The sequence below is a fragment of the Anticarsia gemmatalis genome, chromosome 8 (genome assembly GCF_050436995.1).
Source record: "Anticarsia gemmatalis isolate Benzon Research Colony breed Stoneville strain chromosome 8, ilAntGemm2 primary, whole genome shotgun sequence".
Lineage (NCBI taxonomy): Eukaryota > Metazoa > Arthropoda > Insecta > Lepidoptera > Erebidae > Anticarsia > Anticarsia gemmatalis.
The window spans coordinates 4,195,788-4,267,383 of record NC_134752.1 but is presented as its reverse complement, the minus strand read 5'-3'; the positions used below and the strand labels follow the sequence as shown (position 1 = coordinate 4,267,383).

General features: G+C 34.5%; 8 protein-coding genes across 8 annotated transcripts; 1 reads left to right on the top strand and 7 right to left on the bottom strand.

The window, feature by feature from the left end:
* Positions 1-1,670: 1,670 nt before the first annotated feature.
* LOC142974564 (ecdysone oxidase-like) lies at positions 1,671-7,325 on the bottom strand. Its single transcript, XM_076116979.1, has 4 exons — positions 7,188-7,325; positions 6,270-6,397; positions 4,463-4,596; positions 1,671-3,827 (listed from the first exon to the last, which is right to left on the bottom strand). Exons 1-4 carry the CDS (start codon positions 7,193-7,195, stop codon positions 2,256-2,258), a joined length of 1,842 nt encoding a protein of 613 aa, XP_075973094.1. The 5' UTR covers positions 7,196-7,325; the 3' UTR covers positions 1,671-2,255.
* A 582-nt stretch (positions 7,326-7,907) lies between these two features.
* LOC142975016 (L-fucose dehydrogenase-like) lies at positions 7,908-8,796 on the top strand. Its single transcript, XM_076117640.1, has one exon. It carries the CDS (start codon positions 7,952-7,954, stop codon positions 8,705-8,707), a length of 756 nt encoding a protein of 251 aa, XP_075973755.1. The 5' UTR covers positions 7,908-7,951; the 3' UTR covers positions 8,708-8,796.
* A 13,139-nt stretch (positions 8,797-21,935) lies between these two features.
* On the bottom strand, positions 21,936-26,337 carry LOC142974646 (ecdysone oxidase-like). The gene is made up of 4 exons (XM_076117094.1): positions 26,257-26,337; positions 25,609-25,730; positions 25,021-25,154; positions 21,936-24,867 (listed from the first exon to the last, which is right to left on the bottom strand). Exons 1-4 carry the CDS (start codon positions 26,262-26,264, stop codon positions 23,296-23,298), a joined length of 1,836 nt encoding a protein of 611 aa, XP_075973209.1. The 5' UTR covers positions 26,265-26,337; the 3' UTR covers positions 21,936-23,295.
* A 1,338-nt stretch (positions 26,338-27,675) lies between these two features.
* LOC142974883 (ecdysone oxidase-like) lies at positions 27,676-32,545 on the bottom strand. The gene is made up of 4 exons (XM_076117454.1): positions 32,159-32,545; positions 30,357-30,537; positions 29,407-29,540; positions 27,676-29,267 (listed from the first exon to the last, which is right to left on the bottom strand). Exons 1-4 carry the CDS (start codon positions 32,543-32,545, stop codon positions 27,693-27,695), a joined length of 2,277 nt encoding a protein of 758 aa, XP_075973569.1. The 3' UTR covers positions 27,676-27,692.
* Positions 32,546-35,609: 3,064 nt separating this feature from the next.
* LOC142974611 (ecdysone oxidase-like) lies at positions 35,610-38,421 on the bottom strand. Its single transcript, XM_076117048.1, has 4 exons — positions 38,296-38,421; positions 37,799-37,935; positions 37,388-37,521; positions 35,610-37,216 (listed from the first exon to the last, which is right to left on the bottom strand). The coding sequence occupies exons 1-4, from the start codon at positions 38,313-38,315 to the stop codon at positions 35,639-35,641; spliced, it is 1,869 nt and encodes a 622-aa protein (XP_075973163.1). The 5' UTR covers positions 38,316-38,421; the 3' UTR covers positions 35,610-35,638.
* Positions 38,422-45,617: 7,196 nt separating this feature from the next.
* LOC142974774 (ecdysone oxidase-like) lies at positions 45,618-48,395 on the bottom strand. The gene is made up of 4 exons (XM_076117283.1): positions 48,279-48,395; positions 47,840-47,964; positions 47,371-47,504; positions 45,618-47,082 (listed from the first exon to the last, which is right to left on the bottom strand). The coding sequence occupies exons 1-4, from the start codon at positions 48,293-48,295 to the stop codon at positions 46,204-46,206; spliced, it is 1,155 nt and encodes a 384-aa protein (XP_075973398.1). The 5' UTR covers positions 48,296-48,395; the 3' UTR covers positions 45,618-46,203.
* An 813-nt stretch (positions 48,396-49,208) lies between these two features.
* Positions 49,209-52,090, bottom strand: LOC142974694 (ecdysone oxidase-like). The gene is made up of 4 exons (XM_076117160.1): positions 51,750-52,090; positions 51,390-51,517; positions 51,065-51,198; positions 49,209-50,886 (listed from the first exon to the last, which is right to left on the bottom strand). The coding sequence occupies exons 1-4, from the start codon at positions 51,755-51,757 to the stop codon at positions 49,309-49,311; spliced, it is 1,848 nt and encodes a 615-aa protein (XP_075973275.1). The 5' UTR covers positions 51,758-52,090; the 3' UTR covers positions 49,209-49,308.
* A 180-nt stretch (positions 52,091-52,270) lies between these two features.
* LOC142974674 (ecdysone oxidase-like) lies at positions 52,271-55,354 on the bottom strand. The gene is made up of 4 exons (XM_076117131.1): positions 55,232-55,354; positions 54,803-54,930; positions 54,163-54,296; positions 52,271-53,926 (listed from the first exon to the last, which is right to left on the bottom strand). The coding sequence occupies exons 1-4, from the start codon at positions 55,237-55,239 to the stop codon at positions 52,343-52,345; spliced, it is 1,854 nt and encodes a 617-aa protein (XP_075973246.1). The 5' UTR covers positions 55,240-55,354; the 3' UTR covers positions 52,271-52,342.
* Positions 55,355-71,596: the final 16,242 nt, after the last annotated feature.

The window sequence follows — 71,596 nt, the reverse complement described above, 5'->3', positions numbered from 1 at the left end:
AAGTGTTGCTTATCATAAAAGCAGGTACAAGCGAGTTTCATTCGAGAAAAAAAATGCTTCTAATGTAACCGTAGTAGTCGATTCAGACAACAACATTTTTAAGTAATTACAGACGAAACCAACACGCCTTAATGTAAAAGCAAATAAAATAAACCAGAAACTGAGCCATCAAGCTTTTGTTTCGTATTATTTTTGTAAAACGTTAATGTTAGGAGAGAAACTACAGTTTAATGATGTTGTTATTTTAGCAATGCAGACCCTGTCCCGCAATTATCATTGCGCACAATTACTCCCGACGTGTCTCGTAAAATACCTGGGGAGTTTAAAAATAAAAGCGTTTTGAGGCCCCAAATAAGTGTTAGTCGTAACATGAAAAAAGTGAAATATGAAATAACCCGTCCGTCCTCTCAGGGTTTAAAAAGGTCGACGTGTAGCGTTTCCTAAAATGAGAATACACGTCAAGTGCCGAAATTTCATGCAGTACTCGAGTTCACTGTAAACGAAAACAGTACTGGCTCTCATCACGAAGTCTCACTCTTTGTACGAATCAACAAGCATATTTCCCCTGGCGACGTCGCATGGTTCACGGCACATTTAGTTACCGAATGTCAAAATTCTGCACGCTAATATCGTCACTCTGTGATTGGAATAGCGTTCAAATTACCATATTTATGGAAACAGCCAAAAGTAGTTTGGATTATAGTAATAATTTGAAATACGGAAATGAAATATCATTTTTAAATTCAGTGAAGAATTTTGCGAACAGCAGTTTGTGCATTTTTTCGGGATTATTACGTTTGCAGCATACGAACTTGCGAGAAGTTCGTAACGCCATTCAGTACCATTTGTCACAGGGACGGATTTATCGGTTCTTTGAACCTTGGGGTTGAATGAATTTGTTCTACTTACAAGGCTTCAGGGGCCATACATTTTTATTTCTGTTAAAAAAGCCCTGTGTGATTTGTTTTGCTTTATTGACAAAAGTAGAGGTACTTTGGGAAATTGTAGAAACTCGTGATATATGTTTCGCAGGGCTTTGACCAACCATTTTTATTGTTACTTGTTTTACGACTATAATCAATTTATTGATGTCTAATAAAATACAAACAATAACAAAATAAAAAGTGCTTTTTAATCTGAATAATTTATCGCAAATATTACTTCAGAATTATAAGCATGTAACAAAATACACTTATAATAAGAATCATTGCTTTAAAATAACATGATAGGATCCAAAAACTAAACTACAAGTAGATTTATTTAAACCTCGAATGCTATCCTCCAAAGACCGAAAAGTAAGCCGAACACGATTAGTCCCTAGATACTAGTTACCTTGAAAAGAAAATAGGATGGCAGTCGCATCTAAAAATACGATGTTACAACTCTACTGCCTACTACAGCCAAAGTTTTTCTACCACTATCGACTACCGACAACCGGCTAGCTATCGAAATTTTGACATTTAAAATGTACTGCCAAAATATTTCCTACGACACCCGTCAGAGGCGCTGATCAGATTTTCATTTCATTTTCACAAAATTTCAAGCCGGTTGTCGGTAGTCGATAGTAGTAAAGAATTGAGCTACTGATTTTCATACAAAATTTTTCGATGACAGGTCGGTTGTCGGTATTCGATAGTAGTAGAGAATCGAGCTACAGAATAGCTATTACATTTTTTTCTGTAAAATACTTATCAACGTTGCACGTGTATTGGATAATTTTAAATGTAAGGCGCTCTCTATTTGGTAGTGCTGAGTGTAGGAAATCGCGCTACTTTTTTGGCGCAGTTTAGTAAACAGTCTGGCTTGGCACACTGAGGGGCTATTACCTATATTATTAGATACAAACAAATATCAGCCACCAAATAAACATCGTCAAAAAAAAAGGTTGACCATTTTTTTTGTACATTTTAAATTCCAGACTCTCAATACTTGATATTACTGACTGTAGAAGAAGAAATGTATTAGACGACGATATGCACGACGACGATGATCACAATCGGTGTTACATTTTCTTATAAACATAGATAGGTAGTAATTATATTAATAAGTACTTTTTTTATTAATAAGTCAAAAAAATACACGGGCTTTTTTTATCAATCAATCTTCACCCGACTTCAATAACTTATATTTATTTTGAATACTTACTTAAAGTAGTACACAACAATTTCAATATTTTTATTAAGGTACCTAATAACGCAGTCTCTTTTCACAGCAATTTTTAATCATATTATCAAGTCAGATTTATTTTATTATTACTAACAATTGGAGTATCTACCATAATCTTCTTTGATTAAATCAGCAGCTCTTTCAGCAATCATTATAGTGGGGGCCATAGTATTACCACTAGTAAGAGAAGGCATCACGCTAGCGTCCACGACTCGAAGGCCGTGAACTCCATGTACATTCAAGCGACTATCTACCACCGATTCTTCAATATCAACCCCCATTTTTGCAGTACTTACAGGATGAAACATAGTAGATGCGGTATTTATAGCTATACATTTCCAATATGCCATACTGTTTAGTTCAAAACCATCACACGCATCTATTCTGATTCTACCTAAATAAGCACCAATAGATCTAAAGTATTTCGTATTTATAATTTTCGTTAGCATTCTAATACCGACAGCTGTGTTAACTAAATCTTTGGGATCACTGTAGTTGTCATAATATATTAGAGGATGGTCGTATGGATCATTTGATTTTAAAGTTATGTTCCCTTGCGAATCAGGATGTAGTAATACGTGTATGAATTGTATTAGTGTCTTATCTTTGCTCTGTTCCAATATAGACCTTTCTGCAGATCTTATGTATGTGGAAGTTAAAGATTGAATTGTTTGCGTATTTTGAGTATACGCAGCAAGTAAAACTTGATGATCGGGATACGACTCGTACCTATCTGTAGCATAAAATGCACAAATGATTGGTTTACCGTGATATGATAAATACCCCTTTCTTTCATAGAGGTACTTTATCACTTCGAAATGTCTCGCTGCTGGGTCTTCTTCTTCGAACTTATTGGCATATATTGTAACAGGGATTTGTGTGTGATCGTGTAAATTTTGGCCAACCATGGGTGAATGGACTATTGTGTCGATACTTTGGTTTGTGAGATGTTCTCGAGGTCCTATTCCAGATAACATAAGCAGTTGTGGAGTATTTATTGAACCTCCGCTGAGAATAACTTCGCGTTTAGCGTATAATTTCATCCTTCTACCATTTTTGTCTAATTCTACCCCAATAACCTTTAACTTTGAATTGATTAGCACTTTCGTTACAAACGATTTTTTACCAACTTTTAAGTTCTTTCTAAATCTTACAGTATTCAGGTAGGCTCTAGCAGCACTCATTCTTTTGCCTTCACTAACTATTACTCTATAATCACTAGATCCAATACTACCAACTGTATTCAAATCATCGACATTTTCAACACCAATTTCTTCCCAAGCCGAAAGCATATTATTTCTCAAAGTATAATCAGAGTAGTTATAGCTATTAACAATAACCGGTCCATCACGACCATAATGATCTCTGACTTGAAAATTTCTTGACAAAGATTGATCTTGGAAGTTCTCAGCCTTTTTAAAATATTTTTGGACAATATCGGGATGCCATTCTAAATTTCCTTCATCGTACCATCTCTGGTAGTCATATGGGTTGCCTTGGAAGTACCCCATTACGTTGATAGCACTACTCCCACCTAACATTTTTCCTCGCGGCCAATTCACGTTTCCGTTTCTTAATGCTTGACTAGTTCTCCCGTTGTTGACCGTTTCATATTGCCAGTCGTATTTAGTCCCGTACATTGTTGTATCGAGATCAGGTACCTGTAAAATATCATAAAAATATATGTAGTACTAGGTGATATGCAAAAACACAATCTTACTTTAACTCTGTCCTATGTTGCAATATGCAAAAACAATTTAGTTTTACAATATCTGAACTAGCACAATACAAACACAATAAGGATAAGATTCTGGAGTTTCCAAAAAAATATTCAGGTTTTTTAAGTACTAAATTGCTATCTATCTATTAAAATAAATAAATTTAACCCATTAATGTCCCACTGCTGGGCAAGGGTCTCCTCCCGTAATGAGGGAGGGATTAGGCCTTGAGTCCACCACGCTGGCCAAGTGCGGGTTGGGGACTTTGCATACCCTCAATAAATGTATTAAACAAATTTTAGGCATGCAAGGTTTCCTCACGATGTTTTCCTTCACCGTTGGAGCATGTGATAATTATTTCTAATACACACATAACTTCGAAAAGTCATTGGTGTGTTGCCTCGGGTTCGAACCTGCGACCACTTGCGTGGGAGGTGTCAACTTATACCACTCGGCTATCACTGCTCTCTATCTATTATCATCTATCTATTATTTTACAAAAATAAAATGTAACATCTATCAGGGTGTAAAAGTCTCAAGAATCTATTGGGAAAGTAAGCATCACTGATAAGACCTACATCACTTTCAACAGGTGGATCACCACCAGCTTCGAGTACAAGTACTTTCCAATCTTCTATTTCACTCAATCTATTTGCAAGAACACTCCCAGCAGTACCAGCTCCAACGATGATAAAATCAAATTTGTCACCATCTAGAACATAAAGCAAGAATTAGCATAATCGTTTTTATAATCGTGTGTGATTTGAAACTAGAAGTTAGATTAAAAGTAATACTATTGGGCTGAATTAGTGCTATATATTTGAAAAATTTGCATGTCTTTGAGAAAGGTTACCTAAGACGCAACAAGTTTCATTTATTCCGTGTATTTCTATTAGTCATGTTTTCAATTCCTTTGAAAATAAAATTAATGAAAGAAAAAAGAGGTCACAGATTTTAATTTCTATAATTAGAACAACGATTGAATCATGTACGCTTCGAAATTTCTTAGAAACATGATAAAGTTATCTACGCTTTTACTTGCTCATAATTATATTAAAAATCATTTACATATATTTAAATTCATTATATTTCGTTTTCGATGTAATTAATTTCAATGAAAATGTTAAATTCAAATTGTTACAAATACAACGATAGTAATCATTTAATACAACTCTATTTTTTATATATAATTAACACTAAACTTACTAGATCAATATGAATTTTATATAAAAAACGAAAACAAACTAGTAGTATAAAAATGTTATTATACAGCAAACAAAATAATGAAGCACATTGAAACTTTGTTATTTGAAAATGTTATATATTAATGATTTCGAAAATATTAACGCCTAAAACATATTCGATAATACTTATTATATAGCACACGTGATTTTATTTTTTAATCCTCATTAAACACGAGGAGCGAGCAAGTTCGTGCACAAAGTTCGTGGAAGTTGAGGCACGTTCAAAATTTTCACCCTAACGTATTGAAACTGGAGAAAAATAACGTGTAAGGCCGGCTCTCCATATGTTGGTCCCAACGCTCGTACCAATGTTGGACTGCAAACTCGGTGGGACATACACACGTTGGCTGATAACAAGTTTCGTCTCGTCAGATCGCGAGCGTTGGCGCAGATTCCTTTGATGAAACCGACACGAGCCGGACAGCTACCAACGCTCGCCCCAACGTTGGGACCAATGCCATTTTCTAGATACACACGTTGGACGTATAGCGTTGGTGCCAATATTGGGGCCAACGTGTGAAGCCGGCGTCAAATTACTCACGAGTTTGCTGCACATTGTAATTTTATTTTTGAATTAGTAGACTTTTATTGAAAGAAAAGTTACCCAGTGTTAAATATTCGTTCACAATGTCTTTTATTTGAACACGCAATTTAAAAAAGGCCCCACATGTTTTAAATTAACAACTCGTCATTTATTCAAACATATTATATTTATTCACATGTATCTGAAAGTTTTCAAAAACACACTGTTTTGTTTCATGAGGCGAATCTATTATCATGCTAAATGGATGATACCAGTGACAGTTATTAACAATATCCTCCTAGAAATGTTCCAACATTTAATTGTGTTACGTAATATCTAATTACAAAAGAACATGCAAGTTCAACCAAAACACAAGTATGTCTAAATCCCGATCCCCCGGAAACTCCGGGATAAAAAGCCTATGTGTTATTCTGGGTCTTCAGCTACCTATTTACCGTATTTCATCGTAATCGGTTGAGTACTATTTGCGTGTAAGAGTAACAAACATCCATACGTTCTCACAATCTTTCGCTTTTATAATATTACTAGGATTTAGGTCAACGTGTTTTCAACTATCCGACAATTTTCTAAAGCCATAATTGTATAATATTGATTCACCTTTTAAATCAGCATCAGGAGGCCAGTCTTTAGTCTGCACAAGACAAGCAGCGGCTGCAAAGAACTGTAACGCTGCTGCGAAGGTGCCTGAAGCCGCACCAATCGGCTGACTTGAACATGTTACATTACTGAAACAAAATATTAATACCTCGTAGATTACCTTGAAAAGGTCTGGACTAGATTTTCCTATAATTTTGTTTTTATTCTGTATTCAATCATATAATCCTGTGGTCACAATAATAATGAAATAATATCAGAAAAAAACTCCTTTTTCTCGAGCAGATAGGTCACCACTCCATTACATAAAAAATATAAGATACCAGAATAGTTAATTTGGACCAACTATTACTATCTATTATTATATCCAATGCTTTTGAGTGTTTTAAAACACGGAAATAACATATTTTTAACAATGATCAAAATGATAATTCTTACAACATTTGTATATATATACCTCTGGAATGTAAATGCAAAAGATTTCCCATGACTGACACAATAATAAAATTATTTTAGTAGATAACAATAGGTTTTAGATTTTTATCCTCTACTTTAATAGCTCCGAGGCCTACTTGGTAGACACATTTGTTTTTAAAATAAATATAACAAAATTATGTAATATTTAGATATTGACATTTTAATCGTTGAAAACTTTGTTCAAGAAATAAATCTTTTTTGACGGATAACGCACGGAGAAAATTGTTAAAAAATATTACAACTATTATGTCCTAAATAATTTAATATCTGACGGTTGAATATTGGATTGAAAATAGTATCTATCAGAATACATAATTTTCATTTTTCTTTAAATTATAGGTACTATTCCAAATTAAAGAAACTCTTACAAATCTGGCATACAATGTGATGTAAAATTGACAAATATCTAAACGAGATATTTAACAGAGAATTACGGATACTTACTCAATCATTATGAAGCACAATAATGTATCAAAGACTTTTAAAATCTTTCACAAACTAATTGCACTGCGAATATTCTACGCACTTATTCTCAATATATACCGCTCTCAATATATCCTGTCCATCGATATTGACTACTTCCTACCGAAGCTGGCTTTATAATAACAACGTTTCCGTAAAATATATATCTCCATTTAAACATCATACTAACCACATACGCGAAAAAAATATATTTTAAGTTTGATGTCACTGAAATATATATGATTCTGGCAAATCATAAAATGTCTTGATTTAATTTGTTGTTAAACTTAACAAATAAAACTCAAATCGTCGCTGCAGTTTTTTCAATATTCGTATGAAATTTTACTTAAAAACTGTATTCGTCATCAACAAAATAGCCCATATCGATTACATCTTATATTTCCAGTATAACATATGACTCGTGCCACAGTGAAACGCTTCAATAATATTTATACATATAATCAATTATAATCATGTCTATGCATGTAGATTTTAAGGAAAACCTGTGATGAGTGATCTTCATACAACCAATAGAAGCAAAATAATTATAAATTATTTCAATATCACAGTCGTTAGTGATAGCTACCTTAAAGATAGCGCTTAATTGATTATTTGTTATTCCTCAAATGTAGTTCACATGTGGATATCATTTTTATCACTGACGTCTGCCGATAAGATACAGTACATGTATTAAATAACTATTCGTAATAAATTCGTGGCATTGTGAAGTGACAAGTGTGTTTAATATGAGTTTTCAAGGCAAAGTCGTACTCGTGACAGGCGCTAGCTCAGGTATTGGAGCCGCCATTGCTATCAAGTTTGCAGAAGAAGGAGCTCAAGTTAGTCTGGTCGGTAGAAACCAGGAAAAACTGAACAACGTCGCCAAGAAATGCGGGAATCCTTTGATCCTAGTAGCCGATGTTACCAAGGAGGTAGACGCAAAGAGGATCGTAGATGAAACTGTCAGATACTTCGGTCAGCTGGATGTACTTGTCAACAATGCTGGTATTGGTTTAACTGTAAAGATATCTCAACCTAATGCTTTGGAAATTTTTGACAAAGTGATGGCTACGAACATTCGAGCGCCGGTCATGATTACGAACCTAGCAGTACCTCACCTCATTAAGACTAAAGGTAACATCATCAACATATCAAGTATCGCCGCTACTCGTGTGATTTCTGAACAAAGTTTCTCGTACTGTACATCAAAGGCTGCTTTGGACCATTTTACGAAGGCTACTGCTTTAGAGCTCGCGTCTAGTGGCGTTCGTGCGAATACAGTGAACCCAGGTCCAGTGTATACAGACATTATTGAGAATATGGGTGCAAGTGGACCTCAGGTAGAAGCTGCATTTGAGCATATGAAGGGCCTCACTGCTCTGAACAGAGTATCAGACCCTGAAGAAGTAGCTGACGTGGTTTTGTTCTTAGCTAGCGACAAAGCCAAGGGTATTACCGGATCATCTTACGTGACTGATAATGGAACGACTTTAAAACATTAAATCAATTATATCGCATGACCTTCATTCGACATTAATGAAATAAATATGATCACTAAATTATTTACCAATAAAATGTTACTACTTATGTGTATCTGGTTTTTTTTTACAATCTTCCTTTTTATGTTCTTACATATTTTCTGCTTCTAAGGTGTCGTATCATCATTGTATCTAGAACAAATTTGTATTTTATTGCTTTGTTGAAAGACGAGCGGACCTGACAGACGTTGTCCTGTCTACACTCCAGCGGACAAAATTGTGAATCTAAACCATTCTCAGATCCCCTTGAACACACACAAAAAAATTCATCAAAATCGGTCCAGTCGTTTAAGAGAAGTTTAGTGACATACACACTTACAGAAGAATTATATATATAAAGATATACAGCTGCTTGTAATATAATAAATATTTGGCTTACAATGGCCTCGTCGAGCACCTTGCTATTTTCCTAATTTCAGTTAGTGACAACAACTATGTTTTTTATCATACTCGTGAGAATCCTCTAATTGTTCTTTATAACTAAAATGGAATCGGAAACCATAAAATAATGTTAGGTAAGACTTTTAAATAATCACAATTATAGACGTGTGGTTAAGTAGTTTTATTTTATTTAAATAATGATAAAAAACTGAACATGAATATGCAATAAGAACTGAGAACAACATAAATTTTATGAAAAATATTCGGTAGATTTTTCATTAAGTAATCTTGTTTGACGAAAATCTTTAACCTATTTTCAAAGACTAGCGAATTTAAAACAGATTCCAAAATCATTACGGGCAGCTTTTCAGTGTATATGTTACTGTAAAAGCCCGAACTGTGGTAAATCCTAAGATTTTCCGGTAAAACCTAAGATTTACCAACTCTCAATGGTAAAAGTCCGAACAAGCCAGAGTTTAAAAACTATGATACGATATATAAAAAAATCCTCCTTCAAAACTATGTTTATAACTATTTCACGGTATTATTATATACTGTGACATAGTTTTAAAGAAGGAGTTTTTTTTAACCACCCAGAAGGAGGAGCCCCGGGAAGCGGGGCTCCGGCGACATCATCAAGTGAATATAGGTAAAAGTTCGAAATAAAAGAATAGTTCGGACTTTTACCATTGAGAGTTGGTAAATCTTAGGTTATACCGGAAAATCTTAGGATTTACCACCGTTCGGGCTTTTACAGTAACATATACATATTATTTCTATCCTTTTATCTATTGGTTAGTCAGTGGTCGACTAATAAAAAAAAATCTTTATTAAAATTTAGAACGGTAGCGTACCGTTTTAAGTTTTAATATTGTAAAAGTGAGACTTGACCTAACTTGACTTTTTTCACTTGAGAAGAAAATATATTAATCTATACTATAATATTATAAAGCTGAAGAGTTTGTTTGTTTGTTTGTGTGTTTGAACGCGCTAATCTCAGGAACTACTGGTCCGATTTGAAAAATTATTTCACTGTTAGATAGCCCATTTATCGAGGAACCAATAGAAGTAGAGTAGTACCAGTAAAAAAAATTACAAAAATGGGGAAAACTATGACCCATTCTCTCTTATGTGACGCAAGCGAAGTTGCGCGGGTCAGCTAGTACATTATATTCTTCTTCCCATTTGCATAGAAATCAAAGAACGCCACTTTATTGCTGTGAATAATTGCATTCATACATCTTGTCATACATGCCCGCATAAATGAGTAATTAACTATTTAAATATTTTAACACAAAAAAGAAGGAAACAAAAGTCAAATTAAAAGGATTTATAACCCACTTTTGCTGTATTATTTATCGATTTAAAAGATAATGTTGGTTTTAGAATTTTCCTCACATTAAATTATTGTACTCTATTAATATTATAGTGTTAATACTATAAATATAATCTACATAAGAATAATAAATTAAAGACAAAAAATCTGAGAAGAAAATAGATTTTAAAACTACAATGCAATTTAGCAATGCATTGCGGATGTATTTATGTATATTACTGAAGAATTATACAAAACTGTGTGAGAAAAATGCAACATTAATTAGTGAGTACTTATAACAAGAATGATGATACATGATAAGGTACAAATAATTGCATGTAATACAAACACATACATACAATTAATTTTACTACAAATAAAATTGAAACGTAAACGTAGCGTGACAAAATAAAACATACGTTTTGTCTTAGGTACCTACTTTGAAATGCTGATAGTCCGTGACCAAGACCGATGTTACTCGGTCGAAACGTCGGGTATTAAATAAGATCCTGTAAATCTTTAAATATTAGGTAACCTCATGTTAACTTTAATATGAGGTTAATATTTATAGTTTTACAGTTAAACAGTAAGTTTTATAGTATTATTTGGATAAGTAAAATAGTTTAATTAAAAATGCGTAGTTTAATATTCCGATAAAAATAACTCCTACTGACATACTTTTAAATTAATTCTTTAAGATAAAATTAAACTACAGTAGTCATTAACTGACAACACAACTAACTAAATGTAAGTTAAAATTGAATATTAAGTGTGTAATTGGTTTCCCAATTAATTAAGCGTTATCAAGAAACCGTAAAATTAGGTTAAATAAAATATTTTTGTATTGATACAACGATGCTTTAAGTACATAAGAAAACCTACAGTCTAAGTATGATGTAAGTTGAAAATAATAAAATTCCCGATTTACAATATATCAATTACAGTAGCGTTATTCTCTACAGCCGGAACTGTCGGGTATCGAATGTTTGGCATTTAAAATGTACTGCCAAAATAGTTCTTACGGCGCCCGGTAGAGGCGCTTATCAGATTTTCGTGTAAAACTTCTCGATAGCTACCCGGCTGTTGGTAGTCGATAGTAGTAGAGAATCGAGCTACTATTGGAGGCGCTCATAGCCAGTTGCACTTATTGGCTGGGGCTAGGTTAAGCAACGCTTGGCACGGTCGTTCCATAGATGTGTGGCCTCTTAGTAGTACGTGAGTTGAGTCTCCCTGCTTCGTTAGGCACGATAAAGTTGGTCACTGTTGTTGTCAATTAAGATAAGAGTCATTAGCCAGGTCAAAGATCTTTCGAGTGGCTTGCAAAACTTTGACACCATTAACCATACGATAAAATAAAAATTACGATCTGTTGCTTGCAAAAGGTACAAAAACCCAATTAGGCGCTATTATTTTGCATGAGAGGCGAGTTCGTAAAAACGTAACTTTGTTGACGTCACTTCTACAATGAGTTTTGAGAAATTTACGCAGATATTGTTTTCAAAGACAGGTACTTCACATTTTTGCTAAATCTTAGTCATACATCCGTGATCCGGTTAAATTTTCTTTAAAGTAGAAGTAATTTGGTAATTGTATTTCTTCAGAAAGTACCTCTTATCTTAGTCATACGTCCGTTTTCTCTTTTTTTTACTAGTAGTAATTTGAAATAGCATTATCAACATTAATTGTATCCCGGGTGTGGAATAATATCACAACATACTTTTACTGTAATAATATGTAGGGTGTTTGATTTATAGTCAGTTTTTTCGTAAGAATTGTACTTGTCAAACGAAAAGCAGCTTATACCGAAATTGCAACTCATGCTCGTCTTGAACTGTAACTCGATTCTCTACTACTATCGACTACCGACAACCGGCTTGCTATGGAGAAATTTTATACAAAAATCTGTTCAGCACCTCTACGGGGTCCCTTAATTTTTGCAGTACATTCTAAATGTTAGACTCTCGATACTCGACAGTACCGTCTATAGAGAATCGTGCTACTGACAGTAGTATCTAGGCTTTTCATATAACAACGTATTTGATACAAAATCATTGGACAACCGTCATCAAAGACGGTTCAGAAACAGATGTCGCTTGTGTGTGAATCCTTTACAGCCTTACTCTAGCTAAGCCAACTTCTAGTTGGTCTGTCATGCATCTTTGAACGGATAACTCTGTATACGAGGTTGCTGGATTAATTCCACCTGCCTGTATTGTGGTATGTTATGATGTTGCTGTTTTTGATATTGGTATATGGGACAGTAGAGTAACAATTACAAATTTTAACTAAATGTTCACTAACCCGTTCAAGTTAGTGCAAAAACACTCACGTTATGTTCTGTAATTTTGCATTTGCTACAGAATTAACTTGACGCTTTAAACTTCAGACCTGTCAGTTATTATAACACAAAAAAGAAACCAACCACCACTTGGGAATATTGAAAAGATCCTACGAATGTTTTGACCGTTACTAAATTGATTCTAGTAATACTCAAATAGCATATTATGCTATTGAGTATTAGTTAGTTTATGTCATCACTTTACTGGAAATTATTCCACATGAATGAATTCCGCGTTCAAAAGTAAAGCAGTTAATATTCTATACTTACCTAAAAAATTCGCTATTCATTTTTATGCACTGAACTTGAAATTACAATATTACGTTATAACATTTCACATTCAATAAAGTCTTTTATATAACTTACTCATGGCCGAACAAGGTAACAGGTTAATATGAACTCGTTTCGGTTTTTTGTTCCATAAGTGTAATTGTTGTACATTGCACATACTTGTGTATTGAGATTAAGAATATATTGTTGACATTTTGAAACATTGATAAAGGATACATTAAATACTAGCATTTTTTTTGGAAAGAAACCATGGATATAAGATTAATAAAGAATAAAATAAGATTACATTTCGAAATTATTTCAGTATATTGTACGGTAGCGCAATTCCCTACAGTCTGCACTGTGGAGTATCGAGAGTTTGATATTAAAAATGTACTGCCAAAATAGTTCTAACGGAGCTCGGTAGAGGCTCTAAACACATTTTTGTGTAAAATTTTCGATAGCTAGCCAGTTGTCGGTGGTCGACAGTAGTAGAGAATCGAGATTTTGTTAACTAAAGGTTGTTAACTGAGATACACAGCCTCCCAGGTCTTTAATTATATGTAGTAGTGCTTAATAAAACACTCAGTAGATTTTGCTTAAACCAGTAATATATGATATAATATTTTTACTTACTTCCCAATATTGCGGCTATCAAAACAGTACCTAATCTAATCGGGACCAAAACAATGATTCTAAGCGGCGTATTTTCAAAACTTATCCAAAGGCATCCGAACTTTTTTTTTAAATACGAAATCTCTTTTCAACATCAAAGGCCTAATTAACATGGTTACCTACTTAATTTTGCAAAGAATTTTAATAAAATGGTAGGAATTTATCTTTGACTTTTTACCTTTATAAACTTACAAAATCTTTTTTTATTTGTGTTCGGTCCGTGGTTTACCTAGTGTCGTACCTGTTCAAGGCTAAAAACATTGGTTGATTACAAATAATTTGTAAGAGGTATTTTGTTTATTAAGTAAAAGCTTGTTTATTAAAATGAATTGCCTATCAACGTGACAGTTTAATATTTATCCATCATATTATTTAAATGTGATATTTTTAATTAAAATTACTTTTAAAATCGATTTGTATACTCTCGGTGCAAAACTTTTTATAAAAATGTTGATAAAAATACATTTCAATGTAACGAGCTTGTAACTCAAGTAACTAATTGAAACATCACGTGTTATGTTAACACATCTACTCGAACATTACTGATAAATAAATAAGAATTTTGAATAAAAAAAAATACACGATGATCGGAACAAGTGTAGAAAATTTCCATAAACTTAAAATCCATATTTTTTGGTAATATCAACGACTCTATGTTGTTTCTTGTTCTGAGTATAAGTTAATAAGAATTACAAAATGTGCCCTCTTCTATAAAAAAATAAAATAAATGTACTGTACTCTAATCTACTAACACTAAATTAAACAAAAGTACTCGTTAAAAAAGTAATTTATCAACTAAACTTTTTAGCTACTACTAATCATACTAGTATATTTTAAATGCTGACCTACTGAAATTATTCTTCAGCACAATTCCTTGAAACAGATGCTAGGTCTATTGTTAATAAAAGCTAGAAGAAATCAATGGTAGTAAAACAACACAGTCACTAATCAAGTTGACAAACAATAAAACCACGAATAGTTTGGCAGGTAATGACAGAAATAACAGTCATGTATGTGTATCCAACGGTGAAACTTGTGGACAAACACCACACATTTAATGTATCATTCGTAGATGCCTAATGCGATATGAAGTCACGGCTAAGGACACCCAGTAAATCAATTTACCACGGAATATAAGTTAAACATATTAAATATACTTAAAAATTAGTTCCTACGCCGCCTGCTTGGGGTGTGTGGGCTCAATGTTTCATTGGATGTCAATGGGATAGCTGGTAGTCGACAGTCATAGGAAATTGCGCTACAGTTATTCCAACTATTGACTATCGACAGTGATGATACCAATGATACGATTACCATACGATCAAATATTGATGAAGTACTTACAAGCGAGCGTTTGACGTTTAAAGTTGCTTGAAAAAAATTAAGAAGAGTAAAGAGATTAAGAATTTCGAATTAATTCTTGAATAGTAAGTTTATCATAGAAAATTTGTCGATATTTAAATAAAATATCATTGGACAACTCACACACGGTCATTTGATTCCAAACTAAGCAGAGCTTGTACTATGGTAACCAAATAACTGATAAACATACTTATATACTTCTAAATACATACTTATATAGATAAATTGACATCCAGGCTCAGAACAAATACTCGTGCTCATCACACAAAGATTTGTCCCGGGTGGGATTCGAACCCACCACACGCGGCGCTACGGTTGTTGCGGCGAGGTGACCGCTTAAACCACTGCGCCAAACGTGCAGTTAACCATTTACTTAGCCGTTTGTTAATACTAGTTGGAAATCGCCCTTCTGCTCTATAATGTAATCTGTGTCCACACAAGTAACCGTTGCAACAGTGAATGTGACAAAAATAAACCTCGGTCGTATGCACTGCATTAATGCAAGTAGTGCCGTCGCATATTTTGTTGGGGAACGTTTGTGCTGTAATTTTAGCCCTAGACCACGTAGTAAGCCATCTGGCCGGCCGGCAGCTTGCATACTTTGGAAATGTATTTATACCTTAAGCATGTGAATGGACATTAATTACAAATATTAAGTCTATGATGAAAGAGTTAGCAGATAAAAAAATTGTATTCAATTATAATACTTTATACTTACTTTAATATCTACTTCATTCTTTTAGAAAGTGGCTCACATTCATATTGAAACCGAAACCAGTCAATCTTTACCTTCATGGAGTATGCACATAATACTTAATAAATTTCTAAACATTTCTTAAACTTAACTTAAACGATAAGATCTTTTTTTTTAAGTTCATATCTCAAACCGCAAAGTATAAAATCTTAAATTCATGGTGCACCTTTCTGTGCCCAAAGATTGCAGAGCAAGACCATGTATTTAAGATTTTTTAACAAATGACTCAAGAACACTTTCACTTATACAGTACCTTCGCTCAAAGCAAATGCAGTCTGATATGCACATATATTTTTATCCTGGAATATCATTCCCGCGATACCGACAGCAAAACCTAGCAAGAATGTTTTTAGAATTGGCCAAGAATGCAGCGACCAGTTTTGTTTCGTACGCTATTTGTGAAACGGTAGAATTCAGACTATGCTTTCATGTAGTACGTCGACTGTATTGGAAATAGTCGGGATTCTATAGCTGTAATGTGTTTTGAGTTAAGTATCTATGACTGCAATGGCACTTGCGGAATGTGGTCTGTCTACGTTTGTACTCAAGTTGTTAGCAATGCATAAGAAAAGTGAAAATAATTAAAGTTCTACTTAATTACTGTACAACACTTAATGGCGTGAATTAACTTATCAAGTTTTATTTGTTCAATATCCATCTTTATTAGCTTAAAGTATGTAATGTAATTTATAATGATCAATGTTCATGTCTGTAACTGCCTTTTTATTTTATAAACCACATTAACTACAGAAACTTAGTACATTTTGTCGGAGCTACAGTAAAGAGCATTTTTAAGCGTGTCTCTACCACTATTGACTAACAACAGCTGATTAATCATCGATTTCTGTTTGTTATTAATACCTATTAAGTAATAAAGAAACCAAAGTACTCACAATATGTGTATTAAAAAAAACATTTTTTGCATAGAAACTCGCATTATATAAAAAAACTCAGTAATACAGTACGTTGCAATTTCAGTTGTTGTTATAATAACAGATCTATGGCCTATCACTTACAACAAAATAAAGAGAATTTTACTATCAGAACGTATATAATAATATGTGGCAAACAAACATTCAGATGTCGGTCACAACTAAGTCTTAGGATCAAGTCTGTTCGCATATGTAAGTGGGGATCTGTCGTATTATTCGAGGTCAAACATGTATTCCTTGTTGAATAAAAATGTGCCAGTAGAAATACTTATGTTCAGTTTAGAAATTGTATGTTTGGGTGGAATGGCTAATATGGTTAACTTAGTACTAAGCTTATATACTGTATAAGCAACTAACTTACCAATAACCTTGTTATATTCATCATCAGCTTAGCCTTTCTTCCAGTTTTGTTGAAGTCGGCTTCCAATCTTACCGGATGCAGCTGGATACCAGTATTTTACATGGAGCGACTGACGTGTGATGTGTGTGACGGGTTTTTTGTAAGTTTTTAACAGTTTAATATTTTATGTAAGTTTTCAGCATCATGAATTAAATTTTTATGAAAATGAAAACTTATATAAAGTGTTTATTACCTACTATTAAAAATTAATTCGGGATTTGCAAATTGGGGTATAAAGTAGGTGGTAATTTCCGGAACGAATGGATATTTTCAAACATATAATATATCTTAATGATGACTTATAAGTATAAGAAATATCTACGGTATTCATTTTTTTAATGTTCTATAACAAACTATTTCACGTTTTATCAGGAACTAACTCATTTAAATATATTTTTTAAAAAATATAGCTTTTAAACAAACGTGACTTGGTTAGAGTACATACTCGGTCCAAAGTAAATAATAATCTATCGTTCGGGTTCAAATATTTTAAATTCTTTCAAAAGCTATCTCACGTGTCCATCTGCATAATAATAAAAATCAGACTTTAAAATTACAATCGTAATTCTCTTTTTGAAGTTAAGTTATTGGTAAAAACTCAGATTTAGCCAACGAACTTATAGGCCACATTTGAATACGCAGAAATTTATCAAACGGCAGACCTATTGTTATTTATTACAACAAGAGAAAAAATGTCAATAAATCACTCCATGCCTGTTTAGTCCGTATCAACTTTCAATCTTGTTGGGGCATACGGCCCTTAAGATCGGTCAACGGCTGGAAACTTTCCTCGTGAGTAAGACCTTTTTATAGTCTAGATCGTTATGATTAAACTTTACTGTCTGAAACTATCAATAAAGGGTTGCTAGACTTTGCAATACTCTCTGTAAGGACAAAATAGCCAGTTGCGCTGACCGGTCGGTAAAAGATAGTGGTGAACTGAGCGCCTCCGTGCTTCGGAGGGCACGTAAAACGTTGGTCCCGGTTGTTGTCAAATAAGGTAACAGTCGTTAAATCATAGTCAAAGGCCTTCGGGCGGCTTGAACAGCTTTGACACTAGATTGACCACTAACTATACGATAAGAAAAATAAGGACAAAATTAGACAACAAATATTTTTTTACGTCATGTAGGTAGTGAATTAGCTGATGCATTCAAATGCTATTTGCTATCATAAAATTGATCTAAAATGATTAATATTGGGTCAATTAGCATTTGAACTATGAACAAACAACATCAAATAATGAATAAATTCCTGGACACGCTCGATGTTAGTATTTTGAGTTAAAAGTTTAGTATTTTGTAGTGAAGTAAAATTAGCATTCAAATTGGTTGAACTATTTGACCTTTTCATTGAAATGATCTACATAATTGTTATCAAACGTACGCATCAGTAAATATTATTAGAGCATCGTAGTTAAATAAGAAATAAATATAATAGAAATACTGAACTGCAGAGATAAATAGTCAATAATTTATCTATCCTTTGAAAAATTGTATTAAACTGTTTTGTCATTTAAATAAAAATAACATTCAAAATTTGATAATTTTCTTCGATTACGTGCAATGTTTCTAAAATGAAATGAAAAATGATCTCGAACAATATTTTAAATCGTTTTGCTTCTGACAGTTGCAATTCAACAGATAAAAGATATTCTTAGTTCTAAATTGCTTTCTCCGATCACTTTCTTCGCACGACAAAGGACAAATAGCAAATGTTTATTCAGGCAACACATTTTAACGTATCGATACGATTCTGGGACTCCAGTGGGTTCTTAGAACATCATAACTTTAGCGAAAAAAGCTACTAACGTTCAAAATTACGATAGGGATCGGAACTGTTTCTAGAAAATAGAAATCAGCGATTTTGGTACGATACAAGATTACTTTGCGATTCTGTTAATGTCTTTTCTATTGTTTGAAAGTGCTTTTAGGGATCGTCTAGTGATTGTTGCCTACAACTAAAACTTCGAAGGAGGCTCTTAGCGGCTCGCTTTTTGTTCTTGATAAAGATTATTTTTGAATAAAACGAACACTCTAGCTGGTACCATTAGCCGATATAGCTATATTTAGTATAATTAGTTCAGATATAAGTTGGGTAAAAATGAAGTAAAACGTCATCAGTATCTTTGCTCGGAGCTGGCTGCCTGTTTTTCTATCGTCAGTAACAGTAGATATAAGGAGTAACTAAGCATTTTTTTCATTTACGCAATATAATAAAAATATAAAGCATTCAGCAAGGAAAATTCTATATCCCTTCTTCATACAGAATTGATATAGAATCGGTAAAAACGCAAAATATTTCCCAGCATTGTTATTACTCAGCAAACAATCTGCTCGTATCGCAATCGTCAGGATAAAGGTCGGTGTGTTGTAAAAAAGTTAGGCTGCAGGATCTGTGGTGACGTAAACAAATAGATGCCATTCTTCACACGCATCTGATTAAAGTTTTCTTCAAGATGAGATTGGATGTGTACGAACCTTAAGAAATGACGGAAAGTTGGACGAGGTTTGCAGATTGAAGCGTAAAAACTGTTGGTATGTTTTTCTGATAAGTGTTTTTACTGATAGTAGATGAGATGACCTAGTTTTCATTGTTTATTTATGTAGTAATAATATAATTCGTTTCTCAATTTTGATGGATGCAGAAATCACTTTTATTGGGTCTGAATTTTTAATTATTATCTTAATTTTTTTTCTTAATTTTCTTTTCCCTAACTGACATCGATAAAACATACAAAAAATATTCTAGCTTTGTGTAAGTTGTGTAAATCTATACTAATATTATAAAGCTGAAGAGTTTGTTTGTTTGTTTGATTGTTTGTTTGTTTGTTTGAACGCGCTAATCTCAGGAACTACTGGTCCGATTTGAAAAATTCTTTCAGTGTTAGATAGACCATTTGTCGAGGAAGGTTATAGGCTATATATCATCACGCTACTACCAATAGGAACAGAGTACCAGTGAAAAATGTTACAAAAACGGGGAAAATTTTGACCCATTCTCTCTTATGTGACGCAAGCGAAGTTGCGCGGGTCAGCTAGTATTAAATAAAACTCAAAGAGTATCTAGCAAAGATGAACTAATAATATTATTTCTGAGGTCTTAGTTTACCTCACTGTGAATACGTGTATAAAACCCATAACCTATTTCTCTAATCAAAGTTCTCCAGCATTAACAAAACCTATATTTTCAGCCAGCCCAGTCCTTTTCAGACGACCAAATCCAATCCATTTCACCCATCCGTACAAACTATTCAATGATTTCGCGACGATCTTTTCAAGGCATCTCACGTGAAAATGCAGGTGGCATTGTCGGAAATAATTTTATAAGGAAAACGATGGCATTTTGGAATAAACAGACAAATCACATTCGCACGGTGCCATTGTGGGATCCGTTTCATGTCTGAGAGGATTTTACACGCGAATAGCTTCTTGTATCGCTCTTGTCTCGGTGTTTATGGGATATGTATCTCATTAGCTTGGTGTTAGATGATCAGTGTTGAAAGGTGGGAACAACAAGGCTTCATACAAATAATCGTCAAGAGTCTACTTGCTTTTGTTTGCAAACACACGGTTTATGTATATTAGAATAAACTGCACGTAAAGCGCTATAACCGTAGCGTCGGGTGTAGTGGGTTTGAATCTCACAGATAGATATTTGTCTGATGAGCACGGGTATCTGTTCTAAGCCTAGATATAAATTTAGCTACAAGATTAACAATATGTGTGGATGTAGAAGTACACATATAAGTTTGTTTATCAGTTGTTTGGTACCATGGAACAAGCTCTGCAAACTGTGTAAACATTATGTATTTATTTATGATTTTGTATAAATCAACATTTTAGCACTTTATATCTGTTTCAACTGCGCAAAAAAATACTGGAAGGTCATTTACTGCATACCTAAAAAAAATTACCAAACCATTTATAAGACACCATTATATTCTCTTTATTTATTTATCACAATCTTAAGAGTCACATTGAAAAACCCCATAACATTTATTTTCCGCAATCCTGACCTCTTTACACCAAAGATATTCAGAGCTGACCTGAAAACATTTTGGGGACACAAACAGCCAAATTCCCTTTATAATGGCCTATAAAAATAAACAAGTATTAGGAACGTCATTTAAGAAACGCGGATAGTGCGTTACGATTTGTTTTTTCCTTCAAATATCAGAATTGTACAGAAAATTCTCTTTTTGTGATACGTCGGTGAAACGTACCAAACTTAGGCTTGAGTATTTCCCTAGTGGACTATGTGAAAGAGAAGCAAAAAAGGCTCGCGATCGAATCAAGAGAGAAAAGGATAAAATCAGAGGAAACTGAAATGTATCTGTGTTCAAATCGAATTCAATGAGAATATTTTTTGATACGTTTGTTAAAAACTTGTGTAAAGTAATATCTTATGAGATGATCTTAAAGTAATCTGATAAACCCAATTTCAGTTTCGAAGTTTTTAAGGCATAATTAACGACATCATTAAAATAATTCAAATAAAATACGTAAGTTGTTAAGCTGTTACGAAAAAACAGATATTTGTGTTTTACGTCTGAACTGCAGACAGAGTCTTTTCACAAGATCTAAGTTAAACTTTGAAAATTCTTCAACAGTTATGTGTAAAAAGAAACAACACAATTATTTCAAGACTAGCCTTGCTACTCAATACAACATAAATGCATATAAACATAACATTAACTCCGAGTACGAAGTAGCATATTAATCCAAATAATGGTATAGCAATCTGTTGTCTGCAAGCACTTTGCTAAGATACTTAACTCACTATGGACCACAAAACAATGCATTACTATCCCTTCTCAAATAAAAATAAACAGCCGACTTCCTTATTTCGGGATCGGCATCAAATATGTTTATGCACGTAATATATCGACGATTTCGTTCCTCTTTGCCTTAAAGGCACACTACAAAAGACAATAGGAACTATTTCTTCCATGCTTAAGCAAATACTTTACTTCCGGGACCGCAATCATGAAAAAAGCCTCCCGTTTTCAATGTCAATAAAGGGTCAAGAAAGGTCCCAAAATAAATGGTATCTATGTGGTTTCGTATTGTGGTCCCAGAAAAATATGCTATGTTTTGTAAATAGTTGTTACTCCCCAAATGTAGGGCGTAAAGGATTATTTGCGTTTTGTTTATTAAGTCGAGTGTTTTTCGGGGCTCAGAGGCTTTTTACATGTTTGGACTCAATAAAGTTTATTGGTTTCTTTGTTGGCGGAATGAATATAGAAACAAGAGATTGTGAGTGAATAGAAATAAGGGCATACTGACTTCAAGCATATTTGACGTGACTTTGAGATGATTGAAACTTAATACAGATACAAATAAGGAGTGATTTAAATTCCCTAGCTATTAATATTTATTAGGCAAATTATAAACAAATACTTCGATTTTTATTTGTCAATAAACATTTTGGATGGGTGAACATAATTAGTATTATCGTAAAAGTGTGTATGAGACCACGCTGTAGAAATTCACACGAGCATGGTTCAAGTACATTACTAAATGCAAATGCATTGATGTCTTTATGTACACGACAATACTTATCAACATTGAATAAACAACAACTGTTGTCGATCAATACATATCAATTGCTATTTTTTATTGTACAAAAAACGTTTCTGTATTTTACATTCTTCATTGATTGCTAAGTAAATATTATTAACAAATCAAACAATTGTTATGAAGCCAATTTGTACGTCAGCAACAGCTGCGAAGTTTGCAAGCCTCCTTTTACACAAAAGTAGGACAAATAAACACTGTCGATAAAAATATTGGTAGGTAACTTACCTCAGAATATTCTTCAGAAGAAAAAAGGCATATTTAAAATTTTATAGGATACGGGAATAAACGCGAACACGCATTTTACTTGCGACTACAGCAAGTGCAACCGAACGACAAAACGTTAGGCATTTCAAGGTAAAATGCGTGTTTGGTTCAATTCCCGCATGCTATTATATATTTAACATGCAACGCGAGAGTTTAATAGTTATGAAAAAAAGCATTATGATTATTTTATTTATATTAAAAATAATCTATACTATATTTAATATAATAACATCTTACAATGACAATTCAAATCTTCAATGGATATTAATTTTAAAAGCTTCACCATTCACCGTAATCTTCTTTTATAATTTCAGAAGCTCTTTCTCCGATCATCACGCAAGGTCCATTTGTATTACCACTTATATGACTAGGCATTACACTAGCATCTATCACGCGAAGGTTGTCTACTCCATGGACTTTCAGTCTACCGCTCACTACCGAGTTACTAGGGCCTGTTCCCATTTTACAAGTACCTACTGGATGATACACCGTACCTACTATATTGATACAAACACATTTCCAATAATTTCTTGAACCTAATTTGAATTTATCACATTCCGGCCAAGTGATTCTTGGCAGGAAAGCTCTGACAGATTTGAAAAACCTAGTATTTAGTATTTCGGTCAGTTTTTCAATACCTGACACTAATATATCCAAATCTCTGGGATCACTGAAGTAGTTTGGATATATTAGTGGGAAGTCTTTAGGGTTGTTTGAATTTAAAGAAATATTTCCCCGTGAATATGGATGTAGTTGGCTTATTTGGAATGAATAAAGAGCGTATTTTTTGTTCAGTTCTACCAAAGAATCTACAACGACATCTTTTAATTTATTCAAGTTGACCAATATATCTTTTAGAGTGCTAGTATTTTTCCTATGTTTCACTAAATAAACTTCAAAATCTGGATATGACGCAAACTTGTTCAATGAAAAAAATGCTAAAATATCATAAATCCTAAATTCTGCTAATCTTCCTGTGCGATTATAAAAGTATTTTATAACGTCAAATTGTAAATCAGCTTCTGTCACTGCATTAGGTTCATCAGCAAATATATTTACTTGTACAAGAGAATGGTCCATAAGGTTTTGCCCAACCATTGGTAAATCGACCACTGTTTTTATATTATGTGATTTCAAATGTTTTCTTGGGCCTATACCAGATAACATAAGCAATTGTGGAGAGTTGATAGAACCGGCGCTCACAATCACTTCTTTGATCGCATATATTGTAAATTGTTTACCATTTTGGTCCACTGTAACTCCGTAAGCTTGTCTAATACCATTAGTTAATATTTTAGTCACTAAAGCATTTTTCATTATTCTTAAGTTTGGTCTATTTTTCACCGGTTCTAAGTATGCCTTACTGATACTATTTCTTTCTCCATTAGAACTTGTTACTCGAGTAATACCAGAACCGAATGCTTGTGCAACATTAATATCTGGAACATTATCGATCCCAATTTCTCTATACGCTGATAATACTTGCTGAGAATTCATTCTATCTGTACTATTAAACGTATTGATAACAAGAGGTCCACTATGTCCATAATGGTTCTTCATATATGGATTTCGATCCAAATTCATATCTTGGAAGCTTTCTGCCTTCTTAAAACATCTTCTTACATTCCTCACGCACCATTCAGAATTGCCCGCGTCGCACCATTTCTGATAGTCTGCGTCATTGCCTTGTATGTAAATCATTGCGTTGATATTACTGCTACCTCCAATCATCCTTCCTCTTGGCCAGTCAATGGATCCGTTTATATTAGCTCGATTAGTTATACCATTGTACGTAGTTTTGTAGCCCCAATTATATTTAGTTTCATATAAATCGAAGTGGTAAGCGGGGATCTGAAACGTTTTAATTTGGATTTACTGTTCTGTGTTCCAAAACATTCCACCAACGAGATTTGTGTGAATAATATCGTAGTTTTTGGGTAAAAACTTTGTTTAAATACCTCACTCTTAATAACAATAATTAAAGAAACATAGGTTTTTACTTACATCAGCTTCTATGGGCGGGTCACCCCCAACTTCTATGAGTAATATGTTCCAGTGTTTTACTTCACTAAGCCGATTAGCTAACACACATCCTGTACTACCAGCCCCCACTATTATGAAGTCAAATGTTTCGAAATCTGAAACATGTATTCGGAAATATCAGCAATTCAGTACATTAGAAAACAACGGAAGCTTTGTGAATAAACATCTTTTATAGTTATTTAAATGTTTGCCGTGCATAAATTCATTATTTTCTCAACAACGTGTTTTTGTACAAGGTTATAAAAAGTACATTTTTGAGAATCATTTGAAAATATTTTAATAAGCAATCAGTACAATTATATACATACATACACGTCTTTTTCCATAGGGGGATCCTTACAAACTTTCTTGCCTCATTTACATTTAAACATCTTGTCAAACAGGGCCGATAAATAATGTGCCATAAAACGTATCTAGTTCGTAGTAAATACATTTCAAAAACAAACAAATACGTTAACAACAATTATGTACCTCAATAATCATTAATATAAGAATTTGTGTCGAAGTTATGTTTGTTAATATTGAAGATATTTAGAACTTCATACTCACTTAAATCTCCTTCAGGAAAGACACGATTTGTGATACATTGTGCCGCCGCAAAGAATTGCACGGCAGATGCAAACGCTGTTGACGCTATTCCGGCTGAAGGCGCAGTACATGATGAATTGTAACTACCAAAAAAACATGTTGTTTTATATTGCCGACCTTATAAGGCATAATGTGAGTGAATGAGATAGACAAATTATAAATATCCAAATGTTTGTTATATGGGTACCAAAGAACACGAGGTGACATGTCCCGTGTACCCACGTAAGTGATGCTATATAAACATACATATAAAGAAACAAATAACTCTCTTAAACTTCAGATTTAAATGGCTCCAATTCAGTTTAAACTGTACTGAAAAGATCAGAGTTGTTCTAAAATAGTGCACAGGCTTTCTTTATGTATTTTTGTGACACTCACCTTTTTTATAGAAATTATTTTTTTGTAGTCACTTATTAGAAAGTTATAATATCACTTATAAAATTAAAAGTGTCAGATAAATCACATTAAATATGGCTATAAGCAAAACAAATGCTTTCTTACATTATCATTATCTTTTACGAGATACGTCGTATCTATCTTTATACATATATATGAGTAGTAAAACAGGGCGTTTGTTTACATTCGATATAATTATGAAAAAAAACTTACCACTGCATTTAATTTTATAATTAGTCTTTACACTGGTCTGGTTACAGGTATACACTGCAACGTGTGTCGGCTGCAACTGATATCTTGTATAATTTTACATTGCAATAATTACGACATAATGTTATTATTATGTAAATAAATGGTTTTCTTAAGCACTGCACATTTGTACAACTAAATATTGCCCCTGACTTTTGTTTCATAATTATTAGGTGGCCAAAGATTTGCTGATGTAATCATTTTGGTTAGGGACCAATTTTCAATACAGATGTGCAATTTTAAATAGTCGGTACTATCGGCTAAGATGTTTTGCAAAAACTATTTTATCAAGCAGTTTGAAATGTCAAACGTTCACTAACCACTAGTTACCGCTATAATTTCATTATAATTATAATAGTACTATAATATATCATATATCAAATAATATAATATAGTATATTCAAAGCAAGTAAGACAGACAAATAAAACTTGCTTCAGATTTATCATTATGAAATGATTACGAAACTTTAATCAGATTACCGCGTAAGCGAGGTAAATTAACATTTAAATAAGAATAAGCACATGTAAATTTTCATTTTAATTACTTGTAACTTGTTTTCTGCAGCGCTGTTATGCAAAAATTAAAAAAGAGTCCGAATGATGATACAGAAACATTATTAAGTCACAAGTACTTATTGAACAATGAAAAACAAAAAGTTGGAGTAGTACATTATAAGTACATTTCTTATATGCGTTTTTTGTTAAATATCGAAAATCCAGTGCGTCGCATCACACATAAAAGAGTCGCACTTTTAAAAAGAATTTGTTATTATTTCTTTCTACAGAAAAGGCGAGGCGCAGTTGCACTCACCGGTCAGGTAATGATCTGTGGGGTAAGCAAACCTTGGCGCGGTCATTCTACAGATGGGTGACTGGATAGTGGTATTTGAACTCCGCGTCTCCGTGGTTGGAGGGCACGTAAAAAGTTGGTCCCGTTTGTTGTCAAATAAGATAACAGTCGTTAAGCTACGTCAAAGGCCTTCGGGCGGCTTAAACAGCTTTGACACTAGGTTGGCCACTAACCATACTTTAAGAAGAAGAAGTCTACAGAAAAGACATGAAAAAAAACACATAATTAATTATAGTCTTATGTTTTATTTTACTTGTTGCAGACGGTAATAATTATATGCAAGTACTCTTGTGATGCTAATTATATATAATACACATGACATAAAACATTCGTATTTTTAAAATTACAATCACAATAATACAATATTTTTATAACTATCGTATGATAAAGGTAATATATTATACTTAAAGTTTTTTTAAGCGATCATTCTAATGAATCATTTTGATTGCACAGTGTCGTATGTTGAAATCTTATATAAATGAATCATTTAACACGCAAAGCGAAACACTTTTTGTTTTCTATTGTATATTATATTGTATTGTATTTATTTTTACACCTTTTTGTGGTCTTCTTTTATCAATTCAGCAGCTCTCTCTCCAATCATAACACAGGCACCATTTGTATTACCACTTATATGGTTAGGCATTACACTAGCATCTACTACACGAAGATTCTTTACTCCATGGACCTTCAACCGACTGCTTACAACAGAATTACTAACATTTGATCCCATCTTACACGTCCCTACTGGATGATACACAGTTCCTACTAAATTAATACATATGCATTTCAAATAATCTCTACTTCCTACTTTAAACTTATCACACTCAGGCCACTTGATTCTTCCCAAGAAACCTTTAACGGATTTAAAAAATGTAGTGTTAAGAATCTCTAACAGCTTTTCAATACCAGAAAGCAATAGTTCCAAATCTCTTGGATCACTGAAATAGTTTGAATAGATTAGAGGAAAGTCTTTAGGGTCATTTGTGTTTAAAGAAATATTACCAACTGAATGAGGATGCAACAAACTAATTTCAAATGTATAAAGTGAATATTTTTTGTTCAACTCTGCTATAGATTCTGCAACCTCTTCCTTATAATTGTTATTAGATATCAAAAAGCTTTTAAGACTTGTCATATTCTTCATACTTTTTTTAACGAACGTTTGAAAATCTGGATACTTAGCATTTTTATTTAGAGAATTGAAAGCCAAAATATCATAGAATGCATTTTGTTGTGCTAAATAGCCTGCACGGTTGTAAAAGTATTTGATGACGTCAAATTGCATATCAGCTTCTGTGACCGATCTTGGTTCATTTGTATAAATTGTTAACGGTTGAAGAATATGATCTTTTAGGTTTTGTCCAACATTTGGTGAATTGAATACTACTGGGATTTTCTTTGATCTTAGGTGCTTTTCAGGTCCAACTCCAGATAGCATGAGCAATTGCGGTGAATTAATAGAGCCTGCACTGAGAATTACTTCCTTAGTAGCAAAAATATCGATCTTCTTTCCTTTTGTTTCCACTTGTACTCCATAAGCAATTTTACGAGAATTTATCAAAACTTTCAATGCTAAAGTATTTTTCATAATTTTTAAATTCTTTCTATGTTTAATAGGTTGTAAATATGCTTTACTTACACTGTTCCGTTCACCATCTGAAGCCGTGACTCTTTCAATACCAGAACCAAATGCATTAGCCACATTCATATCAGGTACAGTTTTAATTCCTATTTCATCATAGGCTGATAGTACTTCCAAAGTATTTTGCCTTTGAGTACTATTAAATGTATTTATAACTAGTGGTCCGTTGTGACCGTAATGTCTTTTAATATCAGGATTTTTAAGTAAATTCATGTCTTGAAGGCTTACTGATTTTCTGAAACACCTACGTACATGGTCTACACTCCATTCGCTGTTGCCTGCATCGAACCATCTTTGATAATCTTCATCGCTTCCTTGACTATAAACTATTCCATTGATATTGCTACTCCCACCGATCATTTTTCCTCGTGGCCAGTCTATGGATCCATTTATGTTTGCTTGATTTGTAATTCCATTATCAACAGTTGTATAGCCCCAATTGTATTTAGTTGGGTGTAGGTCGTGATGGAAACCTGGAATCTAAAATTAATTCACTGTCATTATTACTTTAATTATATCAGCATTATTGGCCTGCACTACAGGTTCAGATAATTACATCAATATCGGTATATAAATGAAGAACAGTTGTATATAATTTTATTATAGTCCATTTACTTACATTAGCTTCTATAGGTGGGTCACCACCAGCTTCTATTAGTAAAATGTTCCAGTCCTTTACTTCACTGAGCCTATTAGCTAACACACATCCTGAAGAGCCAGCACCTACTATTATGAAGTCAAATTTATCACAACCTGAAACAGAATTGTTACATTTCCACTAAATACGTCTTAAAAAAACCTCAACTGCTATAAAAAATCTGTACGAAATAATGTAAAAAGAGAAAATTTCTTCTAAGCAAATGTATTTATCAATTCTTGTAAACATGTTGAAATTGTTGAATTATAATGTTATTTATGTAAAAGTAGACAATATCATTAATGATAATTTTGTGCCCTTTGAACAATACCAACAAAATTATAACCAAGAGGCTCACTTTCGGTTCGTAATTCGTAACACAATTGGCTTCAAATTTCTACCATTAATGGTCCGAAACCATTGAAGAAAGATAGCTAACTGGTAAAAACAAATGTGTACCAACTTTTGATTTTAGCTTCAGGTAACGTGCCTTCTGATGCTAGGCATTGTGCTGCTGCAAAGAATTTCACTGCTGAAGCAAATGTGGAAGAAGCGACGCCGGCCGAAGGTACAGAACATGATGAATTATAGCTAAAATAAGGCAACGAAAAATAAATTGACACCTAATTTTAGTAACGTAAAGTTAAAAATTACAAATTATGCTGTAAAACTTGTATTAAATACGAACAATGATCTAAAAATAAATGACTTACCACTGCATTGTATATATTTTGCAATGAAACACACTGCGTGTGGAAATATTGCTATCTGAAGGAGCCGATAGAATTCGTAAACAAAAAAGTAATTAAGAATGTTAATGATATTGTTTTATTATCGAAAACTTCCAATTGATGGATGGTGTCAGCCGTGTGCGTCAACATGTAATATTCCATGCATTTATATATAGCATCACTCTAATACTTAGTACTAACAAATAGTAAGAGCTTCATTTTCACTTTCTTTTAAATCCTTTTTGAGTGGCCCACTGCTGAGAAAAGTCCTCTCCACTTCCCTTCCAAATCCTCCTATCAACAGCGAGATCCGACCAGTCCTTCTCAAATGCTTCCTCCCACTATCAATAATAATGTCTATCTCCGCTTGGGTCCCCCGCGTCTGCGATGTACATTATTAAAATCTTCTTATATTTTAATACGCTAGGAGCGCTGATCAGGTTTAAAAAAATCGATAACCGCTCAAAATTGCTTTATCGACTTGCATGTGACTTAATTGTAATTGGTTTCTTAAACCATTCAAAACCTACGCTCTACATAATAGGTAGATAAATTAATGTTTTTGTTGAAAAACAGTTTTTTATATGTACAAGATAAGAATTATTGAAGTGCTGAAGGAACGACAGTTTGTGTAGCAATACAATGCAATATTTTAAAATGTTACTTGTGTCGGTGTTATACTAGATAAAGTTTAGAAAAAGCAAGTTAAGATCGTTTGATGTCAAACATACGGTAAAAATAAAATAAAAGATTATAGAAAATAAATTTATAACTAAAGTCTACACTTTATTTTTACCATCGGCTAACAATAATTCCGTAACAAATATAATTTTACATTAAAAGAAGAATGAGTCAACGGCAGGTTGTCCTTTCTTTGCATTTGTTTTTCCACTTATTTAAGTTCCTACATATAATTAATTTGTGATGTATTCATATCAATTTGTTTTCCTATATTCTTCTTTAATTAATTCAGCAGCTCTTTCACCAATCACAACGCAAGGTCCATTTATATTCCCACTTAAATGATTTGGCATAATACTAGCATCTATTACACGAAGATTTTCAACACCGTGGACTTTTAAGCGACTATTTACAATTGAAGATGTAGGATCTGTTCCTATTTTACAAGTCCCTATTGGATGATACACTGTACCAACAATGTTTTTACAAAGGCATTTCCAGTAATCTCTACTACCCAAACTAAATTGATCACATTCTGGCAATTTAATTCTCCCTAAGAAACCGTTGACAGACCTAAAATATTCGGTATTCAAAACTTCCAATAGTTTCTCAATCCCGGATACAGTTAATTCCAAATCTCTGGGATCGTTGAAGTAGTTCGGATAAATAAGAGGAAATTCTTTTGGATCACTGGATTTTAAAGAAATATTCCCACTTGACTGTGGGTGCAAAAGGGTAATTTGAAAAGCGTATTGCGTATAATTTTTGTTCAATTCTGCTACAGAATCTGCTACACTTTCTTTGTATTTGTTGACGCTGATGAAAAATTCCTTTAAGCCTGGTGTATTTTTCGCATTCTTTGTTACATAGTATTGAAAATCAGGGTACTTAGCATCATCATTCAAGGCATGAAAAGCCATTATATCGTAGTAAATAAATTGTGCTAAAGATCCTGTACGATTATAAAAATATTTGATAACATCAAATTGCTTATCAGCTTCCGTCTCCTCAAATGCTTCATTAGTATAAATGGTTATTGGCATCAGAATATGGTCTCTTAGGTTTTGTCCAACTATAGGTGAGTCTATAACTACGTCAATATTTTTAGACCTGAGATGTTTTTCTGGTCCAATCCCAGATAACATAAGCAATTGCGGAGAATTGATAGAACCTGCACTTATTATAACTTCTTTCGTTGCAAATATTCTAATTTTCTTTCCATTACGCTCAGCAACAACCCCATAAGCCTGTTTCACAGGATTAATTAATATTTTTGTGACTAAAGAATTTTTCATAATTTTTAAATTCTTTCTTTTTCTCACTGGGTATAAGTATGTTTTACTAAGACTGTTCCTTTCACCGTTAGAAGCAGTTGCTCTCGAGATACCGGATCCAAAAGAGTTAGCTACATTTAAGTCTAGAACTGTTTCGAAACCTATTTCATCCCAAGCTTTCAGTACTTGGAGAGTATTTTCTCTATTTGTGTGATTAAACGTATTTATAACAAGTAACCCGTCTTGACCATAATGTTCCCTAATATCTGGAATTTTATTTAAGTTCTCGTCCTGAAAATTTTCAGCTTTCTTGAAACATCTTCGTATATCTTCAACAGTCCATTCTTTATTGCCAGCGTCATACCATCTCTGATAGTCTTCACTGTTTCCTTGGGAATAAATCATAGCATTGATGTTGCTACTGCCACCAATCATTTTCCCACGCGGCCAATCAAAAGATCCGTTTATATTCCCTTGACTAATAATTCCATCGTTAGCAGTTTTGTAACCCCAGTTATATGGAGTTTTATATAAATCTAAATGATAAAATGGAATCTGAAACCAAAAGTTGTGTATAATTACATAAATGATATAAGAAAAAAAAATCTTAATAAATAAACTAGAATAAGTTGATTCGAAATTTCATTTTTCATTCATTCATAGTAATTGCCCCGGTATTAGTAGCTGGTAACGAAAATTCATAAGAAAAATAAGGAATAAGTTTAAAAAAAAAATGAAGATATTTCGATTTGTGATTCAAAAAATTTCAAATCTAGATCTATACTAGTTCCAGTATAGTCTTCGATGGCAAATAGTAACAACATTTTATTCTTACTTCAGCCTCTATAGGCGGGTCACCTCCGGCCTCAAATAGTATGACATTCCACTCTTCTACTTCACTCAGTCGTCTCGCTAACACACACCCTGTAGTACCAGCACCTACTATTATGAAGTCAAATGTTGCACAATCTGGAACAATACAACTAAAGTTTTAAAATTCATTGTAGAAAATTTGCCCGATCTAAAACTACAAATAATCATTTCTATCGATCCAGAATGCAAGTTTATTTGAATTTAATATTTTGTCTAGTAAATTAATGATTTTTTTATTTATAATTCTATCTAAAGAAATAAAAATTAATTAGTAAATAAATTCAATATACTTTTGACTTTAGCATCCGGAAATGTGCGGTTCGTGATACATTGTGCTGCGGCAAAGAATTGCACCGCAGAGGCAAACGCAGACGAAGCAATGCCGGCCGTAGGCGCAGCACATGATGTATTGTAACTATATAAAGAAGAAACATCATTATTATATCTATGTGTACTTATATATTAAAAAGTCCTTAAGGTTGCTATGTGTATATCAAGTCATGTATCTGGGGGCACGGAAGTGCCCCCGCAAGTCGAGCAAAAAAAAAGCGGCACGGCCGTAACATCCTTTTCTCGAAGCAATTCGGGCTATTTTTGACACCCCTATAATTTCGTTGTGGATAAAACAAGAAGCCTGGATTTTCAGCAACTAATTAGTCATTGTATAAACACGGAATATTTAAAATTTCAGTATATTGAACCAGTAGTTTAAGAATGACAACTTGTTAAAATTTTGAATTTTGTCACTCACTGATTCACTGACTCACTGACTCACCGATCATCAAAAGTCTAAGGTACTTCTAGCAGACTTAGAAGCTTAAAATTTAGAATACAAATAGGGTTTAGTGTCTTAATCATGGGAAAAATGTAATATTTTCTAATTTCGGTCCAGTTTTCTAAATACACCAACTGCAACAATAACTTTGTAATCCCATATAAATGTAGAAGATTACAAGGTTACATTTGCAGTTAATGAATTATTATTACTGTAGAAAATAAAATAAATAGGTGTAAATAGGTACCTACTATATGAGGCATAACGGGAGGGGGTATAGGGTGGGTAAGGGTGTTTAGCCCATGAAACTGAACAACATTCCCATAGGAAAATATGTTGAATTATGAAAAAAAAAACGTCTTTCCATACAAATTGGACTTATGTTCGCTCTACAAAAAGAAGTGAGATGCCATCAAAAACATTCTGTAAAAACCTCAAGTCTCGCCGTAAAAAGTTGTGAGATCTATATAATACCAAGTCGATTAATCTATTTAGTCTCTACTTAAAGGACCTTCTGTCTTAAGTTATTACGTATGTTATTATCATGCCAATTAAAAAAAATACCTTTAAAACAAATAGATCGACTTGGTCATGGACGCAAGAAAACACAAATTCGCCATTAACATTTCAGGAGCATTAACTTCTCGTCGTGCTGTGTAGTGTGATACATACTAATAATTAAATCATGCGATGGCCAGGTCGGTCTATTTGTTTTAAAGGTATTTTTTTTAATTGGCATGATAATAACATACGTAATAACTTAAGACAGAAGGTCCTTTAAGTAGAGACTAAATAGATTAATCGACTTGGTATTATATAGATCTCACAACTTTTTACGGCGAGACTTGAGGTTTTTACAGAATGTTTTTGATGGCATAAAAAAGTCCTGTTGAGAGGTAGCCTGTTTTTAAAATGGTTAACTGATAAAGAAGTGTCACTTATTGAGAACAACGTACCAGCAAGTAAAATAGATTCGTAAACGTAATGTTTGGTTCTACTTTTATGCATTTTTTTTTTGTCAATAAGATGATATTATAACATAACACATTATGCGACTAGAAAAATATGTTCTTAATATCAATTGTAATACTACTTACCAGTGCATTTATTTGTTTCACTAATAACAGACAGTAGAAGCTTAAACATTCGATATAGCATGTAACTACTGAATTATATAGTTCTAATACGACAATATTTCTTCTATAACTATCAGCTTGATTTTCAAATTAAATTACTTGTGACTTATTTTGATATGTCATGATTATGAATCAATAATGTTCGATTTTAGTCCCGACTAACAAAAGTTTAATTAAAATTACAGACAAAATTATTTTTCACTAAAGACTAGTAAGTAGGTACAGCACGTCACAACTGACGAAAATAATATCAATCCATTTTTATAGCGCACGTCACGGCTGTAATTTTGTGTAAGTCATTGACCTACGGACAATAAAATACTTTTTCTACGTACCAATACTAGTCCAGCCGATTATTTAGAAAGTACAAAAGAATATTAAGTACCTTTTACAAATAATACACATCAATTAAAAACATAAGCTGTTTATCGCTATTTTCAAGTGTGGGAATAAATTTAATGTATTACACTCAGATTTAACTGAAATATTTTTGAATACATATTGTATGTGGCGAGTCTATTTTTCGAAACATTGCGATTCACAATACAAACCCTCGCTTGGCACAGTTCGGCAATCATCTTTGCTCAACTGAGTTCAATCGATTACATTATTTATTAGTTTATTATTTTAATAGGAATATAAGCTACCATAAGATTAAAAAACGACTAAATACCACGTGATATTTTCACTTAAAAATCTTTATTGTTATTCTTACAGTCAGTAAAATTATATAATATTCTATTCCTATTCAGCTTCTTTTCCATGATCTTCTTTAACAAACTCCGCACCTCTTTCTCCTATCATTATTGCTGGTCCATTTGTATTACCACTTGTAATAGTAGGCATTATACTTGCATCTATAACACGAAGATTGTCAACACCATGAACTCTTAGGCGACTGTCTACAACTGAAGTCTTTGGATCACTTCCCATCATACAAGTTCCAACGGGATGGTACACAGTTAGTACCATATTTTTACAAACACATCTCCAGTATCCTCTACTACCTAATCGATATTTATCACATTCTGGCCACCTCATTCTCACTAAGAATCCACCAACTGAAGTAAAGTACTTTGTTTTTAATACTTTGAGGAGTTTCATTATACCAGTCACTGCAGATTCTAAGTCACGTCTATCTTTAAAATAATTCGGTTTGATTATTGGTGGTTCTTTTGGATCATTAGAACGTAACAAAATGGTTCCTCTGGATTTTGGTAGAAGCAAGTTGAACGCAAACATGAAGAATGTATGCTTTTTGTTAAGTTCAACTAGTGGTCTTGACACAGTATCATTAAATCGAAATCTATTAAAAATATTTTGGGTATTTGAGGAATTCTTCCAAATTACTGTTAGATGACTCTGGTAATCTGGGTAAATGGCAGAATCGCTCTTAGAATAAAATGCTAATATGTCAGAAAAACTGTTTTGTGCTAAATACCCTGTACGGTTGTAAAGGTATTTAAATACATCAAACCTTTCATCACATTTAGTTTCAGGATTTGATTGGTTGGCAGCAGTGATAACTAATACAATAATGTGATCTTGTAAATTTTCTCCAACCATTGGTGAATCAACTATTGTTTCAATATTCTTCGAAGCTAGGTGATCTTGAGGTCCTACTCCAGACAGCATTAGAAGTTGTGGTGAGTTTATAGTTCCTGCACTGAGAATCACTTCTTTATTAGAGAAATACGTAAATATTTCAGAACCATATTCTGCTTCTACACCATAGGCTTTTTTTGTCGACTTGTCAATCAAAACTTTTCTAACGAAACAGTTTTTCACTATAACCAAGTTTTTCCTATGTTTCGCGGGATTTAAATAAGCTTTACTAGCACTTTGCCTTTCTCCTTTAGCAGCCGTCGCTGCCATAATACCAGAACCCATTAAGTTAGCAGTATTTAAATCAGGTACATTTTTAATACCCATTTCATCCCAAGCTGAGAGAATGTATTTTGTGACCACTCTGTAGGTGCTATTAAATGTGTTGATTACAAGAGGCCCATCTTGGCCATAATGTTTACGAATTTTTGGATTTTTTAAAAGATGCTTGTCTTGGTAACTTTCTAATTTTCTGAAGCAACGGCGAACTTCTTTGACACTCCATTCTTTATTGCCAGCGTTATACCAAGTATCATAATTATAGTCGTTTCCTTGTATATAAATCATTGCATTGATATTGCTACTGCCTCCGATCATTTTACCTCTGGGCCACGCAATAGATCCGTTTACCATAGCTTGGTCGATTTCTCCGTCATTTTCTGTTAAGTACTGCCAATCATATTTTGTTCGGAACATAGATTTGTCTAGGTTAGGAATCTGGAACCAAAGAAGTGAACATTTTAATTAAAATTGTACTAAAAATTTATTCAATTTGATTATTACTTGCATACATAAGTTAAAATACCACTAAATTCATGCAAACTTTGGCTGTATTATTGTTCTTAGCCAATAGCTTTATCAGTTTTATTTCAAAAAACTTTCACTTACGTTGGCTTCAATAGGTGGTTCATCACCAGCTTCTAAAAGAATTATGTTCCATTCTTCAACCTCACTTAGTCTATTTGCTAAAACACTGCCAGCTGATCCAGCTCCCACAATTATAAAATCAAATTTTGTGTTATCTGCAAAATAATAAGGGTTTTTGGTTGAAACTTGAATGATTGCATGCACAATTCCTTTTGTTTTCATCTACATAATAGATAAATATTTATTATTATTGTTTTAACAGGATGCTTAGTTAGTTAGTTACTAATGACACTGACTTATTCTAATTCTTTAGTTGAAAAAGATTTTAAGTTGAAGGGAGCTATTCACATAGTTCGAATTCTTCTTGCTACGAATCGAAAATAATCTATTAATCATGTCCATGAGTAACATTTTATTATTAGGCATACATACTTGGAGGGATGTTGTCTTTATAAAAGCCTTCTGATAAGAAACACTGGGTTGCTGCAAAGAACGTTACTGTTGAGGTAAAAAGGTCTGGATATACGCCCGTTGATGCCGCACACGACCATTCGTGGATGTTGTTGGCACTGAAAATTACAAAACAAGACAAGTATTATCTCAGGTGATTAACCTTTGAGAATTTTAGATCTGAAGATTTATAGTCATAGAAAACCTTTTCCAATTTGACTGGAAACAGATAATCGGACTAGAACTCAATTTCGAGTAAAGCAATCAGTAAAAATGATTTACCTGTTCCAAAGGGTTGTCGCCCTGTCATCAGCAGTCACTCAGATCAGATAAGATGTGAGAGTAGATAAAAAAAAATCTTTCTTAGTGGGAATAAATGAATCTATCCTTTCGAAGATTACCACCATTAGACCATTGCCTGTCTTAATTTGTAAAGTTTTTTTTGTTTAGGAACAGTATAAAAATATTTATTTACTTACCATGCCATATTGGTACACATTAACTTCTAGATAAAGCGAAGCACCAGACTAGAATTAAAATTATTTTTAGACAATTTTAATAATAGTCATCTATTTTATTTATAGCAATAAAATGCAGTAGTTAATTACGTAGTTAAATTACATTTAGTTGATTTAAACGTTTAAAACTCATATACGAAGAAACTAATGGCTAAGGCTCTGTTCACAAAATTCTTGCATCGAATACATTAAAAAAGATGAAATGTCGCTACAATAATACAACAATTAATTTGTTCCAATTTGACTTATGCATTCCAGTTTCAATTTAAATTAAGAAATAAATTACCAACGATAGTAAAGCGCTGACAGAAATTTGTAGAAGCCAGATAATTTTTTAAGTAAAAAAAACTTGCGATCTGCTAAAATTATTTTAAAGTTTAACGAAAACAGTGCATTAATGTCTGGTGCAATTACGGTGTAGAATTTTTTTTCTAGGCGCAATAAAGTAAAGGTGTTATACCCTATTGCTATGTGCAAGGTCTCCCTCCTGGACTTTTAGAAGCCTCGGACATTTTTTTTTTCGTTTAAAAAACATATTCTTGTTTAGAAAGTGCTCGTGTAAAAGTTGATGTAGTCATGGTTTTAGTTTTACAATAACATAGCGATAAAGACAGGTTTTATGGGGTAATTAACTTGTACCTTTCAGATGATAATATACAACCAGTTGTAGAGAAATAAAGAGATAACGACAACTTAATGTATTAATTAATATGGGCGTGTTAACAGGTATTGATACTAGTGACGTAACATTTTGTAGTCTTTGGGTAATTGATAGTAACTTTGGGGACACAATGATAAAATAATATTAATCTTTGTTTTATACAGACAGCTATTTTTAAGTGTCTCTGCTCGTCGGTATAATAATATATCCGACTGCTGATCATGAGGTCTTGGGTTCGATTCCCCAGTATGGCAAAGTGGTATAGGTCTTTTCTAATTTATATTAGAATATTTCCTAAAAGTAGCTCGTAATTTCGTGAAGTGCCCGGTATGTGGTAGGGTAGGTTCGCCCCCTATTACATGGGACTGACATTAGTTAATTGAGAAACGTGGGTGTATTTTATACACCTCTTCCTAGACTTTAGAGAAAAATATAATAATTTAAAAATAATCGTCGAATACAAAGACAAACAAAACAAATAATTAAACACACGTTTACCAACATTTTATTATGCAGGAATTACAATTTGGAAGAGCTATGACTTGTGGTCTTCTTTAATCAATTCAGCACCGCGCTCCCCAATCATTACACAAGGTGCATTAATATTGCCGCTGACATGATTAGGCATCACACTGGCGTCAACTACACGAAGATTGTCTACTCCGTGGACCTTCAACCGACTACTCACAACAGAGTTGCTAAAATCTGTTCCCATTTTGCAAGTCCCTACTGGATGATATATTGTAGCTATGGTGTTAGTACACAGACACTTCCAGTATTTCCTGCTACCTAGTTCAAATTCATCACATTCTGGCCATTTAACTCTCCCCAAGAAACCTTTGATTGACTTAAAGAAGTCAGTATCCAAAATTTCTAATAGTTTTTCAATTCCAGATACAGTTGATTCTAAGTCTCTGGGATCACTGAAGTACTCTGGATAAATCAGGGGAAATTCCTTTGGATCGTTTGAATTTAGGGAAATATTCCCACTTGATTGTGGATGCAAAAGACAAATTTGGAACGCATAAAGTGAATAGTTTTGGTTCAGTTGTGCTATAGAATCTGCGATACTTTCATGGTATCGGTAAACACCTGTAAAATACTCCTTAACACCTGGTTTACCCTTTGCACTCTTTGTTACAAAGTATTGGTAATCAGGATAAATGGCATCCTTATTTAAAGCATAAAATGCGAAGATATCCAGAAAACTAAATTCAGCTAAGGCTCCAGAGCGATTATAAAAGTATTTTATTACTTCAAATTGCTCGTCAGCTTCAGTAATTGTTGGCACCGGTTCATCTGTGTATATAGTTATGGGCATCAAAATATGATCTCTCAGATTTTGTCCGACCATAGGTAAGTCTACTATCCCGGCGTAGGGATGTGACGACCCCATCGCCCAGTGATTCTGTCACTGCAATTAGTCACCTTCAACTGTTTTGTTCGCCGTGTCGACGTTTTCTGCGGACGTTCTGTGTTTTACATGCAGAGCGTTAGCGGGGGGTGTCTGTGGGGCGAGGAAAACAGTTGAATGGAAATAACAGGTATGGTCGTACCTTTAGTCTAGTAAGACATCGGCCTAAGGGAGTACACCCCGACAGAAAAACAACACTGACATGATGGCGAAGAATAAAAAGAATAATTATATACCCCAGGTGGGTACCTCTTACTCCGTAAGAGGAGAATCCCACACCGATTCGTCGGTCTGTCCCTCGTATTCTGGGGGGGACAATTCCCGCCATTGTGCCATTAACGACACATTAGAAGATAGTGATGGAGAGAGAGCACACACGTGCTCGGAGAAACAGGTTCAAAAATCATTGAATCTACATGTAGATAACCGTACGGAAATGGAAGTTCAGGAGAATCGGGAGAAAGATTTTAATAGTTCAGCTGCATTTACGCGGCCTGCAACTCCGCGGAGAAAGGTGACACGACAGCAATACGAGTCGGAGGAGAGCGACAGTTCTCTCATGTCTTGCGCCTCGGTTAATTCCCAGTCCACCGGGACATTGAGACCGCGAAAACGGAGGCCTCGCGATGAAGTGTCAGATCAACGGGCTAAGCAGCCTAGAGCGGACAATAATGTGGTAGAGAGAGACAAAGCTTCCAGGAGATCTAAAGATACGTTACCTCGTGTCGAGGATATTGTTGAGGAGCTGAAGGATCAACCAACAGCACAAATTGATGCCAGAATTATGGAATCAGTATGTGCTGTAGAGAAAGTTGCAGATACCTCGCGTAATTTAAAAGGCGAGTTTGTACGCGAACTTTGGTTAGCTGCGAGAAACATGCAAGCAGCTTCGAGGGAACTGAGTACAAGGAGCAATGTAGAAGTTTTGGAAGGACTTCGGCATGAGAACATAGAACTTAGGACTCAGCTGGCCTCTTTGGAAGAGAGAATGAGCACTATGTCCTCAGAGCTAGCAAAGCTTCGTGAAGAGCGCAGTAGGTCACAGTCCAATAGCATGTCACTAGAGACTAGACAGCAGGAAGTAATTGCAACACCCACTCGAAGAGTGAAGCAATCCAATGATCCGGCAAAACAGCAAAAAAAGCGAGACGTCGTGCCAAGGTCAAGCAATTCACCTATGGAGCAGTTGGCAGCCTTAATGGATCACAAATTGCTGGAATTTCGCACCAATATAATTGCAGAACTGTTCCCAGGGAGGGCCATTAGACCAACTCTGGGACAGGGGACGGTGAACAAGGAAGGATTGAGACAGAATCACACAGAGCCGCTGCCTGCAAAGAAAAAACAGAAGGCCAAGAGAAAAAAGAAGAAGAAGGGGCAGTTGGGTACTCAATCATCACTAACACCTGCATCTATACAACCTTCTGTACTGTTAACACCTGAGTTACAGGAGTCGACGTCACCAGCCATGGAAACGTGGGCCAGAGTTGTAGGGCGCAAGCAGAAGAAGTCTGAAGTAATAGCAAATAGACATGCTCTTCCAGATAAAAGGGTGGAAACGTCACGCATGCCTCGACCTCCGAACACTGCTGCTGTGACGATCAGTGTACCTCAGGATTCAGCTGTTACTATAGGTCAGGTTATGGAGGCCGCAAAAGCGAGAATAAGTTTGAGTGAGTGTGGTATTGCAGAACTTCGACAAAAAAGGGCGGTAACAGGAGGATTAGTACTGAAAATCTCTGGTCCCGAGAAGTCAGCCAAGGCAGATCTTCTCGCTGACCGTCTGAAGGTAGCGCTTGCAGACCTGGGCGCAATAATTGCACGTCCGACCAAAATGGGCGAAGTGCGGGTGATGGACCTGGATGAGTCTATTAAATCTCATGATATTGTAGCTGCAATAGCTGAGGCAGGTGAATGTTCTCAAAGCGAAGTGAAAGTGGGTGAGATTCGCTTTAATTCATCTCATCTGGGGACGGCCTGGGTGAAATGCCCTCTAACCGCAGTCCGGAAAATATCTCAAAGCAACCGAGTTCGGGTTGGTTGGATTATGGCAAGGGTGAAAGTACTGACAGCAAGGCCATTGCAATGTTACCACTGTCTCGAGATAGGACATGTAGTAGCACAGTGTCCTAACCAAGCTGCCGACCGGAGTAAGTGTTGCTACTTTTGTGGCGACCGAGATCACAAGGCACGGGAGTGTTTAGCGAGCGTTCCAAAATGTCCGGTCTGTGCGGACCTTGGTCAACCCTCTAATCACAGATTGGGAAGCAGGAAATGCTCTCCACCTAGACGAAAGATGGCAGTTAGAAGAAAGTCCTCTTCTGCTTCAGCCACAAGGACTTCTATTCCATTGTCGGCTAGTGTAACGTCTCAGTCGGATGCTCATCCGGCAGGGGAGGTAATGGAGGCTTAACATTCTTTCCTCAACAAACTATTTTGCAGGGTAACTTAAATCACTGCCGCGCAGCACAAGATCTGCTAATGCAGACAGTTGCGGAGTGGTCTGTTGCCCTAGCGGTAATAGCGGAGCCTTATTCAGTCCTTGACCATCCACGGTGGTTTGGGGCAGAGGATGGATCCGTTGCTATTCACTGGGCCGACGTGAACAATGGTCACCATTGTAATCTCTTCTGTGTCGGAACTGGATTTGTTGGTGTAGAGTGGGGTTCAATGATTGTAGTGGGCTGTTACATTTCTCCGAACAGCGGTTTAGCCGCATACGAAGCTTTTTTGGATGCATTAACGAATGCTATCCGCGGCTATTTAAATCGTCCCTTACTTGTTCTGGGTGATTTTAACGCACATTCCAAAGAGTGGGGTGATCGTCGAGATGATGTGAGAGGAGAAATATTATTGGAATGGGCGGCAGGACTAGACCTTCGTCTATTAAATCAAGGTTCGATTAGTACCTGTGTGCGCTGGCAGGGGGAGTCTATAGTTGACTTGTCATGGGCGTCTCCCTCGGCGGCACACATGATTTCGGGATGGAGAGTTGCGGACAACGTTGTCAATTTATCCGATCATCGCCACATTATCTTCAAAGTAACCTTCCAACGCATGACGGGCGGTTCACAGCGACGTGATAATAGCCTTGTGCCAAATAGTAGCAGTTCTGTTCGGCGTTGGTCTCTTAAGCGCCTCGATCGAGATATGCTAGTCGCTGCATGTCATGTTGTAGATTGGTCAGCAGGAGACGAAGATATGTTGGCTGACCCGGAAGTGCATGCATCCTGGTTCCGGAACATTATGATATCAATCTGTGACACATCGATGCCCAGAGTCAAACAGGCTAAGAAGGGCTCAGTGTACTGGTGGTCAGACGAGATCGCGCAGCTACGAGCTGCTTGCCTAAGCGCTCGGCGTCGGTTTCAACGAGCGCGTAGAAGACGGCGAGCTACACCTGACGACATCACTGCAGCTTATGCAGTTTACAGAGATGCTGCAAAGGCGCTGCAGGTCGCTATTGTAGACGCCAAGGCTCGGTGTTGGAATGAGCTTATTGAAGAACTGAACAGAGACCCATGGGGACGTCCTTATAAAATCGTTTTAGGGAAGTTGAGACCGTGGGTCCCTCCTCTGACGACCACTCTGGAACCAGAATTTGTAAACCGCGTTGTAGATGCTCTCTTTCCGAGAATCGATAGCAGTTCCTCAATCTCTACCCTTCAGTCAGAACGGCCGGAATGGACTGATGACCTTGAAGTAACAGAAGGCGAATTGGATATGGCTATACGTCGTCTTGCAGCCCGTAATACCGCTCCGGGTCCCGACGGCGTACCAGGACGAGTCTGGGTGTTATCTATGCCGATAATAGGGAATCGACTCAGAAAACTTTTTACCAGCTGCCTACGTATTGGTGTATTCCCTAGTGATTGGAAAGTTGCAAAACTGGTTCTTTTAAAGAAAGAAGGTAGGCCTATTGATTCTCCATCAGCGTTCCGTCCAATATGCTTGTTAGACGAGGCGGGTAAGCTTTTTGAACGTGTCATTGCATCCCGCCTCAACGAGCACCTGTCGCGCGTGGGTCCTGATCTCTCAGACTTTCAGTTTGGGTTTCGGCGGGGAAGGTCGACAGTAGATGCGATCCAACGTGTCCGCTCCTTTACGGAAGCCACTGTTCGAACGGGGGGAATGGCGTTGGCTGTGAGTCTAGACATAGTCAACGCTTTTAATTCTGTTCCTTGGCTGGCGATTCGGCAAGCACTCATTTACCACAATGTCCCTCAATATCTAAGAGTGATCGTTGGGGTCTATTTGCGCGATAGGTGTATAGAGTTTACTGGGCGGGACGGAGTCATGGTTAGAAGGGATATTACTTGTGGTGTTCCGCAGGGATCGGTATTGGGACCCTTACTGTGGAACCTTGCATATGACGCGGTACTAAGGATCGACCTCCCCTCTGGAGTGAATGTCATATGTTACGCAGATGACACTCTTGTTCTTGCTCGGGGGACAGGTTATCGAGATACGGTTCAGCTTGCCGAAATTGGGGTTTCACAGGTAGTTGAAAAGATTCAGTCGCTAGGCCTTCAGGTGGCAGCTCATAAGACCGAAGCTATGTGGTTTCACAATCTTCGCGGAGGAGTGGATCCACCGAATTCGTACATTCGGGTAGGTGAAGCAGATGTCCGGGTAGGTCATTGTATGAAATACCTCGGTCTCATTCTGGATAGCCGCTGGAGTTTCAGTGAACACTTCGGAAAATTGGTACCCCGAGTGCGTAGAGTTGCAGGTAGTCTGCACAGACTGTTGCCTAACATTGGAGGTCCTCGGGAAGAAGTCCGTCGTCTTTATGCAGGCGTTGTGCGGTCCATGGTACTCTATGGGGCGCCCGTATGGTCACACGATTTAGTCGGTGCCTCACGCTGCAGAGCTCTACTTAATAGCCTGCAGCGTGTGATGGCCATTCGGATCGCTCGCGGCTACCGGACTATATCATTTGAGGCAGCAACAGTCTTAGCTAGCTTTCCACCCTTTGACATTCTTGCAGAGATGGATGCTAGAGTTTATGGTCAAGTTCGTGGCATCGACTGGGAAGCAAATGACAGTACGTCAGCTAGATCGTCTGAAGTTGTACGACGTAATGCGCACCGACAAGCTCTTGACACATGGCAAGCGAGACTGGGTGAGCCCTCTAGCGCGCGTCAACGCGCTGTTGGAGCAATATTGCCTAATTTTGAGGGCTGGATTAGTCGCCGATGGGGCAGCCTTACTTACCGACTAACTCAGGTGCTCACGGGGCATGGATGCTTTGGCGAATATCTGAATCGAATCGGTAGGGAAGAAACGGCACAATGTCATCACTGTGCAAGCGATCGGGACACTGCTCAGCACACACTAGAGGAATGTCCGGCATGGATAGCTGAGCGTGGCATTTTGGTACAGAAGGTTGGACGAGATTTGTCTCTACCCGCTGTAATAACGGCAATGTTGGCAGACAATGAAGGTTGGCAGGCTATGGTCTCTTTCTGTGAAACAGTCATGCTCCAGAAAGAGGCCGCCGAGCGGGATAGGGAAAGAGCCGATCCTACTAGGCGAAGGAGGCGGCGTCAAAGTGGCGGTAGTAACCGCTAGGTGCGAAGCCGGATTTGGACCGTAAGCGCTTACAGTAGGGGCTGTAGGCTCTTGGATGCGGTCTGGGATGTATTGGTGGCAACTATGATGATCCGGGTTGCTACCAACATGGAGTGGAGGCATATTCTCCGAGTAAGGGTCTTAAGGCAAAATGCATATGGGGAGCACTGGAGTGTTTTTTAGGTCCCAGGGTTCTCTCAGTAGCGCATGTAACGGATGGTTATCGGGGTGGTTTTTTAGTGGAATCACCACATAACCTGCTATTTCCTCCCCTAGGGATAGCAGGTATCCGAAGGGATTTTTCCCCCCGTAAAAAAAAAAAAAAAAAAAAAAAAAAAAAGTCTACTATAGTTTGAATCGATTTAGATTCGAGATGTTGTTCGGGCCCAATTCCAGACAGCATTAGCAATTGTGGGGAGTTAATTGTACCTGCACTTACTATAACTTCTTTATTCGCGTAAATTTTAATTATTTGTCTATTTCGTTCAACTTCGACCCCATAAGCTTGTTTGTTTAGCGTATTATCCCCATTTATCAAGACTTTGGTAACTAAAGTATTTTGCATTATCTGTAAGTTTGGTCTGTTCTTTATTGGCTGTAAATATGCTTTACTGACACTGTTTCTTTCACCGTTTGAGACTGTTACTCTTGTAGTACCAGATCCAAAAACGTTAGCGGCATTCAAATCTTGAACGTTTTCAAAACCAATGTCATTCCAAGCAGACAACACATTATCAGCTAATATTCTATTTGTAAGATTAAACGTATTGATTACTAGTGGTCCATCCTGACCATATTGTTCTATTACACCAGGAATTTGAGCTATTTTCTCATCTTGTAAACTTTCAGCTTTTTTAAAGCACCTCTGTACATCATCTACACTCCATTCAGAATTGCCAGCATCATGCCACCTTTGATAGTCTGCAGTATTTCCCTTTACCCAGAACATAGCATTGATATTGCTGGATCCACCGAGCACCTTCCCACGTGGCCAGTCAATTGATCCGTCTATATTACCTTGATTGATGATTCCATTATTAGTAGTTCTATAGCCCCAATTGTATTTAGAACTGTAAAGAGTAGAGTGCAAGGCTGGAATCTGAAATAATCAGAAAATAATGGAATTAAATGTGAATTTATTTGCACCGAACGCCGACACATGCGTCGAATGTATTTATTACTTGTACAAATACATGCCATACCAATCAAACATTTCCATCATTAAGTAGTTTAATATGTATTCCTATTTGGCAAGTTTTAGTAGATAATAGAATATTATTCTTTTATCAAAGACCATGCTTTTGCTTTAAAACATTAATATATTTTTCTATTTTTTTTTTTAATGATTCGAGTAATTAAAATCTTTCATATAATTTGTTATACTTACTGCAGCCTCTGTTGGTGGATCACCACCAGCTTCTATGAGTAGAATATTCCAGTCTTCTACTTCGCTTAACCGATTAGCGAGAACACTTCCTGTGCTGCCAGCGCCTATTATTATGAAGTCAAAACGAGCTGAATCTGAAATAAGAATATTGTAAAGTAATAATTTCAGTTTAGACCAATACTCATAATTTTTTGTTTTACCTCTTGAAATAAACATTAGTATGCGATTATATTTTAAAACATTGCCTATAAACATTTTATTTATGAAATTCCTCCCCCTTTTGCGCATTTATTATCAGCAAAGGAACCTACATGTTTTACCTGTGTGTCATATTGATAGTGACACGTAAGCTAAAAATGTTGTCAAGCCATACGTTCACTTTCTTACTCGCACGTCTATCAACCATTCAATAAGTCCATCAAAATAGTGAAATTAATAATAATATATTACTGTTTATTGTTATTTATACCTTCAATGTCAGCATCCGGATATGTTCCTTCTGAGAAACAAGTCGCTGCTGCAAAGAACTGCACAGCAGAGGCGAATGTTAGAGTAGAAAGCCCGAGCGAAGGTGTTGTGCATGTTGAATTAAGGCTGTATAATATAATTCACTGATTATTGAAGGAAGTTTTCATGTAGGCAAGTAATTTTTATCGTTTCCCGATTATAGTTATTAGCATAGTTTATAGTAACTATAATTTTGTAAGAATTTACGTACTTAGTAGCCACACAAAAAAGTCAGTTGCGTTGTACTCAACGTATGACTAGATGTATGGGTGTGAAAGAGGCAAGGAAAGATGTCATTCTACTACCAGTTGCCTTGCTTTCTAATCTAAATATTTCATTTCTTACAAAAAAACAAAAGGGAAGGAAACGTTACAAACACAAGATAAAATACAAAATCTTACCAAAGTGTACCGGACATGTTGTCAGGAATTAGAAGCAAAAAAATATTCTTACTCTCTCGATACAACTATATTTTTATCTACATACAAGCTAATAGATGCGTAAATTCTGACAGTTGGTCAGCTAAGATGATAGGGAAAAAAATTAGCTACATTTATACTCTTATATTGTTGGTATTACACGGAAGTTGATAAAATGTGAAAAAAACTTGTATAAATAAATATGCCACAGACAGAAAAGTGAACAATTGCGTCTTATTGAAGAAAAAAACATATTGCTACTGTGTATCTCAGAACACTTAGAATTTGTAAGATAGAGTTATTGGACAAAAATCTATTCCGGACTATTTTCATTATATTTACTGTGTTCCCAATGAAAAAAATAGATAAATTATACGAGTAAATGCATCCTTAAAAACAAGCTTGTTTCTACAATACCTACTAACTTCTTTTGCTTCATACAACTTAATTTCCTAAAACATCTTCTTAATCGAATTTCGTAAATCGCGTTGAACCTTTACCAATAAAATATAACTGATTATAGGATTTCGCTGGAAGGTATAAGATTCAACATAATTCAGGGTTTAAAAGTAACATAAATATTCTTTCAACATTTTATTGACTAAACGCAATTGTTCAAACTCATTATACATTTTACATATTTAATATTGCAAAGTAATTATTAGTTAAAAGGCAAATTTGAATACAGAAAAATAATACATTTGAATACAAACATATTATATTAGACTTGTTAAAGGGGAGAGGAGACTTGAGATATTAAAGTATAATGAATCGATTAATTCATTTACAGTTTTTGACTTTGAAAACTATTTATTTACTAAGATTTGGCAGGATCTTGAATAATTGGAAATAGGCGACGATGTGTTACTACTGAATAACACACGCCCAAGATAGATAATAACACGACATAAATATAAAAAACAGAATTTATTTCATTTTCAGCACATCAGCACTGGGTTTGGTACATCAAAAGTTTATTCAAACAAACTACAATGCGGCCTTCAAATACATTTTATGAATCACATATATTATAATCTTCTTTAATTAGTTCAGCAGCTCTTTCTCCAATCATCACACAAGGTCCATTAGTATTGCCACTTACATGATTTGGCATCACACTTGCGTCGATCACACGAAGATTTTTAACACCATGAACTTTCAACCGACTACTAACAACAGAATTTGTTGTATTAGTCCCCATCTTACAAGTACCTACGGGATGGTACACTGTGCCACCAACATTCAAACTGATGCATTTAAAATAATCTCTACTGCCAAGTTCGAATTCGTCACACGCTGGCCATTTGATTCTTCCAAGGAAACCATTTACTGATTTAAAGTATGTAGTGTTTAGAACCTCCAACACTTTCTCAATTGCAGACACAGTCAATTCTATGTCTCTTGGATCTTTGAAATAATTTGGAAAGATAATCGGAGAATCCTTAGGATTTCTTGAGCTTAAAGAAATGTTTCCACTTGAATGTGGATGTAATAAACTTACTTGAAACACATACAATGAATATTTTTGGTTTAACTCTACAATCGAATCTGCTACTTCATCTTTGTATTGATTAACCTTTACGAGGTATTCCTTAAGATTAGGTTTATTCCTCTGAATTTTCAACACATAGATTTCAAAGTCGGGATATTTAGCTTCCTTATCTAGGGAGAAAAACGCTAAAATATCGTAAACTATGTTTTGTGCCAAGTACCCGGTACGGTTATAAAAGTATTGTATCACTTCAAATTGCATGTCTGCTTCAGTTTCTTCATTTGGTTCATCAGTATAAATTGTTGTTGGTAAAAGAAAATGGTCTCTCAAGTTTTGTCCAACCATCGGTGAATCGACGAGCGTTGGAATTGCCTTTGATCTGAGATGTTGCTCTGGTCCGACTCCAGATAACATAAGCAATTGTGGAGAATTAATAGCACCTGCACTTATTATAACTTCCTTGTTTGCAAATATTCTAATCGTTTTACCATCACGCTCTACAAGAACTCCTTCAGCTTGTTTAAAAGCATTAATCAAGATCCTTTTCACGAAACTATTTTTCATTATTTTGAGGTTTTTTCTATTTTTTATTGGCTGCAAATATTCTTTACTGACGCTGTTTCGTTCACCGTTTGAAGCAGTCACTCTCATAATCCCAGATCCGAATAAATTTGCTACATTTAGATCCTGAACATTTTCTAAACCAATTTCATTCCAAGCTGCTAATACTTTCTTAGTACTCTCTCTGAATGTGCTATTAAATGTATTAATTACAAGGGGTCCATCATGACCGTATTGTTGATCAACATCTGGGTTTCGGGCTAAATTGGCATCTTGAAAACTTTCCGCTTTTTTGAAGCTCCTTCGAACGTCATCCAGATTCCATTCAGGATTGCCAGCGTCGTACCATCTTTGATAATCTTGACTATTACCTTTAATATATATCATAGCATTATTATTACTGCAGCCACCGATCATTTTAGCTCGAGGCCAATCAATAGATCCGTTTATATTTGCTTGATTGACGATTCCATCGTTTGCTGTTTTGTATTTCCAATCAAACTTGGTACCGTAGAGATCAACATGGAACCCTGGAATCTAAAATATCAAATATGAATGCACAATTGTACCAATATCATTATTTTTATTAGTACAACTCAATATTGGGCTAGAAAAAGATAATAAGCGCGCCTTCGTATAAGTCTATTTAGTCTAATTGTGCTTTACCATTTGCGTTTAGCAGACATGGAGTTATAAAAATCCATTGAATACTAACATCAGCTTCTATCGGTGGGTCACCTCCAGCTTCTATAAGCAAGACACTCCATTTATCTACTTCACTGAGTCGATTAGCTAAAACACTTCCAGTAGACCCAGCGCCGACTATTATAAAGTCAAATCTTGATAAATCTGTAACAAAAAATAGTATAAGTAATAGTAAAAACAAGGACTACGTTTTTTGCAGGTCTTTTAAAAAAATATAAAATTATTTCGCAGAATTATAAATACTAGTAAAACAAGTTATTGTTATTTGGTAATTACTTCACACTTATATTTTTAGATATATTCTAGTTCTTACAGCCGTAGTAAAGTAGTTTTACCTCTAACATTTGCATCTGGATAAGAGCCTTCAGATGCTAGACAGATAGCAGCCGCAAAAAACTGGACCGCAGACGCGTAGGTAGATGAAGCGACGCCGGCCGACGGCGCAGAACAGGATGAATTGTAACTGAAATGAAAATAAATACAGCTTTAGTAGATTAATGAATGAGGCTAAGGGGATCTAATAAATTATAATTAATAAAAAAAATGTAACCCATTAGTGTCCCACTGCTGGGCAGGGTTAATAGGTAGAAACACATAATTTTGGAATAAATGGACATAAAAGACGAGCAGCAGCAAATATTGTTAAAATACAAAGAAAAATAGGATTAAAAACAAAAACGAAGCTAAGTATTTACCACTCCATTGATGCCTAGCCCTTCAAATTCATTAAACGGTACTACGTGTTCGTAGTCATCTAAAAAACTTCGTATTTTATTAGTTTGTTGACATTTACATAATTATTCATTTACAAGATAACATTTTATGTTGATCCCCTAAACTGGGTTATGTAAAGCATTTTTTATTATTTGATAAATAAATAATTATTGTTTTTCGCGGCTCAGAACTCTTTTATCGTTAAACATTATTTACATGACAAAAAGTATAATTTCGTTTTCCTTAAAGTTTTCTGTGACCCTGAATTTATTGATGTGTGTTTCATGCTCGAATAATTAAAAATGAATGTATGAAAAAATGTGTTTTTGAAGTCTTAAATATATAGCATAATGGAATTGATTTATTCGATGTTGAGTTTGCTGGGCCTGAAATATTTAAATGAGCGTGCTTTCATTGTAGGTTGTTAAATATTGTTTTTATAAATCTCGCTGCGTCAACATGTGAGGCAAATAAAATACCAAAAAACCAAGAATATATTTTTTCTTAATCTTTTATTTCGCTGTGATAGTTTGAAATGATCTACTAATTATACACGTTTAAAATAAACATGGTATTAGTAGCATTCGTTTCGTTTCCTATAATCTTCTTTCAATAGCTCTGCGGCTCTTTCTGCGATCATTATTGTGGGGCCATTTGTATTACCACTTGTAATAGTAGGCATTATACTTGCGTCGATAACTCGGAGATTGTCAACACCATGAACTCTCAGGCGACTGTCTACAACCGAAGTCTTTGGATCACTTCCCATCATACAAGTCCCAACTGGATGATACACAGTTAGTACCATATTTTTGCATACACATTTCCAATACCCTCTACTACCTAATTTATATTTATTGCATTCTGGCCATTTCATTCTCGCTAAGAATCCACCAACAGAAGTAAAGTATTTCGTTTTCAATACCTTGGAGAGTTTCATAATACCAGTCACTGCTGATTCCAAATCATACTCGTCTTTGAAATAGTTGGGTTTGATAATTGGCTGTTGTTTGGGATCTTTTGAACGCAATTCAATACTTCCTCTAGATTTTGGATGAAGCAAGTTGAACATAAACATAAAGAACGTGTGCTTCTTGTTAAGCCTAGTCAGAGGCTTTGACACGATTTTGTTGAATCTAAACCAATCGAAGATGTTTTGGAAGTGCGTAGTATTTTTCCAAATAATATTGAGATGGGATTGGTAATCTGGAAAAGTAGCATTTCCATTTCTTGAGAAAAATGCTAAAATATCTGAAAATGAATTTTGTGCCAAATATCCCGTTCGATTATAAAAATATTTAAATACATCAAAATGTTTATCGGATTTAGTTTCTGGATTTGACTGGTTTGTACCGATCATTAATAATATTATTATATGATCTTGTAAATTTTGTCCTACCATTGGAGAGTGGATTATAGTTCGTATATTTTTCGAAGCTAAGTGTTTTTGAGGTCCAATTCCAGACAACATCAAAAGCTGAGGCGAGTTTATAGATCCTGCACTAACAATTACTTCTTTTGTGGAAAAGTAGGTAAATATTTTAGACCCATGTTCCACTTCTACGCCAATAGCACGTTTCGACGATTCCTTTATTAAAACTCTTCTTACAAGACTGTTTTTCATTATCGTCAAGTTTTTTCTGGATTTTGCAGCATTTAAATAGGTTTTACTTGTGCTTTGTCTTTCGCCGTTTGCAGCGGTGACTGTCATGATACTAGAACCTAATGCATTTGCAGCATTCAAATCAGGTACATTCTTAATACCAATTTCATCCCAAGCTGACAGAACATTATTCGTTACACTTCGGAAGGTAGTATTAAATTTATTAACTACTAGTGGTCCAGTGGTTCCATAATGTTTAAAAACGTTTGGATTCTTTAGTAAGCGCATGTTTTGGTAATTTTCTAACTTTGTGAAACATCTTCGTACTTCTTTAACGCTCCATTCTTTATTACCAGCATCATACCAACTTTGATAATCTTGGTCGTTTCCTTTCATGTATATCATTCCGTTTATATTGCTGCTGCCTCCGAGCATTTTACCTCTTGGCCAGTTGATGGAACCGTTGATCATAGCTTTGTTGATCACTCCATCATTTGATGTCACATATTGCCAGTCATATTTGCCTCCGAACAGGAATGGTGCAAGACCTGGGACCTAGAATAAAATCATTTGGCATGTTATTTAAACACGATACTTTCATATCTATTTATATTTTATATTATTCATGTTTTAACTGCGAAACTTTATCTGTTACAATTAAATACAGTAAAATCTATTTTGTCATCAAACATAGATTATAATCGGGCCTAAAGCAACTAGAATAGGACATGAAATTAATTTCGCGAGCGGCACACCATGGGGATCAATTATAAATCAAAATTCATATTTACTTTTGCTTCAATAGGAGGCTCATCTCCAGCTTCTATGAGTAATATATTCCATTCCTTTACTTCGCTTAGTCTATTCGCTAAGACACTACCAGCGGACCCTGCTCCCACTATGATGAAGTCGAATTTAGTATAATCTGCAACAAAATAAGTTTTAAATACTGTTATAGCCGATGTAGTATTGATTTAGAGTGAACAAATTGATTAAAATAATTTTATTTGATAGAATAGTCTATTAAAATGCAATGTGTTTTATTAATAGGTACATAATTTAATGTTTTACAGGAATATAGATTTTAGTGCACAATTAATTCAATTTGACCAATTATGTTTATTATTTCAATTGAATCATATGTAGGTTTATGATAATTAAATTAATGTCAGGTGAAGCTAGTCGATTTGTTCAGTTGGAAATTTTGAAGTTATTAAATATACTTTATGTGTTTATTTTTTTAATTTTCTGCCAGAGAATTAAAACTGAAAGGAAAATAATATAAAAACGTTACATCAAGTAAAAAAGACCGAACTCTACGAAGTACTCGTTTTTTTTCTTCAAACTTTATTTCTTTAATTGAATGTACTCTTATAAGTAAAATTCGATTATTATTAAAAAATACATATTTAAATATTTTGCAATACATACTTAAAGGGACAATCTCCTCATATGGGTCTTGAGAGAAAACACACTGGCTTGCTGCAAAAAACTTGACAGTTGATGTGAAAAGTTCAGCAAACCCTCCTGTTGTAGGTGTTACACATGATGCTGCGTTGCTGTTCAATGATTAATTATATTATAAGCATATATTGTGACTATATTTTACACAAAACTATTGTAATACAAAAACTAGACCGACCATCCAATCGTTAAGTAACGCAAGGTGCTTTGGAAAGCTACAAAAATTTTAAAATACCTATAGATACAATATGTGTCTCCACCATTCACTTCAATGTGAATCAGTCTGTATTTTATTACATAAATAAGTTTTGAAATAGGACTATTTACACTTGCAAATTGATTAAAATTTCAGAATTGGCATCATACATAACAAAAAAATAATCGTAAACCACTTACCATGTCATTTTACTTCAGTTAGTTCGTCGGAAATGAACAACGCACAAACAAAAATAATTTTATTCAGCTAATTTTATAACGGCTATTATTTTATAAATATGCAGTTCGTTTACTTAGTTGCAGGCAGTTGGAATGATTTATTATTATAAGTGTTTGTAATCGTGCAACATTGATTGACAGGACATACATAGTATCTACAGTAGCGCGATTCTGTACAGTTTGTACTGTCGAGTATCGAAACTTTGACATTTAAAATGTACTGCGGAAATATTTCTTACGACACCCGTCAGAGGCGCCGATCAAATTTTCGTACTTTCTCGATGACAGGTCGGTTGTCGGTAGTCGATCGTAGTAGAGAATCGAGCTACAGTGATACGTTTCTGTACCGTCGTGAGTCTCATCAGACGTTTTGTAAGTTTTGTCATGAGATTATATTATACCTCTCCTAAATATATTTTTTTACCTTTTCTAAAAGTGTAATACTGTATAGAACAAATTACCACGATAAATAATATAATAATATATTGTGATTAATTACGATGAAATATGTACTTCAGTCGGTGATATGATAATATTGCTAGTCCTATATGATATGCATAGATAAATGAAACAAGGGAAGTTTGTGGGGATCGTAGTTCACTTGATCCCTTGAATACAAACTTCCTTTGCACGCTACTGCGTTTTTGTTATGTTACAATTTAAAAAAGCGTGATTTTATAAAATTATGTATGTAGGACGAACTAAGTTTAAAAGTTAAGCTTTCACAATAAACTGTTTCTAATTTTTTATAACTAGCAAATTTTTAACAAGAATTTTGTTCGAATACCACACGAAAAAGTCAGGAATGATTTTAAAAAGTCTCTCAAGTGTCAAAATTGATTCACTGTTCCCAAAAATACAGCCATATTTCTGACCGAATTCACCGTACTCGGTGAACTGAAAAACTGTGTAGTTTTGTTTCTCCATAACAAAAAAGTGTATATTTTGTTAGAAAAAGTAAACCATCGCACACCGGATTGAGTCCAAAAAATGTTGAGAAAATGTCTGTCTATACATACATACATACCCTTGAAATACTTAAAGGTGCAAGCAGAGGTGATTGAAATATCCCTACGTTTCGTAAATTACAACAGGGGGCGAGAATTTAGCTTTAAACCAGGCACGTCACTAAACTCTGGACTCCATTAGCGCGATTCAGTGGAAAATTTGACATTTAAAATATACTGCCAAAATAGTTCCTTAGACGGCCGCTAGAGGCGCTGATCAGATTTTTGTGCAAAATATCTCTATAGCTAGCCGGTTGTCGGTAGTCGATAGTGGTAGAGAATGGAACTACATGTGTACCCATCTTACTAAAAATATATCACGGCAAAGGTACGGTGCATCTGATACGTTCTTAGTTTAACTGCAACACGGAGATAAATAGCAGATATGATTTATTTCTGACCTGCATACTTTTAAAATAGCGAAACAATTATATCAAAATAACGTTCAATCGAACCAGAGTTATGATGATTGTTGTATTAGGAAATGCTTTATTAACCGCATCTTCTCTCACGCGCACTAAAATATGTTATTTATATAAGCAAATTATTACCAGTTCTTGCAAAACAAAGGAGAATGCTCAAAATGTATGGGAAAAAAACCCAGGCCGTACACAAACGGTGTGTAACTCAGAATTTTAGTGATACTGAGTGATTCAATTCCAGATATTCGCCTCTATCAAATTCGATGGCTAAATACTATTTTTTGCTATTATCTACTATTTAAAAGGTGAATTTAAAAAATAAATATTTTTCAAACATTCATCACAATGATTATTTTTTGAATAATATAATTGTATCGAAACCGCACTACGGGCGCCAGCTAGTAGTGTGGGCGGGTATGTCTTTTTTATATTCATGATAAAAAATATTGAAAATATATTAAAAACCCCTACTCAAAAGTAATAGCAATATAATATGTTTAGCCATTGAATTTGATAGAGGTAAATATCTGGAATTAATTACACAGTATCACTCATTTCTCCCATTGCTCCCATGCTGGATTGAGAGCGAAAAAAAGACATAGAAGGTGCCAGCTGCATTTCTTCCCGTGCATACTGCAAAAGTCAGTAGAGGGATGGAAGGGTTTGGTGCTTCATAGGCTATAGGCTAGCAATCTACGGTGGGGACATATATGACCTGGTGATGATGACTCATTTTTCAAAAATATATTTTTTTATATTTTTAATTTGTAACTCAGTTACATACCCATATTAAAAATGTGTGACTCAAAAAAGATTAAACATTTATATAGGTAACTTATTTAAAAAATATAAAAATATATTGAAAACCCCTACTGAAAAGTTATAGCAAAATAGTATGTTCAGCCATCGAATTTGATAGAGGTAAACATTGGGAATTCAATTACACAGTATAACTAATTTTTTGAGTTACATAACTTTTGTGTACAGCCTGGGTTTTTTTTGAGCATTCTCCTTTATAAAAATAATATAATATATTATTTTGCATTAAGATATTCCTTTAATTAAGATTTTGGTGGATATTTTTTACACATAACTTGTCTTCATCTATAAAAAAATGTATGATTAACTAATGAGCGCCCCTGGCGGATTTCGCATAAACTATTTTAAATACCAAACCTTAGCTACATAATAATCCTTGTACGGAAGCTTTTTGGCATCATCAATTTTGTGGAATCAATCAAACGGTTTGCGTTTTGGTAAACGCGCCTGCTAATTATATTACATTCGTTAACTGAAACGCAAACGTGCTATTAAAATTCGTATTAATCATTAGTTTTAAATTCTTACACGTTCGGCTCGCCTAATTCAAACCGACATAACTGGATTAGGTCAACTAGTTTATTGCTAAATCCGTATTATACAAAGTACTGAAAAACACGCCTCTATTTTACACATTTTAGTCCAACCACTTAGTAGAGAGTCTTGTATGCTAGTTTTGTAGAGGTGTACAAAATTCTATTTTGGATACGTCACCGAGCCACAGGCAGCATGTTAATGCAATTACTTAATTATAATATTTAATAAGGAGATATACATTTTTTTTCATAAATTTTTAGATACTCTGTAAGATGTTGGACTACAGTATTCTACATGTTATGTGAAAACAACAATTTTTAATTGTAGACAGATTTTTTTGTTCATCCATTATCGTACCACTACTGGGCAAAGGCATCACCAATTAAACTCCAGCTGTGCCTATTGTATGATTTACGTTACCAAATAAATATTTTCATAATTAGGACCTGTTAAATGTGCTCAATTTGACAAATTAATTAACAATGAAAACTATTTTTAGTCTGCACTTTATAAGAAGAGAACCTGAACAAAGTATCGCATCTCAAATGTTTGCTGAACTCGAAATAACAATGTTTAATTACGCGTGAAACTTCGGCTAATTGTTATGCGCTGTAATAGCAATAGTTTGAGAAACTACTGATGCTAACATGCAATCACCGAATGAGTTATCCTCAATGAATCAATTGCATAGTAAATTATTATGACGACGTTGTTTCTTAAAACCTGAGAAACCAGATTTACAGAGGCCTTAATATAATATGAATAAAATCGAATATTTGTTGAAATTTCGTTTGTTTATTTACATAAATCTATCTCTTATAAAATAGCCGTCTAAATATAGTACAGGAATATAATGCACGCTTGTCAGATAGGTACTGCCTTTTTTCTCTCTGTCCAAATTATTATTATGAGCCTATATCGTCCCACTGCTGGCCAAAGGCCTCCCCCATAGCTTTCCACTGCAAGCGATCTCCGGCGGTCAATAAATAAATAGAAAAAAATCATAAAATAACTCCAATAAATATCAATATTTTACGAAATTTGTTTTAATAAACCACAGGAGGCCCTCTTGATTTTTTTATTCTAACTAAAAATACCATTTATTTCATAAACTTTTACCAAGTATTTCAAATGGTCGTAGAATCTATAATCTAGCGGGATACTTTTTTATTTAGAATCGCTTTTGTTTGATACGAAAATTAGGCTTTATTTTTTATTAACGAACGGAAAGTAATTCGAGGACGGGGGTTAATGCGTTTCATAAACTACTGTGAAAACATCTTAAACTTATTAATATAGTTTTGTTAAACACTTACCAAGGCATAATTTCTTGAAACTTAAACTAGAATTTAATACAAAAGACACTTAAATAATCATTATAACCTACGACTAGTAGATTCACGGCTGGAATCATATACCATTCCTAGCATCTAACAATAAATAGCTTGACAAATTATCTTTGAACTTGAAAAGAGATCCCTTATCTGATGACCATGTAAATTTGAAGCCCTTTGTTTTAGTTATAAAAACGCAGCGAGGTCAATAACACTGAAATGTCTTTTAAATAATTTCAAGTCATTATTTTATGGTGATATTAGTCTTTTCCTAATTATTATTAGGTTATTTAAAATTGTTTGGTAACGTACTCAACATGGTCATAGGCTCGTCCTGTATTACATGAGACTAATATTGTTAATGGCAAAACGCGCTCGTATTTCATATACCTCTGCCTACAACTTCGGGTATAACACGAGTGATGATATGTATTATTTAATGATACGCAACAATATTATTAACGACAGCAAAATAATGTAACGGATATAATGACGGATTATAAATTTAACCCATTATTGTCCCACTGCTGGGCAAGGGAGTAATGTGGGAGGGGTTAGGCCTTGAGTCCACCACGCTGGCCAAGTGCGAGTTGGAGACTTTGCATGCCCTCAATAAATGTTTTAAACAAATTTTTAGGCATGCGAGGTTTCCTCACGATGTTTTCCTTCACCGTTGGAGCATGTGATAATTATTTCTATAAATGACGGATTACCCACTTAAGTTGGTCGACACAATATTATTAACGACAGAAAAACGATATAACAGATTAAGTTAATACTTACTTAAATAAATCTATGTCACTGTTTAGGAACGAGTCTCCTCTCATAATGAGAAAGTCCACCACACTGATGATAAGCAGATGATGAATTTGCATCATTTTCAAAAAATATTTTGAAAGACTCTCACATGGGCGCTTTCCTTTAACTGATAAACAAATAGATTTTACGAATTTTTTACTTATTCAATATTTTTTTTAATAATTTTAAATGTCACTCTTTCGCTTGTATGTTGTATGTGTGTATTGTGTAGGAAATCACATTACTGATAAATTGTTTATAAAAGAGCTAAGAATAAATCTAGTATCGTGAGAACTTTTATATTTTTTTTAAAACAAAATAAATAAAAGTCAAGGATTAATTGGCTGTGAATACTTTTTTACAATTAAATTTATGGAAATTAAAGCCACAACACCTAAAGCTGCCGCAATTATTTATTTTTAACATAATATACCTACCTACACGTGTTATCGTTTACATTAAAATCTTTACAACAAGGTTAAAAATTATAACGTCTATGATTACGCCTTGACTTTCAGACAGCACAAACATGGGATGTAGGTCATTATCATAGATGTTCCGTTTTTACAGTTACTTCTTCTTTTTATCGTCAAAGCCACCCGACTGTTAGACGTAAACTTTTTCGGAACGAATCTACTTGTCGAGAGAACTAATAGTAATAAATTGACAAGTTCAATTGAATATCAAAGCCTCCTTAGGTGGCACCAAACCACTTATACAAAAATTGCTGCAGTACAAAGCCAACTGGAAGCATTTGAAGCATCAGGCATTCCAGCAGTCACCTGGGATACCCTGCACTTAAAAAATCGTTCACTACAAAATTTTTGAGTTGTTTACGTATAATAAACAACCCAACGTATAATAAATGTTTAATGCACCAAAAATAATGAATGCTAAAAAACCTAATATTTACGCAAATACTTAACATTTTAAAATTATTAACATGTTAAAACGTGATAAAAACCCGACACAGTAATAAAAAACCGCAGCAAAGAAATAAAAATAAAAATGTTAAAATAAATAGCAATGCGCTTAAGCAAATATGTTTACGTTCATCCCAAGTAATCTCTTATTTCAGAAAATACCGTTAACGGCCTATCCAACGATATGCAAAAGGTTTATTTAAACGAAGACTTAAAATTACCAAGCACTTTGAACGTTTGACGCGAAAACATTTCACAAAATGTGTACAGAACCTTTTTTATTATCTCTGTCAACATTTTAAACAAGCCCAGTTTAAGTATATGCGAAGCAATTTCGTTGAAAACGATTTTTTTACTTGCCATACCCTATTTATAGCTCTATTTTAGCAAAAACTGTTTCTTTTTGAAGTTACCAAGAGTTTTTACTCCATGGATGAAATGTGGTATATCAATTGCAAATTATTGAGATTTATGCTTAACATACATACGAAATCTCACGTCTGTTTTACCCTGTCAGAAATGTATGTAATACACCCATTAACTATGTTAGTCCCATGTAACAGGGGGCAAGCTTATTTCCATACAATAGGCACGGCACCAAACTCCGGACTATTATTGAGTCATAATCATCAGTTGGATTTACCACCGAGCGCACCAAAGAGGCAATGCAGTTAATTAAATAAAAATAATGCGACTTCTTTTCTTTCATAGAAAAAAAAATAGATTTCAAGAAAATTCGGTGCAAACACAGATAGTTTATAACCTGGATCAACACGTAGGGTATTTATAACCATAGAAAATCTCTTCAAGCGGACGAAGTCGCTAGTAAAAGTTAAAAAAGACAATAAAACAAACGACCTAATTCTAAAACTAAGTTTTATTATGTACTCTAGTTTTTAACACTAAACAAGAATATGCCATGTAACAGTTGAGTTAGTACTAAAACTACAAACTAAGATAAAGAACTGTACAAGAAAAAGTCGTTAACTAGAAAGAAGTACCACAAAAGTTTAAATTCGTATTATGTAAGTTGTTACAGCCTGTTTTAAAACCTAAAGGAGAAATATTGGTTAGTTTAATAGGAGAATTCGAAAGACAATTTCATACAGGCATCATCTGTAGCGTGATTCTTTACAGTAGGTGCTGTCGAGTAGTAGTGTCGAGTCGAAATTATGACATTAAGAGTGTACTCCCAAAATATTTCCTACGACATGGTCATGGCGCTGATCAGATTTTAATACAAAATTTCTCGATGACAGGTCGGTTGTCGGTAGTCGATAGTAGTAGAGCATCGAGCTACTGTTGGATCGATAATTTGACACTTACCAGTGATCCGTGGAAACCTTAGTGATACAATTAACTACTACTTTAGTTCAAAATCTTAGTAGAAAGCCTTGTTTGCAAGGTTCGCGACTAGCGGAGGTGTAAATGTAGGACATCAGTGACGCATAGGCTTATGCAGCTATTGCAGGCCTCTAGGATCTAGGTACTTTTGGAAATTCACAAAATTTATAATTATAATTCAGGTTAATCGTGTATGCCAAGGCACTATATTAAGTTAAGTTGTTCGACTATGGGTAATTGGTGACGACGACGACAATAACAGACAAAATAATCTTTTGCACACATTAAATTATTTATGGCCATTTCTTAAGATATTATTATTAGAAATCATTTGTTCGTATAACTTATGTAATAGTGCTTTGAGGACGGGTTTCCCTCCTAACGATCCCTACACATTTTTGACCTATTACTACACTTAAAAAAAAAATATCGAGCTAAGTAGCGAATTTATAGTCAGGTGATAACTACACCTCTATAAAATGATTGTTTTGTAATTTGGTATAATCGGGATTTTTAATTTCAAAACTGTTAGAAATTGTTGGTGAAATAATTCATAAGATTAATTTCTAAATATAAACCAAATATTGGTATGCCTAATACACTCAAGGCATTTGTATTCTGCTATCAAATGTATGCGATTAGAGACACTTGGCATTAATAACATGTGTGGAATTAATGAGGATTATTGGGCATATTAGAGAAGTAGGGATTATGTGGCACTGGTCGCGTGGATACGGATTATTAACATAACATTATAGTTATGTTATAATCGCTTAGAGAAAGCCAAATTGGCATAAAGCGGATTCGCAGACTGCTGAAGAATTTGTTGGATAATTATAAGCTTAGGTTTCCTTTGTTTCGTCACTACTCACGACAGCACCTGGCTCAACAACTTAGCACATAAACGGACACTACGACATTAACGTGCCTCCAACCCATCATCGACCTCGGGCTCTTTTATCTGCCAAAAATGCGGTCGCGGTTGTAACTCCCGCATAGGTCTTTTAAGTCACGAACGAAGATGTTCCCTCATTACAAATATTCCTCTATCTGACGTCACCTGAATCATCTGCAATAGATGGACACAGGCCAATGATGATGATGATGATGAGGTTTCCTTCCCATCTTATTACAGTTGACTAAAAAACAAAAGAAAATCTTCTCTTGCAAAAGTCTATCGTAAATTGTTTGAGGTCTGAGTCGGTATCTTAAATTTTCGTATGACAAATACCTGAATAAAGTCATTAGGATATAAGCACGAATTTCTACCGAATTCAAATCTAAAAAACAAGAAACATATAATACAACCTTGTATTAAACTACGATATAGAAAAGTTTAAAAAACCCAGCATTTATATCGATCTAGTAACTTTTTGTTTACTTTTTACTACCGAGTCTTGCAACTTAAACCACTTTTACAACAAATTCCTGTAAAATGGTTAAAAAAATTACAAATTTAATTTAAATCTTGACGGATTTCTAACTTGTTATTAAACAGTTAGCACTCTAATTCGCTTTATTATAACAAAAGTCAATTAAAACTTGTCTTAAGTTTATTTTGCTTGGCGTTCCAAGAATGTCAAGTATGAGAGCGGAAGATTGAAAGAAATAAAGTTGTTTAAGAGTGCAGACCCCTTTTTTGTTGGTAGATTTTAATCGGAATCTGGTTTGCTGGGGTTTAATTTTGCACGTGGTTCTACGTAATTATAAAACTTGAAGTAGACGCAACGTATTTTGTAACTTAGAAAGAATTTATTAATGATCAATCATGCGATAAAAATAAAACCCTTGATTTTCTTAGCAGGGTGTTACACCAGTTTCAAAATAAATCGTGGGATATTTCTTTGCAGAATATCGGAGTACTCATTTTGCAAAAAAAATACATATTATGTGTGCCTTGGAAGCAAAATCTGTTTTGATTAAGTCCAAAATTCATATTATATTGTCCATATATTATTTGTGATCATGATACAGTAGATACAAATTCCGGCTGAATGCATAACAGTACATTTTAAAAATGCAGGGTCAAACGAAGCGACGCAATGTTATTTCCAGATATTATCCGAAAGTCGTAGCAATGACATACATTAACATAATGGTGTAACTGTGCGAATGTGATGAGGGACGAGGCCTTTCATCAACTCTGAATAAACCTACACGAGATAAATGTATAGGTACTTATATCGTACTATAATATTGTAAACGTGAGTGAGTGTTATAAAGTTTGGACACCTATATTGGCGTATGGGACTCAGTTATTCCTAAACTACTGAAAGGGTTTTAATATGTAGCCTGGATTGACACCTAGGTTACTTTTACCCTGGAAAATTAGTTTACGCGTTGGAATTCGCGGTCTAGAAGCTAATACGAGATATGTTTGTATGTGTGCAAATGCATAGAGCTTACTAATGTATATCACGAACGAGTAGAGATCATTTTATAAAATATTTCCTATTATGACATTTAAATGTTGACATTTTTCTTTATTTAGTTCTCAAATGTCATTCCTTTCACTACAATCATTTCTCATAATAATAGTATCCGTAATACTCTCACCAATCCTAAAGATTTATCTCGAAAACATTTTTGTTTGTGATCTCAAAAGTACGTACAACTCATTAAAGCCACCGCATTTTTACCCAGACTGCCACCTCAAACGTCAACGAAGTTACGTTTCTCTATTTTCAAAGGAGAAAAATATACTAATTTGTAAGGAGTTAATGCTATTTTAAACGCAAGACGACAGCTGCAGGACCTCAGTGAATACAAAAGTACTGTGTCAATGCGAAGTATTTTTAATTTCTTTGCCGCAACTTTAATAAGAAAATAGATTAGTTCAGCTTCTTTTGTTTCCCAGACATTGATAGAGCACTTTGCTGGTTTGTTTTTGTAAATGTATGACTGTGTCTTACTGCAACTATAACTATTCGATAGTTTTAGACTGATTGATAAGTAATAATGGATAAGTAACTAAAGGCAAAGTTAAAATAAAAATCTGAATAGCGCTTCTGGCGGGTGCCGCAGGAACAAATTTTGAATTATATTTCTAATTCGTAAATCGTTCTATAATATATCCAGTGCCTCGATTCTCTTCTACTATCGACAACCGAACTGTCATCGAGAAATTTTGTATGAAAATCTGATCAGCGCCTCTGACGTGGGAAACATTTTGGCAGTACATTCTAAATGTCAAATTTCGATAGCTAGCCGGTTGTCGGTAGTCGATAGTGGTACAGAATCGAGGTACAGATCGGCTATACTAGCTTTTAACCATCTTTATCTTAAATTTTACTTTTTGTCCAAAAAAATACTCTTTATTTGTAATATGCAAAATATTCAATACAAAATCCAGAAAAGTAAAAATAGAATTATTCCTGACGTTTTACATCTTACACTTCTTTCTAAGTTGGCATAAAATTAGCAATCAAAGCAGTCTGAGAACCTACCTTCTAGGTATCGCTGACAAGTAATTGAAGTATAAACCTCTAGGAATTGAAATATTAATTACAATTACCCTTTAATTTAATATATTCGCAGAATCGACACCATTGTTAAAACATTTATCTTTTAGTTAAGAAAGTTGTTTGTTTATAAGCTAGAAGTACCGTAGAGATATTTTATACCTGCTCTTGTTATCTTGGAAACCTAAACTTCTAGAAAGTTCTTGGAAATTTGATTTCTTGGCGTCTATGTAAAAACCACCTTTGCAGCCATCACTTTTAAGCAGTGTTTACTTAACTCAGTATTAATGTAACGTCTTCATATCAGGTATATAACATTCAAAATTACTCGCTATTTAGAAGATTTTTTTCCTTCGAACCACGCTGGGAACGTTAGTATTTAATTGCTTGCTCGTTAATGGTCGGAAAACAGGATTCTTTGGTGCGTTTTGCTACAATCGGTACAATCGAGTATCGAGAGTTTGACTATTCAATGAACTGCAGAAATCGTTTTAACATTTCTTTTGATAAGTAGCCGACTATCGAAAATCAGTAGTAGGAAATCGTCCCTCTGTTCATCCTAAATTCCGTAATATTCGCTTGAACGACCCCAAGTAATTCCACCCACATTCTATATACAAATATCTAAGACGATGAAACGCACAGCAGACGGCCGTAATTATGGTGACCGAAAGGGACGCATTTATGCATTAAAGAGAGAAAGCGTATACAGCACGTGCGAAAACTCGCACCACATGCAACTGAATAAAATGCTCCGAGAATTCTCGAGCTGATTTAGGTATATTAATATGAGCGAAATATTAAATGCTAGAAATGTTTATGTGGAAATTAATATCGTAATAACTACGAATTTAAAATACCAGCCATGTGTAAACAAGTAATATTAACATTAAATTGTTCTAAATAATTCAAACTACTTCGTTGGGTATATAATAAAATTTAACCCCATTGATATGGTATAGAAATGGTCGTAGGAATTTCAATCCCGTCGATCCTGTACAAATTTTGCCCTAAAGATTACAAACACATTATAAAAATAATGATTTAATTTGCGGAATTTATCTATTTATCCGATCATTTTTGTTATATTGGACAACTCACACACGGTTATTTGATACCATTTGGTAGGCAAATAACTAATAATCATATTTATATCATTCGAGATACATATTTATATATTATACACAACAGATGATCTATTGTCTTTTTATACATTAAAATGAATTGCCAAATGTGTTTGTAGTGCAAAACTCAAGAACGGCTCAACCAATTCGACTTACTGTCTTTGTTAAATTGTCTTTGAGACACGAGATTTTTATTTATAGATAAAAAAATGCAATATATTCGTGAGCGGACCTGTGCGGGTCAACTAGTTATTAATACATATTTCAGAATTAATGTTTAGTTCTACAAAGGAAATAAATTTCACCTATGAAATGTTAGTGCTCGACCAGTACGGTTTAGTAATAAATTACTTGATATTTAGGATTACCTCGAACCTTTCCGGAATTATTGAAGAGGTTTCTAGTATGGATAGGCTTTTCAGCTATGTTAGGTTTTCAATGAAAAGTCAAGAGGCTATTCTGGTTTTGTGTGCTTAATAATAGTAAACCTAACCATATGGTACTTATTTGAGCTTCCTAGGTTTATTTATATTAATGTAGAAACTAACAGAATCAGATACTATATTTTAATTAAATGTAATTATGAAATTTTGGGTAAATATACAAAAGAAAATCAAATATTCAAACGTATTTTTTGTAACTAAGGTCCGTTAATTACTGGATACACAGTCACACCTGACTTAAAGAAAGTTCATATCGAAACATTAGGTATCCACTAAATGGTGGTAGTGTATGGAGTGTCTTGTCTCTGAAAATTCAGACCCAATGTCCCCAGAGGTTTATTAGTCTTTATAAAAAATCGATAAAAAAATAGAAGTAACTTGATCATAGCTAGATTAATTGCGAAATAACCCCGATTTCTAGTTGCTGTTTTGTAACCATAAATGAATTTAATTTAAGAGTAAAAAGTTATCAAACCTTTAAAAACACAATCAAGCACAGTATCCGTTATTTAAAGCCTTCATTCAGGTCGCATGACGACGGCCTTTCACAAAGTATAATATGGAAGAATTATTTATTCTACGGTATCCTCATAAAAGCCTCTGTGATGCGTGGCCGCAAGATGATTAATATCTGACCGGTTCGTTCCCATAGTTTATTCCCTTAAGGCCCTGTTATACAAGGTTGATGAAATATTGGCTAGGTTATTTACCTTTTGAAATTGTGAAGGTTGAACAGATGACACTTTTTTATGCGTTAAACTAAAAGTAAATTCAGTTTTTATCAGTATTTATGGGCTCATAAGACTTTATTTACATTCACATTATAGCTCTTGCATTATGTGTGGACATAGGCACTTCTTGCAGTTTCCCAACAACTAGTCGAAGCCAATTCAAATGCGTTCACTAACAATGTTTGTAGTTTAAGCAAGTGGTCAAGTCACAAGTGAGTTGCTTAAGTATTGAACTGACAAATCGTAGAAGACACTTGAAAAAATCCCCGTAATATAAAATTTAAAAACTATTACTTCAGACAAAAATATATAGAACCCATACAAAGTCTGTTGTCTAACCATATAAAAGACTTCATAACTTTCCCCCAACGATAAGAAACAAACGTTTCAACTAACAATTGTTATTAAAAGACGAATGACGTATAGCTGAACTTTATTGGTTTCAGGTCAAAGTCCTGCCCATTCTCTCCTTTCTTCTGTACTTGAGAAATGGAGTGTAATACTGAAACTGTATACAAACGTAAAGCATCAATATTGTTATAGTTGAATAGGCTTTGCAATTACCTCGGGAAGCTTTAATCTATTGACATTTATTGTCATTTGTTTTAACAAGACAGCGAGAGAAAACTACGTCGCATTAAGTAGCCCGATTCTATAGTCCTACTGACTACCGACAGCCGACAAGTCATCGAGTTTTGTATGAAAACCTGATCAGCGCCTCTAACGGGCGTCATGAGAACTATTTTGGCAGTACATTTTAAATGTCAAAATTTCGATACTCGACAGTACAATTCAGATTCTTATAATGCGATGGATTAAGAAAAGTTAACAGTTTAAAACACGATTAAGAGTGTTAACTGCAGTAACTACACTGACTTATAAAGAAAGATAGCGCAGATTTCAATTGCACTTAAAAGTTTTCTTTTTATCATAAAAAGCTAGATTCATATTCTTTCCGTAAGAGACTTCGAGATACCAACCATTTTATTATTCGACCATTCGATCAACTTCCATCGGCCTTGGTCGGGAGTCTTATCTCACTAGAACCAAGAGGAGATTAGTGTCAAATCCATAGCATATGACTGAATATCAATCAAAAGTGTATTGCCTTCTTTACAAACATATTACATTTCCCTACAAGGACAAAATTCTCAATATACAAGATTGATTTTAGGTAATTATCCCTCATATCGTTTATCGGTACAACTCGTGCGAATAATATTTGCCGATGGGTTCATGACTTTACGCACCGTCTAGCGGTACAAGATGGACGAAAAAGGGGGTGCGGGGTGAGGTTAGAGGGGGATGTCATCGGCAAACTGTTTGCACACGAGATATAATACAGTGTTAGCTTATTCGGGTTATCCGTATAACGTATCGTCATTAGTCATAGCAACGGTAAGGATTAATTGGCATTATCTGATCACAGAAAAGGTTAATGGAGTTGACTGTACCATATTTTGGTTACTTTGGCTTGCGACAATCTTCGTGGTCCAACAGCAGCTGAGGTTCCGAATTTGTTTCCCTGACTGGATATTTTGTTTTGACAATAGTGTCCAAGGTAAAGGCGCGGTAGAGCTAGAGCGCAATTCTCTACAGCCAGTACTATCGAGTATTGACACATTTAAAATGTACTGCAAAAATAGTTCCAACAGCGGCCGCTAGAGATGGTTATTAAATGAAGATTTTCATAAAAATTTTTTATTGCTATCCGGTTGACGGCAGTCGATGGTCGTAGAGAATGGTTCTACAGGACCGTAATTAAGTTATTATAAAATAATAAACGAGACACTTTGAAGATAATCGATATACTTTTGTATGGAATTAGTTTTATTGTGATTAATTTATTTAGATTAGCTGCTCAATAGCAGCATAAAATCGAGGCAATTTGTAATGTTTGAAAGGCATAAGTAATCCCAATTCCCTAACCTAAACAACACAACTAACGTATAAACAGTAAGAGAACAGTAAAACATCAACATCTATTATTTGTTGTTACCGCTACATAAGTTATTATCGGGCCCAAAATTTCCGTTCCCAATGAAAATATGGTTAATACCGTTGGAATAGGTACCCAGAATAAATTAGGGTAACGGGCCTTAAAGCTGGCCTTTCAGTTTAGGTATGTATTCGTATAATCACAGAGATTAAATTTGACTGGAATATTCAGGAGGATTAACATTGTACAGTCGAAGGAAAAAATATGTACAGATTGTTACATTTTAACAGATTTTCATCGAAGAAAATAATAAAATTAAAACTGTCTTTTTTAACCTTAAACCACTTTTACAGCCTCTAGTTTATTGTTGACTATATTATTATTGAAATTTTCAAACAAAAATGTACAATAACAATGAGAAAGTGAAGGTTTATTTTGCTGCACATTTAGCGCTGTGGTTAACGTAGTCACCTTGCTTTAATAACCTTAGTACAGTGTGAAACTCGAATGCATCCCAGGACCAATATTAGTGTAAGAGCGCGAGTATCTGTTCTAAGGCTGGATGTAAATTTCGTAAATTTTGCCATATCGTGGCTCTGCGTAGCTTAGAACCAAATGACCCAGTTCGAGATTTTCCAACACATTTATTTATTTTGCTCATGACTGTACGTCCCAAAGATGTATTTTTATTATAATACCAATAAAAGAGGAAAAATGGTGTAAACAAGAACGTAAATATATTTGCCACGGTGTTTGTGTTGAGCTTGTATTTTTCTGTTAATAACTTCGTTAATTGTTTTTCCCCAGTCCGTAGCTTGGGACAATCAGAACGGATTGTAATTTGTTTTGTAAACGAGTGAAAATATTGTTTTTGGATATACTGTGACTTTTTAGGTGAAACTTGATTATTTTGGAATTTATACCTCATTATTTGAATTCGAATCTATAGTTATCTTTAGTCTATATTAAGGTTAAATGCAAAGGGATGTTTGAAGGTATATTTTTTACGTAATAACTCAAGAACTACTGAACAATGTGTTTTGAAACTTAGCAATGTCGAATCTTGTGCATCAGAATACGATATACGTAATAAAAATACTAGCATTACCCTAGGATTTGTCCGTGCCATAGGAGGGAAGGAGAATTCTCGTATTATCATGTAAATTATTGACAGTTTTTACAATGACAAATCATATTATGGACTTCTACATCTGTCATAATATAATTATTTATGACAATCAAGATTTATTGTTTAACAAAATATTTATTATCATTATTTACGACTTTCCTTTGTAAAAGCCAAACAATATTCGACAATAGACTGGCGCCAATATTTCAAGTTTTTGACTATAAATTAAATTATCATAATACAGACAATCGGAAGGATACCATCAACATATGCTAAAAAATAAAAAATAATAAATTTATAAAATTAAACTATTAT

What these genes read in the sequence shown, in the direction of transcription:
- LOC142974611 (XM_076117048.1), bottom strand. Translation starts at nt 38,315, where the DNA reads ATGTGTACCAATATGGCATG. An exon ending in TAAAGACAACATCCCTCCAA is followed by an intron (nt 37,522 to 37,798) that starts GTATGTATGCCT and finishes ATTATTTTGCAG; the next exon opens with ATAACACAAAATTTGATTTT. An exon ending in AACCACCTATTGAAGCCAAC is followed by an intron (nt 37,217 to 37,387) that starts GTAAGTGAAAGT and finishes CTTTGGTTCCAG; the next exon opens with ATTCCTAACCTAGACAAATC.
- LOC142974646 (XM_076117094.1), bottom strand. An exon ending in CTTTCCTGAAGGAGATTTAA is followed by an intron (nt 25,155 to 25,608) that starts GTGAGTATGAAG and finishes TACATGTTTCAG; the next exon opens with ATTTCGAAACATTTGACTTC. An exon ending in ACCCGCCCATAGAAGCTGAT is followed by an intron (nt 24,868 to 25,020) that starts GTAAGTAAAAAC and finishes AAAACGTTTCAG; the next exon opens with ATCCCCGCTTACCACTTCGA.
- LOC142974883 (XM_076117454.1), bottom strand. Translation starts at nt 32,545, where the DNA reads ATGATTGGTGGCAGTAGCAACATCAATGCTATGATTTATTCCCAAGGA. An exon ending in GTAAAACATACTTATACCCA is followed by an intron (nt 30,538 to 32,158) that starts GTGAGAAAAAGA and finishes TGTACATCGCAG; the next exon opens with ACGCGGGGGACCCAAGCGGA. An exon ending in ACCCACCTATAGAAGCTAAT is followed by an intron (nt 29,268 to 29,406) that starts GTAAGTAAATGG and finishes AATTAATTTTAG; the next exon opens with ATTCCAGGTTTCCATCACGA.
- LOC142975016 (XM_076117640.1), top strand. Translation starts at nt 7,952, where the DNA reads ATGAGTTTTCAAGGCAAAGTCGTACTCGTGACAGGCGCTAGCTCAGGT.
- LOC142974774 (XM_076117283.1), bottom strand. An exon ending in TCCGGATGCTGACATTGAAG is followed by an intron (nt 47,505 to 47,839) that starts GTATAAATAACA and finishes TTCTTATTTCAG; the next exon opens with ATTCAGCTCGTTTTGACTTC. An exon ending in ATCCACCAACAGAGGCTGCA is followed by an intron (nt 47,083 to 47,370) that starts GTAAGTATAACA and finishes TGATTATTTCAG; the next exon opens with ATTCCAGCCTTGCACTCTAC.
- LOC142974674 (XM_076117131.1), bottom strand. An exon ending in TGAGGAGATTGTCCCTTTAA is followed by an intron (nt 54,297 to 54,802) that starts GTATGTATTGCA and finishes ATTTTGTTGCAG; the next exon opens with ATTATACTAAATTCGACTTC. An exon ending in AGCCTCCTATTGAAGCAAAA is followed by an intron (nt 53,927 to 54,162) that starts GTAAATATGAAT and finishes ATTTTATTCTAG; the next exon opens with GTCCCAGGTCTTGCACCATT.
- LOC142974564 (XM_076116979.1), bottom strand. An exon ending in TCCTGATGCTGATTTAAAAG is followed by an intron (nt 4,597 to 6,269) that starts GTGAATCAATAT and finishes TTTATGTTCTAG; the next exon opens with ATGGTGACAAATTTGATTTT. An exon ending in ATCCACCTGTTGAAAGTGAT is followed by an intron (nt 3,828 to 4,462) that starts GTAGGTCTTATC and finishes GATATTTTACAG; the next exon opens with GTACCTGATCTCGATACAAC.
- LOC142974694 (XM_076117160.1), bottom strand. An exon ending in TCCAGATGCAAATGTTAGAG is followed by an intron (nt 51,199 to 51,389) that starts GTAAAACTACTT and finishes TTTTTGTTACAG; the next exon opens with ATTTATCAAGATTTGACTTT. An exon ending in ACCCACCGATAGAAGCTGAT is followed by an intron (nt 50,887 to 51,064) that starts GTTAGTATTCAA and finishes TTGATATTTTAG; the next exon opens with ATTCCAGGGTTCCATGTTGA.